General features: G+C 39.9%; 1 protein-coding gene across 1 annotated transcript; it reads left to right on the plus strand.

Moving 5' to 3' along the window:
- Positions 1 to 24005: 24005 nt before the first annotated feature.
- OLFM4 (olfactomedin 4) lies at positions 24006 to 60104 on the plus strand. The gene is made up of 5 exons (XM_036758295.1): positions 24006 to 24086; positions 31422 to 31574; positions 42393 to 42605; positions 46253 to 46406; positions 59295 to 60104. Exons 1-5 carry the CDS (start codon positions 24006 to 24008, stop codon positions 60086 to 60088), a joined length of 1395 nt encoding a protein of 464 aa, XP_036614190.1. The 3' UTR covers positions 60089 to 60104.
- The last annotated feature ends 844 nt before the right edge of the window (positions 60105 to 60948 follow it).

The raw sequence follows: 60948 nt of genomic DNA on the forward strand, positions 1-60948 counted from the left end.
AGGAGGAAAAATGTGTGAAACTCCTAAGTAAATGAGAGCCATTACTATTTGGGGCTCCATATTCTTGTGGTCGGAATTATTGGATCATAGATTTAGAGCTGAAATAGACCTTTGAGGTTATCAGATCCAAACCCAATGTTTTACAGATGAAGACACTGAAGTTACAGTGAGCTTAAGTGTCTTGCCCAAAACTATACAAGTAACCAGGATTTGAACCCAGTACTGCTTACTACCAAATACAGTGTTCTCATTCCTATCTACCACATTCTCAGGTATTAACACATTGACTATGACTCATTTCTTGACAAAGAAATAGGATACAAAGCCAACAAGGTCAGCCTCACTCAGGAAACATGATATCATGCTTATTTATTATAACAACCACACACCAACAAACCAGTTTTTGAAGTTTTCCAATTATATTTCCATCTATAAATTCTGAATTTTACTACATACTTTTCCCTTGCATAACAGTTACAGATTTTGGCATCCCATGTATACTTTAAATAAGAGTTCCTCTTCATTTCTGCCTACTTATGCCTACAGAATGATTTGATGGTTTTGATTTATTTGTCTGGTCAAATCAGCAGTGAAGTCTGGTTGGTTGCCTCCAAGTGAGTGGTCAGGCCCAGAGTTTGGCCCTTAGCAGTTTCTTTTTTGGAAATTGGCAGGCCCCAGTTGGCAGTCACTCCCTTATGGTTCGGGAGTCTTTCCCATAGTCATCTCTTGGTCACTCATCATCTCCTATAGCGGAGACACTGGGCTGAGTATGGACGAGCCCTCTATTGCTTGTAGTTAACCTTCTATAAAGAAGTTGTTCAAACCTAATTATAAAACATTATTTGTACTTGCAAGTCAGAAAAAAAGAGTTATTCTAGCAGGCTGACTGAGAGAGTGATTTTCCCTGATTTCTGGGTGGGTTGTCTAGTTAATAGGAGTGTCACACCTGAAAGATAACACCTGAAACACTTTACATTTTCCCCTATTAAATTTCATCCTGTTTGACTTGGCCCATGATTCAGCTTGTCGAGTCCTTTTGGATCTTGGTTTTGTTATCCTACATATAAATGCCAAGATAAAATTACCAGCCACAAAGTCCTGGAATGCAGCCAATCCACTAGGGTTGAAGCACAGCTGACCGCAACATAAATCCATTGGATTGGGACAATAGCTTTTGTGTAGGGAGTTGAAACGAGAAGGCGAGGACCAACCTTTCACAAGGGTACAGCAGACAGCATCTAATATGGTATAATTTACAGTGGCTCACAGCCCCTCTGCTTCCAACTCTCCTCTTCACATGCCTAGGTTACTACCTTCAATTCTCACCATCAGTCACCTTCCCCTTCCTTAAGAGACTTAAGGCTCCTGGTGAAATGCAAATTTTACCCCTTGGTGTTAGCTATTTAGCACAGGACATAAGCATTGCACATGCATTAATTTGTAACGTTAGCCCAGAGAGTGGACCCTGTGAGGATGGGTCAAAGGATGGGTAAGTGTTGATGGGACATTGTGATGTAGTCATGTATGGAGTGCTGGATTTAGAATCATGAAAACCTGAGCTCAAATCCCAATGCAGTCATTTGCTCCCTGTGCGTGTTCCTGGGCAAACCTTTTCACTCCTTCATATTCTAGTTTCCTCCTCCATAAAAGAGGGATGATAATAGCACCTGCCTCGTAGGGTTATTGTGAAGATTAAATGAGATAATGTATGCAAAGAGCTTTGCAAACCTCAAACTGCTACACATATGTGAGCTATTATTATGATGAGGAAGGGGGAGTCTTGAAAGGGCATGAGATGCTTCTTGCAAGGGCAGGGGTGGAGTGGGTAGCTTCGGGCAGATGGGAGGAAAGAGAGGAGGGCATATGTCTTAGGGGTGGTGGGGGAGGGATTTTATAGGATAATGAGATCATAGAATGAAGAACTTCAAAGGACCTTAGAGTCCTGCTCCTTAGAGTGTTCTAGCCTAACACTCTCATTTTACAGACAGGGAAACTAAGGCCCAGGGTGTTAATGAGCTGCTTAGGGTGATAGGATGCTCAAAGGATCACAGATCTACACCTGGAAATGATCTGTGACCTTATTAAAGGTGGGGAAGCTGCAGCTGGAGGGGTCAAATGACTTGCTTGAGATTACCCGAGTATTAAGGAGAGAAACAATTTAAAGCCAGGTATTTTTAGTCTGAATCCAGTGCTTTCCACACCACATCAAAATGTCAAAAGAGAGAAAGGTAGCACCAAAAGGGTGATGGATAGGCACTAAAGACCAACGTTTCTTACTTCCCAGCTTTACCAGCTGCACAGATGTTAACTATTAGAATGCTAAAGAGAAGGAAGATTTTAAGGGCTTAGTTAAGTAGAATTTCAAGCCATGGACCTCAGACCATAGCCATGACTTGATGAAAAAAAAATAGAAGTAACCCACATCTTAGGTTGCCATGAAAGACTCTTTCTTGAGGTCAGTCAAGTAGCAATGTAGTATAGTGGATAAGTCAATGATCTGGATTCGAATTCTGCCTTTGACACACTGGCTGGGGGAAGGTCACTTAACCTCTCACTGGCACAGATAGTTCTCTAAGATTGTTATAATGTGGTCACCATTTCCACAATACTAACGAAATTATAGGGTCAGAGAAAACACACAAAATAAAATGGACAGGTTATGATAAGAAGTCAAAGCCATTACTAAACTCTAGAAAAATGAATTTAATCCTGCCTTAAGGATATATATTTATACCCCTAGAGCCTGCCACAACACCTAGCACCTAGTAAGAATTTAATAAATGTTGAAATCTCTTGGCATTGACTAAGGCTCACCTTTGCTTGGACTAGGTTGACTGGGCCATTTATTCTTTCCTTGACCTGTAAGGGAACCAGTTAGGTATTGCTTTCCTTGCCAAGTATATACAATTCATTGCACAATTCTATGTTAAATCATAACCTCTAATAAAGTTGTCCTTTGCTGCTCTTATCAATGAGCATTTCATGGACATTGATTAGAAGTGATAACTAAGGCATAAAGCATTTTTGTTCTAAAGTTGGCAGGTTGCTTGAGACTAAGGCATAATAAAGTCTGCCAAGGCCAGAAGACTTAGATTTGCGGGAAGGCCCATAACACATGTTCACAAGGAGAACAATATGTACTGGATCTCCCCCCTCTCCTCAGCTGCATCTATGTATAGTAACGTCTAAGAGTGTTCCTGGGCAAAACTATGATATAGGTGCCTTTCTACCTCCTTTTCAATAGCTCACTCCTTCCCCTTGGAGCCCTCTCTTTTACAACTACAAGAAAGAACATGTAGATATAATTGCTGAACTTGGAAAATGAGAAAGAATACACAGGAGTAGGGAGGAATAAATGTGTTATGTGCTTAGAGTTGCAAGGGACCTTAGGGTCCATCTGGTCCATTATCTTAATTTTCTAAATGAGGAAACCAAAGCCCAGTCAAATGACTTGCCCAGGGTCATACAGGTAGTACTAATCAAAGGAAAGATTTGAACCCAGGTTCTCTGGCTACAGAGGCAAGTGTCCCCCGCCCCTGCCACTGTACTACACTGCCAAGTTTTTTTTTAAAAAAGGATGGATAGTGATGTTAAATGCTAGTCAGGGGAACCTGATGGCCATCCCTGGCAAAATCTATTGGATCCCTGCTGCTAGAGAGGTTGAAGTTGGTGGATCACAAACTCGAGCATTCTGAGATGCAGTATGGCTAAAGCTGGCCAGGTGTCCAAGCTGAGTCTCGCACCAGCCTCAGCCTCTCTAGTCACAGGGATTATAGGCGTGTGCTTTTTAGGAAGTACATTATTCAGGGTCAAGTGGCATTGGCAACAGAGCCAAGATTAGAATTCAGGTTGCCAAACTTGGAGTTCGAAGTTCTTTCCAGAACACCCCACTTCCTGACAACAGAAAGATAATACAATTGGGAGCCAAAAGACGCAAAGCCTTTTAGGGCTAAATGACGAACCAAAACTTGTAAAGTGGATAATAACAGCAATAAATCTAAAATCTTACACTTAGGTGAAAAAAGGTCACAGGGTTGGAGACAAGGATTTGGGAAGGATTTTTTTTATTGTTCTGTCATTTTCAGTTGTTTCTAACTCTTAGAGATCCCATTTGGGGTTTTCTTGTCAAAGATAGTGAAATAGTTTGCCATTTCCTTCTCCAGCTCATTTTACAGATGAAGAACTGAGGCAAATAGGGTTAGTAACTTGTCCAGGGTCACACAGCTAATAAGTGTCTGAGGCCAGATTTGAACTCAAAGATGAATCTTCCTGATTCCATTCACTGCACCACTTAGGCCAGGGGTGGGGAACCTGTGGCCTCGAGGCCACACGTGGCCCTCTACCTAGAGGTGCGACTCTTTGACTGAATCCAAACTTTACAGAACAAATCCCCTTAATAAAAGGATTTGCTCTATAGAACTTGAACTCAGTCAAAAGGCTGCATCCAAGGACCTAGAAGGCCACAGGTTCTCTACCTCTGCATTTATATGAAAGTCCTGAGGATTGAATTTTACCAAAAGCTTAACAAAAGTGGATAGAGTTACAGGGAGAAATGCTGATGCGAACAGGCTATAGTAACATGAATATAGAATCCAGAAAAAAAGAAGGTAATGTTTCCTTCCTCTATATTCCATGTTGGTGAGGTCACACCTAGGGTATTTTGTTCAGTCCTAGGAGGAGAGTAGGTCCAGGGGAAAATGACTACAATGGTAAGAGACCTTGAAAACATATAATACAAAGAAGATTGGAAAGCCTAGAGATGTTTAAATTGGAAATGAAATGACTTGGTAGGGATACATGATGCTTTCTTACTTTGAAAGCTGCCTTAGACTATTTGAAGGGCTGTTATATGGAAGAGGGATTAGATTTTCCTATGGCAATCAAGAGGGGAGAACTAAGCCCGATAGATAGAATTTACACGAAACAGATTTCAATCAGTATCAGGAAAAGACTTCTTACCATTTAGAACTTTTGGAAAACATAATGGAGTGCTTTGTGCTATAATAAGTTCCCTATAGCTAGAAGCTGTCAAGCTGAAGTTGGATAGCTACTTGTTCAGGATTTATTAGAAGGGATTCAAGCTTTGTGAAGGGGGTTAAACCAGACAACCTCTCCTGTTTCTTTTAAGCTATGAGATTTAAAAAAAATTCTGAGTCTCTTGTGGCCCATCCAGGCTAAAAAAGACTTGATACTCATATACGTGGTCATTGAAGTTAAGGGAAGACTAGAATGGTAAGAGAAACTGATCATATGAAGAACACTGAAGGACCCAGAGATGCTTATAAGACTGGCATGGTAAGAGAAATTGATCATATGAAGAACACTGAAGGACCCAGAGATGCTTATCTAGCATAGTAAGAGAAATTGATCATATGAAGAACACTGAAGGACCTTGAGATGATTATAAGACTGGCATGGTAAGAGAAATTGATCATATGAAGAACACTGAAGGACCTAGAGATGCTTATAAGAATAGCATGGTAAGAAAAATTGATCATATGAAGAACACTGAAGCACCATGAGATGCTTATGTGGGAGAAGGAAGGACTGAGGAGGCAGGGGATGCATAATAGTTCTTATACCATCTCCTGGTTTCCCAAAGCATTCCCTCCCTCTGCTACCTGCAATTTAAACATATTTCCCCCTTTTCACCTTTCTATTTTCCTACTCCCTTCCAAAAAAGCCCCGTTCGTTCAGTTAGGCTGATCTCAGCTAAATTCTGGAAGGAAAACAATCCTATTTAACCAATTTGTACTAATGCGTGAATTATTGATATCCAGATTAAGAGAAATAGGCCCAAGGGGTGGCAATTATAGGAGACAGGTTTCAGCCGGAGGTGGGGGAAGGGCAGCATATAAATTTTTTAAAAAGGACTTCTGATTAATTGAGGAATCTCTGCTTGGTGGGATCTCAGGCAATGAGACAAAAATAAATGCTTGTATTTATATAGCGTCTTAAAGGTTTATAAAGCACTGTATATCTTATCCTTTTTGATCTTCACAATAACCCCATGAAGTAGAGCCTACTATTATCTGTATTTTACAGGTGAGGAAATTGACTCTGAGAGAGGTTAAGTAACTTATTCAGGGTCACCCAGCAAAGTGTCTGAGTGCAGGATTCAAACTCGGGTCTCACTGACTCCAATATTCTACTCCTTGTGTCATCTAGCTGTCTCTTTCCAAAGGGTCAGTGCAGAATTTCAGACACAGTTGGATTAGAGAGAGACTGGACTAGGGAGGGATGCTCCCCAATAACTTGGGGCTGATCTGATTGTTGTCCTATTGTTTGCCTGAGGTTGGGGGGGTCCTGTCTCTAAATCTACATATCTGTTGATTTTCCCCAAAGGAGAACACCTCTGTGGAGATTCTGTAGGCATAGCTGTATAGCCAGGACAGCATATTTAGCTGTTCCCAAACCTGATTTCTTCACAGGATTAAAACCTGGCCTACCATTGTTATTATTTAGAATTTGCATAGCCAATTTTACTTTCAAAATGCTTTTTATTCATCAATTAGTTATTCATTTATTTAATGCAGTTTTTAATTGTGTGCTTGTTCCTTCCTGCAAAGGTGGAATTATTCAGAGGAACATTTAAAAGAAATTAACAGTATGACAGGGCTTATAATTGTGCTTTAATCTTAAATTAATATCCCTCCTGTTTTCCCGTTACCAGGACAATTATCCAGAACGGTACCAGAAGCAGAAAATTATGTATTGCCCTATATATGGCATTCCCTCCCGGAGAGCAAACCATTTATCACAGCTTTTTAATCTCCGCTGTGTGGAATAGGAGATAAAACATCTCAACAACATTTCAGTGTTTGGAGGAGATTAAAAGACTGCAAACATTTGTGTTTGTTTCACAGGGTCCCTCTGCTACATCTAAACTGGGTCAGAGTTTGGGGAGGGGGGGATGGATACCAAGTCAGAAATGCCATTGCTTATCCAGATACTGTGAGAAGCCATTCTCTGAATGGCTTAAGTCTGTAAAATGTTAACTGGAACCCTCCACTCTCTGTCCCTCAAACCCAATTCAGGTATTTTTTTCTTTCTCAAGACTTCCTCCTTCTGTCATTTTACTTGTTTCTACAGTTTGGCTGAAACAATTTGCTATTCTTTGTTACTATTGACCCATGTTAGTTCAATTGTTCGGATCATGGTGAAAGAATCAGGACACAACCATAGGACTATTTCCTAATGCAGGTCAGTTAGCTTTTCCCAGGAAACAGTATATGTTATGGTCATAGACTATAGACCTAACTCAGGCAGGCTGCTTCATATAACTTGCTACCACCTGACACTTCTCTACAGGCAAACTCAGATTAAAATAAACAAAAAGGTCAGCTATTAAGACATGTACATTTTGGAGCTAGAAGGGACATAATTTAGTAATTTTCCAAGCAAACAGCTAGTGTGGTACAATCATTAGTTTTGGAGACAGAAGACCTGGGGTTCAAATCTCACTTCTGATACAGTCACCTGTGTGACCTTGGCAAGTCACTTAATTGCCCTGACTCTCAGTTTCCTCATGTGAAAATCAAGAAGGTTGGACTACATGGCATTCAAAGTGTCTACCAAATCTGCCTTTATGATCCAATCACCCAACCCCACCCTTATTTTACAGATGAGAAAAATGAACTGGAGGAGGAAGAAAAACCCGACTCAAGGTCATATAGCTAGTCTAGTAAAAAGCAGAACTGGAATTGCAACCTAGGTCCTCTGAATTTATGTCCAGTGCCCTTCCTGCCAAATCGTAATTCTTTCCTAAGGGGATTATATGTCAGAAAATGGTAACGTGCGGCCTTGGGTAGCATATGGAAAGGGGAAAGGGCTTAAGTCTACCCTGAGTATCGCTTTCTGATCTCTGACAGACAAAGCAATTTCAATCTTGGGCCTTCTCTCCATTAATAAACTCAATGGTTCATTTTTCTCAAACCTAGAAATCTCCCCTGGGAAGATCAGAATTTGAGCCATATCCCTCAAAGGACCCTCAGCCCTTTGCAAACAATGAGGCTAACAAAATCGTTAACCACAGAACACCCTTATTAAAGGTAGCAAAGATGAGGAAAGAGGTCAGTGTACTAGCCCTTTTTGCAAGGCAATAGATATGGCATCCCCTTCCAACAAACTCTTTTTTTCCTTCACTCCAGAGGTTCAGTCCCAGTCCCTACAACATCTAGAAGCAGTTATTGAGGTTCTTTTGATATGAACTATGAGGCCAATGCAAGGATAGATGCTCTCCTCCTTTTCTTAGTGTGGTCCCAAAGCTCTGTGGCACTCTGCATGGCACCATCATAAAGGAAGACTTGTACAGCCCCTGGGAATTGTCGGTACCCAGTTGGGAGCATGGCTGCTTACCCCAGTTGCCTGCTCCATGTTCTTTGTGGCTGCTCTGCCCATAAACCCTGTCTTCCTTTCTTCAAACATGTGGTCTAACAAAGAAGAAGCCTCAACTTCCTCATAGCTTCTTTCCTGGAATTCTCTGCTTTAATACATGGCAAATGTGGACAGCATACTAAAAAGCAGAGACATTGCCTTGCCAACAAAGGTCCATATAGTCAAAGCTATGGTTTTTCCAGTAGCAATGTATGGCTACAAGAGTTGGATTATAAGGAAAGCTGAGCAATACAGAATTGGTGCTTTTGAGTTGTGGAGCTGGAGAAGACTTTTGAGAGTCCTTTGGACGGTAAAGAGATCAAATAAGTTGACATTTAAAGAAATCAATTCAGACTATTCACTGGAAGGTCAAATACTGAAGTTGAGCCTTAAATACTTTGGCCACATAATGAGAAGACGGGACTCACTGGAAAAGAACCTGATGTTGGGAAAGATTAAAGGCGCCAGGAAAAGGGGATGGCAGAGGATGAGATGGGTAGTGTCATGGCAGCAATGCATATGGGCTTGGACAGACTTTGAGGGATAGAGGAGGATGGAGGGGTTTGGCATGCTCTGGGGTCACAAAGGGCTGGACACTACTGAAAGTGTGAACAACAACCACAAAATACACATGACCTCATCCAGCCTGCACAAGAGGAGGAGTTGTTGCCTGAATTCTTTTAAAACTTCTAGCATGAGTCCTTCTGGCACTTGTCCACGACACATATCAATAGTGAACAGGCATTTATTAAACACCTACTACTAGATGCCAGGCACAATGCGGAGCGTTAGAGATACAGAGAAAAGCAAAAACAGTTTTTCACCCCAAGGTATGTATATTCTGCTAGACATATTTAAATATACAGATATTTGAGCCTCACTTTTTAAAAATGCCAGCTGGCTCCTCTATTTCCTTCCCTATGGTTTGTCTCCTGGAGTTACTGCCTTCAGTTGATTCTGAGCCCCCATAGTGGACCCACATTAAATATATTGCTCAGGGCCTGGAGAAATCAAACAGATTTGCCAAGTGAAGAGTAGATCCCTACCTGGATGTGCATGTTCCCTCTCTCCCCTTGCCCCAGTTTTCATCAACAATGATACTTTTTATGGGCCTTTCCCAGGGCTCTAGTTTCCCTAAACTACAGTGAACTGATAATTTCATCAATGATAAGGTCTTTGGACTGATAACCGCTTAATGTGTTCTTTCTTCCAGATAAGCTAGTAGAATTTTAACAGAATCCTTCAATTACTTATTCAGCCCTCACATCAGAATCTCCTTCCTGATACGAAAGGTCTGGTATGCTCTGGGGGCTTCTCATTTTCTCTGGCTTGTTCTCCTGTACCCAGATGACCGGGAATGTAGGTCTCCAGAATTCCCCAAGAATAATCATCCCCCTAGGCTCACAATGTTCAAAAACATGAACAATTTCATAAGATAGCATGTAAAACACGTTGCAAACCTTAAAGTGCTATAGAAATGCTACCTATTATTTATAAGATAGTGAAATGGAAAGGATTTGCATCTGAGCCCTTAGAGATAGGGATTCTTCCCAGAATTTTCCCTGGTAGAACTCCAATGTCAGTGAAGTGGTCGGGGTTTGCTCCCCTACATTGCTGCCACCTTCCATATCTCTTCTGTCTGGGTAGCTTTGCTTGCTTCCAACGTTCTTAGCTCTTGCTATTCTAAGCAAGTATCGGTGGCCCAGAGGTCTCACTGTCCTTTTGTTGTTGTTGTTCAGTTGTGTCTGACTCTTCATGATCCCATTTGGGTTTTTTTTTGGTAAAGATACTGGAGTGGTTTGCCTTTTCTTTCTGTGGCTCATTTTACAGATGAAGAGATGGAGGCAAACAGGGTTAAGTGACTTGCCCAGGTTCACACAGCTCGTAAGTGTCTGAGGCCAGATTTGAACTCAGGAAGATGAGTCTTCCTGACTCCAGGCCCCGTGCTCTGTCCACTGCACCATTTAACTGCCCCCAGTATCCTTGAGATGCTTCCATTTGCTGTTCTCCTCCTGACACTCAGCTCTCACTCCATCTGTTGAAAAATTGGTTAATGTATCCTCTTGAATTATTCTGATATTGAAGTGATGGAAGTGGCTCACAGGATCACCCAATCTTAGCATTAGAAGGAACTTCAGCAGCTTTCTAGTCCAATCCATATCTGAACAAGAATAAAGAATGCTAGAGTTGTAGTCAGAAGGCCTGTATTCAGATCTTGGGCTCTGCCACTTAGGACCTATATCACCTTGGGCAAGTCACTTAACTCTCCTGAACCTTAGCCTCCTCATCTGTAAAATGTGAGAATTTGCCTAGATCATTTCTGAGGTTCCTTTTGGTTGCCCTGAGTACAAAGGGCCACAAAGGATTCCAGCTGGTTCCTAAAACTTTGGACTGGAAGACCAGTAGAATGACCAACATAGCCCAAATCAGAAAACTGTACTTAATAGAATCAATGGTACCACTGATGAATATCCCTTCTCTGCTCTGACTAGTTAAGTAAGCTTCCTTTTTGCTAATTGTAAGATGGAAACTGTTAGATGTTAGATATCAAGTGTCTCATTTCATTCGAACCTCAAACCTGAACTATCAGAGTGCCTTGGTCAACACTGCCCTGCTATAGTCTCCCTAGATCTGAACACTATGCCTTTCTCAATTCTGTCTAAGCTTGAATTAGCCTTCACACTGATGACTTCTTGAGCTTGAAGTACACTAAAATTCTGAGGTATTTTTCTGGAAAAAAACAAAAAACCGAATGAAGAAAACCAATCCAAAACTGCCACCGTGCCTCCCCTTGTAGAGCTGATTTTTTCAATTTCAGCTATGACTTTACTTTTATTCTCATTCATATTCATCTCATTTCATCTATTTATTGGCTTGCATTTCCAAATTTGTTCTTTGGTAGAGGGAAGCGAAGTTAAATATCTAATTCTTTAGATGATTATTTGGCAATGTGAGTGGAACACTCTAAACCCACCCTACCATCAGTTAGCTCCCTGAATATTTGTTTGTTTGAGACTGAAAAAATGTATCAGTGGGCTTGATCCAATAAGCCAAGATGAGTGAAGACACCATTCTTATCTGGGACCATGAGGGGAGTGGATACAATGGTGGGAAGCTTCTGGAGTAGAGAGGATTGGGGTTCAGGGAAGACCTATGGCAACTTTAATACAGAATCATTTAAAGAATTAAAGATCATGGGATGAGGCACATTTCTTTTGTATGAAATTCTAATTATTTTATACTTTGTGTTAATTTTGAATTTGTATATCCTCTTTTCCTTTGAAAACAAATTGTAGAAAATATACTTTTGTGGTTTGGATTGCATTGAGACAAGAGGAAGAAGGGAAGAAGGAATGGGTGCTAGGAAAGTGTCTTGGGAGGAGGAAGAAACAACAAAAGGAAGGGGACATGTATTTAGGGGTTGATTGGGACAGATCTCTGAACTCTGAGAGTCATGTGGGCTCAGGGACCAGGAAACTCATAAGATTATATATATATATATATATATATATATATATATATATATATATATATATATATATATGTTAGTTCTGCGATACTTTAGACATTCAAGCAAGACTGAGTAATCATAGTTTTCTTTAGATTTAAGCAGGGACATATATCCTTAATATTTCTCCAAACATGCTATCTCATATCAGCTCACTAATACTTTGTGGTCTGATAAAGTACATCAGAAAATGAATGGTTACATTTCTAATCACTTTAAAAGTGCAGGCTTGAAATTTGAGGACGTCACCAAATTTACACTAGATTTAGGATGATAGGTAGTGCAGTGGATAGAGTGCTTGACCTAGAGTCAAAGAGGACCTGAGTTCTAGTCCCAGCTCAAGTATTGAAATATGACCCCAAGCAAGTCACTGAAGCTTTATTTGACTCAGTTTCCTTATCTGTAAACCTATTTTCCAGGGCGGTTGTGAAGATCCAATGAGAAAATATTGGTAAAGTGCTTTGTAAACCTTGAAGTGCTATATAAATGCCAGTTATTATTAATTAGAGCTGTAAGGGACTGAGGTCCAACAAGTCATACAAAAGAAAAGAACCTTGGGACCAAAGGCAAGGAGAAAAGGACTAAGTATCTTGGCAAACTGAGGGAGGGCCAATTAGGCCTAGGTCCTAGGGCTGGATCTTTGCATCCCATCCCTTTCACAGGCTTACAGAACAGTGTCCTTCATTTGGTTTGCTGCCTACCTCTCTAACACCAGCTGCCTGACACAATCCAGCTATCATAGAGGGCAGAATGTGACATTTCTGGTGATTGACTATTGTATTGCCTTTTCTCACAAGATGGTTGGATTTGGCCCCCAGTATACTCTCCCCGTCCCCCTACACATTTCACAACTACATGTATAATGCCTTTTTGATGTTCATCATTTGGTTCCTGATACTTTTGCTTCTCTTTTAACTATGGTGAAAGCAATTCCCTACTGTGTGTTCTTTTCAGAAATTCATCACGTCCTCTTTGTATAGCAATAGCTAACTTTTCTTTTGGATTCTATAAAGCTCTGGAAAATTGCCCAGGCAACTAATTCTTGCAGGTAGCCTCCCTTAACTCAGATGCGGCAAGAATAGTAATTGTTACCACTTTGATTTGTCTTCAAGGTTTATAAAGTATTTTCTTTGCAGTAATCTTGTCAGATAGCTAGTGTAGGTGTTAGTATACCTATTCCTTAGATGAAATAATGGAAGCCTAGAGAGGTTTTGTGTGTGTGTGTGTGTGTGTGTGTGTGCGTGTGTGCGTGCGTGTGTGTGTGTGTCCTTCATTCTAGAAGAGGACCATGACATCAGGGAAATGATGACATGACTTGCAGTTGACTTTGATTTGAGTGAGGGAGGGCTGTGCAAGGTCACCAGCCTCACTTTCTCTTCCAGAGTCATCTGGGTCCAGTGGCCTGATATTCACCAGGATGACTGGAGATGGCCAGAGAGGTTGACTGACTTGTCTAAAGTCACAGAGCTAGTATTTTAACCGGGTCTCGTGATTCCCAGTCCAATGTTATGACATGGCTAGATACTGTCTTCTAATAAGGAACAGAAGCTTGCTTCATAAACGACTTTCAACTTATAAGGCCACTGTGGGAATCAACAGAGTCATTAACAAACAGTTATTATTGCCTGCTTTGTGGATAGCACTGTGTCAGGTGCTGGGAAAACAAAGTTTAGGCAAGGTGCCTGTCCTCAAAGAGCTTATAGTCGAGTAGTAGGAAAAGTCATCAACAGATCTGGTACACGTCATCACAAGACAAACACACTGTAGAGTTTCAGAATAGAGTGCTGTGAAATCTCAGTAATGAGAGGGAGCAAGCAGAGAGGTGAAAGATCACAGAAAGCTTCTGGGAAGTGGTGGCATTTGAGATGGGCTCTAAAGGATGAGTAGGAGTTCAGTAAGAGGAAAAAAGGAGGAAAGGAATTCCAAGGGTAGCACAGCCAGAAAGAAAGTATAGAGGTGTGAGGGTACAGTACAGTGTTCAGGAGACATTTTGGAGGGAGGAGAGTATATGGAGAGGAATAACATGAGATAAAGCTGGAAAGTTGGATGACACCAGGTTATGGAGGGACTTGAATGAAAGACGAAGTTTGAACTTTACTTGGAAGGCAATAAAGAGCCATTGAAGACTTTTCTGTACTTCTGTTGAGGGAATCACCATGCTGCCAGTTGCCAAGCTTTGCATCCTTTGGGTCATTCTCACTCTCACTCACCCACATATTTAACCAGTTACCATATCTTAAGAGTTCATACCTCCCGAAAATCTCTTGATTTTCTCCCCTTCTTTTCACTCAGACCACTCTCCCTCAGGCTCTTGTCACCTCCCAGGTGGACTATTGCAATAGACTCTTAATTAGTCCCCACACTCTCAAGTTGTCTCTCACTCTGACCCATTTTCCACATGTCCTCCAAAGTGATTTTCCTAAAAAGCTGATATGACCATGTCTAACACCACCCCCACCCAATTAATAAACTCCCAGGGCTCTAAGATCAAGTATAATCTTCTTTGTCATGCCTTTACATGTCTTTACAGCCTTGTCCCATCCACTTTTCTAGCATTATTACATTATACTTTATTTCTCCATGCTCTCTTTGGTCCAGCCAAACTGGCTTGCTTGCTCTTCCTCACACTTGACACTCCATCTTTCACCTGTGGATTTTTACCCAGGCTGTGTCACATGCCTGTAGTGCAATTATTCCTCTGGGAACCTCTGGCTTTCTTTAGGACTCAGTTTAAGAACCACCTTCTACATGAAGCCTTCTCTAGTCCTTTTAACTGCTAATGTCTTCCTCTTCATCCACAAAGTTACCTCATATCTGTTGGGAATGGATTTTGTATATGCCTATAAATGTACATATTTTCTTCCTTTAAAATTCCTTGTTTTGTTTTAATCATTGGGTCTTGATAAATTCTTGTTGATTAATCGACTGATTTTGAGTGGAATGATATGACCAGATCTAGATTTAATAAAGATTGTTTTAGTGGTGGGATGAGGCTTGTGGTGAGAGTGGAGGAGAGGAGACTTTAAAAGAAGCTATTGCAAGAGTAGATTGGTAGTGATGAAGGCCTGGACCTTGACCCTGACCCTGCTAGTGGGAAGGTTGAGTGTCTTGTCCATAGCCAGTCTTTCAAGGGCTCTGCTGGGTGAGGCCCAGATACAGGGGTGACCTGTGCTAGCTCCAAACTGTGTTCCCATTCTCATCTTCCCTCTGAAGTTCTTGGTAAGGATACTACACCTTCTGTATGGAGAGCCAGTTGGGGGGCAAGCTTATGGAGTAAGCAGTTATCTAAAGGTGGGAAGAGAGGAGTGAGTGGGTATTAGGGGAGAAAATAATGTTATTCATGAGAACAAACCCCAAAATGTGAAACAGTTTTTAGAAAGAAATTTATTAGGTCAATTGGTAGAGTGGAGAGCCAGAAATAAGGAGTGACTCCCCTCCCCAGGTTCTGGGAAGTTTATATTATATAGGATTTTAAGAAAGGTTTCCTTATAGAAGTCACATCTGACAAAGATATCACGCAAGTCACACATGAATCACATGAAGAGAATCCAAAACACAAGCTTGGGTGAACCCAAACCAGGACCTACGGGAACCCAAAATTCCTTGTTTTTATCTCTGGCATTCCTAGAGAGTTACTGAAGTCAGGTGACATTCTGGGTGCAAACAATCTCTAATCCCATAAAGTTGGATTTAAAAAGTATAATGGGAAGTTTTCTGGACAATATAATAAAACATTTTCTTACAGTAACAACAATAATGATGGTAATGATAACTAAGAAGCCTCATTAAGATTTATAAAGTTCTTTCTTCATGACAGATTGTGAAGTGGGCAGTCCAAGTGTTATCCCTATCTTACAGGTGAAGATACTAAACTTCTGAGAAGTTAAGATCTGTCTTAAATAAATCTGTCTTTTTTTCCTTTAACCCACAGACCTTTGTGGCTCATGTACAATTTCCCTCTTAACAATTACTGAGTGCTAGAGACAGGTCTCCTAATTTAGGATGAGCTGGAATATCTGGCTGCTGTATTCCCCACCCAACCCCTTTGTACTCACTAAGTACTGGCTGAATTGAACTGAATTCCAGGCAGTCCTAGAGGTGGCTGGGTACTGGACGGAATCAGAATCTTCTGGATTGTGCTAGAGAAGGCCAGACACCAAACTCACTTCTCTGAGCTTTATGAGTCACGATGTGATTTAGAGTTGAATGAACCTTACAGATTGTCTAAATCCAACTGCCTTATTTTTCATCAGTGGTAAAACTGAGTCCCAGAAAGGTTAAACAATTTGTCCAAAATCATATAACTAATAAGGGAAAGAATTAGGATTTCAAAGCCCAGATCCTGTAGCTTCTGTACCACTGCTCTTGATACCACATCGCAATGACTACTTATTATGGAGCAGCTGTGAAAATTCACTTGCTAGATGTCCCACAGTACAGTTTTACTGTACAGCTTTCTCTTTTCCCTGCCTCCTTGACCTGTCTTGGGGGCCTTAGGAGATCTTCCCTTTTTGTTCCGTGCAGATATTTGGAGCCCTGTGGAGCCAGTGGAGAATCAGGACTAGAAAGAGGCCCTTGCATACTCATGGAGCCTGAGGGTCCAGCAGTGGAGTTGGAAATAGAATCAGGTCTCCTGGGGCCAAATGAGCCATTGGCCTTCTTGGCCCCCATTCACAATGTGTGCTTTGCTCAGTACATCAAGCTAGAGAGAATAAAGAACTGGGATGGTTTTTTACAACAGGAGCAGACTTGGAGGCAAATCTAATAAAAGGGAAAATATGATGGGCTGGGAAATTCTTGACCAGAAGTTGAGTTAGTGGAGACACGGCAAAATACAAAGTAGACTTTTAGAAATGCTATTAAAATAACAAGAACTCATGTTTTCATAGCGCTTTAAGGTTTTTGTTAATAGACATTTTGTTGATGGCTTTTGTTTTTATGTTCTGGTAATTTCTGAAGACATCTCTCCTCCTTTACCCAGTGAAACTCCCCTTATCACAACAAAAAAGAAAAGAAATTAAGCAAAATAAGCTGTCGTGTTAATTATATTTGATGTGTGCTTTTAGGTTTAACATCAACCCTATGAGGTAGATAGTACAAGTGTTATTATCTCCGTATCTCCATTTTACAGATGAGAAAACAAGCTTTGGAGAAGTGAAGTGATTAGCCCATGATTTCCTTGCTAGAAACTGGGCCAGGAGTATTACATAGCTTGTTTTTTCACAGCTGATTGCATGTTATCTCCCTTATTACACTGTGAGTTCCTTTAGGACAGGGACTGTCTTTTGCTTCTTTTTGTATCTCTAGCACCTGGCACAGTACCCGACAAATAGTAGGTGCTTAATAAATGTTTATGGCTTGCTTGATTGATTTGAACCTGGCTTATCTCCTTCCAAAGTTCTCTTGTTATCTGTTTTGTACTCATAAGATATCCTGGCATCCTGCCTGGAGCTAGAGGACCTTGGTTTGAATACTATGTTGTTATGTGATTTTGGGTGAATGATTTTATTTCTCTGGGGCTCTATTTTCTTATCTGTAAAATGAAGGATTTAATGGTCTCTAAATTTCTTCCAATTCCAACTCTTCTGATTCTATATGTCTTGTCTCCTCAACAAGACCATAAGCTTCTTGAGGGCATTGACTGTGGTTTTTTTGGTGTGTGTTTTTAAAAAAATCTCCCTAAACCACTTAGCATCATTCTTGGTGCACCCCAAACATTTATATTTCATAAACTGACTAGGCTTTAGTCCTCAGTGAAGTATAGAATCTCACCTCATCCTGAATAGCTTCCAGGGTTGACAGCTTCAATTATGTCCCTCTCTCTCTCTCTCTCTCTCTCTCTCTCTCTCTCTCTCTCTCTCTCTCTCTCTCTCTCTCTTTCTCTCTCTCTGTCTTAATACTTTAAGGTGACCTTCCAGCTCCCCATTGCCCATCGTGCCTGAAGGGCAAGTGGCATGGAACTGTGTCTACATCTTACAAAAAACACATGTGGCAACCATGTCCTGACTTATAACAACAGTAGTAATAATAATAATCTTTCTTTTTGGCCCAGATAAGTGATGGCATTGGGGTAGGAAACTTCCAGGGAGTTATTTCCTTTAACAAGGCACACACACATCAGTACCTTTCTGCAACTTAGACAGTCTTTGGATGTTCTTGTGGCTTGGAAAGGATAAGGCACTGGCCAAGTCCCTCAGCCAATGTGAGCTTGAAGTAGGATTTAACCCAGGTTTCTGTGACTTTGAAGTTGGCACCCTGATGGCACAATGGATGATTGTGGAAGAGTGGTGATGGTGGTGGCATCAATAATGGTGGTTGTGGGTTTCATGGTTTGTTGGAGCCAAAGAATTATTTAAGGGCCACCTCTATGCTTAGATAGTTGGACAGTGCATAAACTCTGTCCCTGATACAAACTCTTCTAGCTCAGAAGACTCACAGTGAGACACCAGAGTGGAATTTTGTGAAGGCCACAGAGGCCCAAGTACTGTACTAGTTCCCACAGAATATAAAAATCCTTAGAGGAAGGTCTCTGGCACATTGGATAGATTCTCTGGGAAGGGTCTATGGGAGGATAACAATCACAACAATAATAGATAGCATTTATGTAGTGCTTTAAGGTTTGCAAAGCACTTTACAAATATTATCTCTACCCTCACAACAGTCTTGTGAGACAGGTGCTATGATTATCCTTATTTTCAGATGAGGAAACTGAGGCAGACAGTGTAAGTGACTTGCCTACGGTCATACAGCCAATAAGTATCTCAAGTTGGATGTGAACTCAGGGCTTTCCGACTCCAGGTCCAGCACTCTAACCATAATCACACAGGATGAGAAGGCACAGATGGGCTACAATTTGTATTAGTGCAGGGAGTCTCCAAATTTAGGAGATCATGGATTCATGAAAGTAAACAATAATGGTGATGCTACTGCTGATATAGCCTTAGAGTTGACAGTATGCTTTCTCACAGCAGTCCTACAAAGCACAGGACACAGGCAATATTATTTCTATTTTACAGTTAGGGAAATGGAGGCTGACAGGTGTGAAGTCACCTTAAGTCACATAGACTGTAAGCAGCAGAGCAAGAATTTACATTCAAGTCTCCTGCCTCCAAAGCCCATCACCACATAGCCTGGGAATATGACACCTTAGGCCCAGTTCTTTTCATCTCAAATCTGGTGCCCTAATGCCCCTCCCCCCCAAGAAAATAAAAGGACACTGTGAGCTGGAAACAGATTGAGCTTTTGATGGACAAAATAGCCTTTTGTTGTAAGACTAGTGATAAGACTGTAAAATCTTAAGATAGCGTCAGTATTTGTTCAGTTCAAAAGTCAACGAATGAGGAAATATTTTTTCTTATTGGAAATTCCTTGTTTAGCAATATGCTGTTAATATAATGAAAGCCGCCCACCTGGGATTAGTTTAAGACATTGCCATTCTGCAATAAGGAAGAACAAGTAATCCCTTAACGCTCAATGATAACATTCCTTTATCCAAAGGACATTGGAAATAACTCTTCCTTTCTCTTTTTTTGACTTATTGAGAAATTATTGTGGGTGGGGAATTCGACAGTCACAGTGTTTATTATTTGAAGAACTTTTCAAATTGCTGATTATCCGGGGATCTGGAAACTGTTGCATTTGAGGTCAGGCAGAACATGTGTAACCTAGATTTCATAGAGAGAGATACTTTCAATTTCTCATCCAATGAGACCTAGTACCAGTGCCAATGTACCCCATGTCAGCACTGAATCACCGAATTTGATGGTTGGAAGCTTCTTTGGTGGCCATCTAGTCCAACTGATATAGAGAGGGATCCCCTGCATTCACTTACATGACAAGTGGTTGTTGGTCAATAAACATTCATTAAGTACTTTTTATATACCAGGCACTGTGCTAAGTGCTAGGGATACAATGAAGGCAAAAGCCAATCCTTAACCTCAAGGAGCCCTGGAATCAGAAAGACATTCTCTTCAGACATTTACTGAGTGACCCTGGGCAAGTCACTTAACTTCTGCCTGGCTCAGTTACATTAACTGTGAACCGTGGATAAGAATAGTACCTATCTCTGTATGGTTGTTGTGATGATCAAATGTGATAATATTTGTAAAGCACTTAGCACAGTGCCCAGCATGCAGGAGGCACCTAATATACGCTTGTTCCCTTCCTTCTCCCTTCTCCCTTCTGGATGCAGGTTCTTTTAATCATGTGTTCCTGTAACAGTGATACAAAAGCTAAGTTGCTTCTGAAGAGGGCACAGAGCAACAGATTTCAGGAGTCCCTTTTTAAAATTAGATGCCCACAGGACAAGCCCTATCCCTTCATGCTCTATCCTGTATCACATTTATTCAAATACATGTTAGATTCTCCCTGCCCCTCATTAAGCTATAAGCTTCTTGGGTATGGGGACTATATACTTTTCTATCGTTATATCCCCAGCAGCCAGTGTGTGCCTTATATATGGTGAGCACTTGATAAACGTTTGTTTAATTGAATCATATCACACACACACACACACACACACACACACACACACACATATATATATAGCTTAATGACATATAGAGTGGAAGTTTTGGGGGACAGACCTAAGCTGAGGAGTAGATGACACCAAACCCAGATCTTACATACACACATATGCCTATCTTCCAAAAGTACAAAGAAGTATTTCCTTTTGGTTTTGTCAACACTCCAGGATCATGCTTGATATGAGGAAAAAACTATTTCCCCTTATGTCACAATGGTTTGTGAAATGCAATTTTGGGACGTTCCCATAAAAAAATAGTATGAAAACAAGTCTGTAAGATGCGAGTGTGGAATGTCCCATTACTCACTGTAAGCCTCAACACTGGAGGGAACACACAGTTTCTGAATATATTTTATAAATCATACACTGTGTGATTTCTGTCCCTGAGAACTTTCTCCCATTTCTGAGTCAGGTAATAACTAGCAGATCTGTTGTTTCTCCAGAACAAAGGTATCTGCAGAGGGACTCATCAAACCATTATTATTAATAATCTCATTATCCAGGCATCACCAGTGCTCTCATGCTTCTACGGCTACTGAATAAATTAGAGTATTATTCTGAAGATTGTAAAGAAAAACAGAAAAGAGGAGACTACCATAAGCCTAATGGGAGCATCATTCCTCCCAGACCAGGGTATTGTGTGTGTGTGTGTGTGTGTATGTGTAGTATGTGGATGGAGGAGAGACAGGGAGAATTGCTCCACTATTTATAAAAGCAATACCCTGAATTTTAATGCTTTAATGTATAACAAAGTGCTCTCCTTACAAAAAACCTTTTAGGTGGTCAATGTAGGTGTCACTACTCCCACCCATTTCCTCCCTCAGAGATAGCCAACATTTACATTCTGCACCTTGATCTTAACCCTTTACAGAGCGCTTTACATTTACTAACCATTTAAGAATTACAATCACCCTGTGGGGGCCAGTCCCTAAAGGTATAAAGAATCATCCCTGCTTTACTAAGGAGGAAACTGAGGCCTGGAGAAGGCGGAAAGATGTACAACGTGAGGTTAAATCTAATAAGATGAAATTTAATAGGGATAAAGATAATGTCTTATACTTAAAAAAATCAATGTCACATGAACAAAATGGAAGAAATACGGACATTCTGAAGTTCACCTCATAAAATATAGGGGTTTTAGCGTAAGTTCAACAGGAGTTAAAAGCATCCCCAAAATGTGATATGGAGTCCCCACCAAAGCAAAAAAAAGAAACCAAACGACAACCCCGAATACAACTTTCTATTACATTAGGTGAATCATAGCATCTGAGAATAAGGAACTGGCCATTCCTCTTCATTTTAATCTGTTCCAACTATATCCACAATACTACATTCAGTTTGGGTACCACCTTTTAAGAAGGGCATTGAGAAGATGGAGAGAGTCCAGAGGAGGGTACCAAGGAGAATGAAGGTCCTGGAGTCCAGATCATATGAGGAATGACTGAAGGAACTAGAGACAAAGAGGAGGATTTCATTGGGAGGTAGACCAGGAGCTCCCACTTAGGGAGAATAAGAGGAACAAATTCAGGGTGTAATACTTTGTCTCTGAGCAGGGGGACTCTGTGTGTTCAGCTCTCTCCTCCAGACAGCAGGCAATATATGGGGAAACCCAGGGTTGTTTCCTCCTTTATTTAAAAACGAATAGTATATTCCTGAATCTTAGAGATGAAAGAAAGTTCGAGATGTCATCTCCCTATTTTCAGGCAGGTAAAGGGCCATCACTATTTTTATAATTAAGCAACTGAGGCCCAGGCAGATGAATGGACTTGCCCAGAATCATTAATCTAGTAAATGACATAACTATGACTCAAATCTAGGTCTCCTACCTCCTAATCCAGTGCTTTTTCCATTACTTAGCCCCCCATGCCTCAGTTTCCTTATCTGTTAATCGGGATAACAATATTTGTACTACCAGCCACATAGGGTAGTTATTAGTTAAGCATTCTGTAAACTTAAACTACATCTATAAATAAATGGGGCAAGTAGATGGTGCAGTGGGTAGAGTACCAGGCTTGGAGTCAGGAAGACTCATCTTCCTGAGTTCAAATCCAACCTCAGACACTTACTAGCTATATGACCCTGGGTAAGTCACTTAACTCTGTTTGCCCCAGTTCCTCATCTATAAAAAATGAGCTGGAGAAGGAAATGGCAAACCACTCCACTATCTTTGCCAAGAAAACCCCAAATGGGGTAACAAAGAATCAGACACAACTGAAATGGCTGAACAACAATAAAGAAGTGTGATATTGGCATTGAAAAGAAGGGCATGAAGAAGAGATACTTAAATGTAAAGGCTACTGAAATGGGGGATGGGTACCAAGTAGAATGGGGATGGGGATGAGAGGGATTGGAATTCAGGAAAGGTAGGACAAATTTCTTCTTTTTGCTAGAGTTCTTCAAAAAATGTGTCCTACTGGTAAGAAGAGACAATTCTATCCTTAGTACTGCCTGGACAACTCAAACACGTTCCTTGGTCACTTAGTTTTATATGAGGCTATATCTGTTCCTTGGTCACTTAGTTTTATATGGCTATATCTGAATATACATATATATATATATACACACACATACACACACACACACACACACATATAATATGAGGCTATGAGGCTCCATCTATAATATGAGGCTAATGATAGTATTTGCCTCAGCAGTGTGGTTGTGAAGCTCAAATAGGATGATCTGTATAAAGTGCTTTACTACGAATTGCCAAAATGACCTAAAGGTCAGGTCTGATCATGCCATCCTCTTACTACTCAATAAAGTCCGGTGGCTCCCTATTACCTCTAAGTAATCAAGTATGAGCACCTCTACTTGGCATTTAAAGCTCTTCACAACCTATTTTCATCTTGTCTTCCAGCCTTCTTATACATTCTTATACATATAGATCTATGATCTAGCCAAATGGGCCTCATTGCCCATCTCTCTTTGCCCATCTCTGGGCTTTTGCACTTGCTATTTCCCATTCTGGGAGTGCTCTCTCTCCTCAACTCTGCCAGCAGGAAAGGATTATGCAGCTATTTATGGGACCCTGAGTTGTTTGGAAATGGTAGTTATAGAGCACCCAGGGCACCTCTGAGTACTGATTGCTGAGCCCCATTTTGTGTCTGTGCTCCATTTTGCAACAAATGTCCATCAATGAGAAGAAAATACTAGAAAAGAAAAAAGGAATAGAAAGAGGAAAGAAAATTCTTTCCTCCATGTGGCTTCAGGTGGGGTCTTATACATAGGAACTGTTTTTGATGCAGTATTTACTTTTTCAAATAAAGTACAGATCTGGGAACCAGATATTGCATTTTCCAAAGGATTATAAAAGTTAATATTGGCAAGAGATAACTGGCTGTGGTGTGGTATGCACAATGCTGCTAATTTATAAAGTGGGACCTTGAGTCATTCACATCTGTGTGTGTGTGTATATATGTGTGTGTGTGTGTGTGTGTGTGTGTGTGTGTGTGTGTGTGTGTAATACTCTGTGAGAAGTGACCATAGGTCATGTGCTCAGAGGAATTTCTCTCTTAGGGAAATTCCCATTGAATACTATAAAAAGCCTCCACAGAACTTCCCCTAAACATTGCTTACTCCAGCAAAAAGGGCAAGATGAAGACTGTAGGCCTAGCTCTCTTGCTAGCCTTTCTGCACTTGCAGACCACCCCGATCACTGGGCAGCTGCGCTCTGAGGTAAGAAGAAGCCTTGAATCCTAATTTCCAGTCTTCTCATTCACTCTAATGCCTTCCTTCTGCTCTCTGAGAGTCTAAAAAATTGTTCACATTTGCCTTGCCTTATGGGCTTGCCAAAGGATTTGGACCCCTTTTGCTTATAGGGCAGCCCCCATAAAAGAATCATAATTTTTCCTCACTAACAATTATTGAAAAAGGTGTCATGTCTCAGCTCCTCAGCTGGAGCACAAGCAGCTTGAGGGCAGAATTTATTCCATGTCTTAGGGTCTGATCCCAATAGGAAGCAGATGCAGAGACCCCTTTAAAGTCCCCTTAGAGTAGAATAAAGTAGAATAACATCACCCTTGCTATGTGTGATGACATCCTGTCTACGGTATCATTTGTTTTCCTTTGGATGAGACTATCATTAATTGATTATAATAGTAAAAATTATTGGTAGTTATACAATGCTTTAAAATTTTCAAAAGTTTAAAGTTCTCAGAGTGCTTTATGATCATTACCTCTTTTGAACCTTGAAACAACCTTGTGAAAGTAAGGACTATAGGTATCCTTATCTCCATTTGTATGAAGAAGAAAACTGATGCGTAGAGCTTACCTGACCTGCTAATTCTGTGGTCATGTAATAAATTAAAGCAGGGCTGTCCAACCTTAGGTTTTTATTGAAACAATAGACAATGTATTTTGATTCGCCATTTTAGTGAGAGCTCTGTGTAGCTCAGTTTCATTTACTAAAGCATTTATGTAAATTTCTATGCTTGTAGGCTGGCCACATAAATCACACTTCAGGCAGCATGCGGCCCACAGGCTGCATTTTGGACAGCCCTGAACTAAAGGATGTATTTCTGTATTTTGATTGAAATCCAGCCCTTTATCAGTCTCCATAGGGTTAGTTGCATTTAAAACTTTGTAAACTTTCTTAGAGGATTGGGGTAGTACAACCTGGCTCTCCTTTTAGGGATATAGTAAGGTGGAGGAAAAGAAAAGATGAAGGACAAGAAGAACCTCTTTATCAACTTGGACTCTCCATGAGTACTGGGTCTTTCTGTAGGAGCTCTGTGCTGGTACATTTCCTGAGGTATCCATTGATTGAAAGTCATTGAACTGGGAGAGGAACCACACAATCACAGATTTCAGAGCTTGCTATGTAGTCCAACTCACACACAGAGCAAATAGGTGCTCATCTAACCTCTCCTTAAAGACCTCCCCAGAGGGGAAACCCCTCTCTAAGCAGCCCATTTCTCTTTTGGACAGCTCCACTTATTAGTTTTTTTTTTCCTGACATCCAGCCCAAGTTTTCCTCTTTGCAACTTCCAGCTCCTGGTGCTAACTTGTGAGGCCAAACAGAGGAAATATAATATCTTTTCCATATATTCTTTAAGACAGTTTTCATGTTTCGGAGTTTTTTTCTTCTTATTGGGGAGAATTTAGTGGATGAATATAAAGGGTGATCTTACTGTCCCTATATCTGGTTCTTTGGTACATTTCTGAACTTAGAAAAATTTATTCTATGAATATAACAGTAGCATTTTTTCTCTTCAAGTACTCTTCATAGTGTATGAACAATTACCCATATCTACCTAGTATGGGTCTCACTGGAGGGATGGGTGGAGAATAGCCAGTGGGGCAATAACAGGCTTTCCATCCCCAAGATCTTGGGACTTAGAATTGGAAAGGACCTTAGAAATTTTCTAGTCCAGTCCTCTTATTTTATAGACAAGATAACTGAAGTTTAGAGGAATGAAATGGCTTATTTAAAATCAGACAGGAAGCAGAAAGCAGAGCTGAATTTAGAACTCATTTCTTCTGACATGCAAATTCAATGATGTTAAAACAATACATGCTGTTTCCTGAGTAGATAAGTGCTTCTTAACTTGGGGTCCCTGAGCTTGTTTTAAAAAATGTTCTGATAAATATATTTCAATATAGTTGGTTTTACTTTATAAATATAAAATATTATTCTGAGAAGAGGTCCAGAAGTTTTGCCATGCTGGATCCAAGACACATAAAAGGTTAAAAATCCAGGTCAGATTATATCCTTGTAGAAATGAAGGAATGAATGGAATTCTTTGTATATTAAGTATTTCTAAAACATCTGTGTTAATAAACCATGGTTTGGAAGGACTCAAGATCTCTTTGTATTTTTCTAGGAAATATATAGGAATGGTAGTGGTTATTTTTTAAAAGGACCATTTTCTTTAGCAAGCATACAAGCTAAAAGTGCAAGCATAATAAACGAGGAGATAACTCTTAGTAGCCCAAGCTCAGATTCAAGCTCTTCTTTAATACATGTCCTTAAAATATTTTTGGATATGATTAGCATTCATTGCTGTTTTTTCTCCTGTAGGGGAAAGTGAACATGAATCATTCATCAGCCCTCTTCACCAGCCAATCAGACATCAGCATTTGGTCAGACACGAGTCAGCTCCCTTAGCTAGATAGAAGTGGGTCAGGATGCAGAGGAATCCAAAATGCTGATTGGTTGCTGAGGAGATGTCAAGGAGATAATGATTTGAATGTAGATAAGAAATTGCAGTTCCATCGTGCTTAGAGTTTTTAATTTTCTTTCTAGTTTACTTATCTCTCTCTGATAAATCAGCATCAGAGACTCCTGATACATGATCCTGTCATCTAGCTGCAAATGATTCTGCTGAATAAAATAGCTTTCGAATCTATGTTATCTTTGGGCATCCCCCAAGTATTCTTTGTTAAGGAATAGATGTCATTCCTACTATAAACCCAGTTTTCCTAAGCCAGCGCTGGGTTCTTATAATTAGCCTTGGACTTTCAATTCTAATGAGCCCTTCGAAAACAGTAGTAAACCTTTTGCTTTTAAATTATCACTGGGCATGTGTCAAACATAGCCACTCCCTAAATTTTAAAGATGCCTAATGTTTCCATCCATCCATTTATCTATCCATTCATTTATTCATTCCCTCAATTATTCAACACCTTGATCTTGCAGGTGTCTAGGCCCTGCTTTTAATCAGAATAGTTTGCAATTTGAAATAAGAAAAAAATGTGCCTTAGGACTGTTTCCTAGGGAGCTCAAGGTAATTTGCATACCCTGGAGCTCATCCTACAGAATTAGGGCAACTATTACTATCTTTATTTTGTACATTGGGAAACAGATACAGAAGCTAAATGTTTGATTTAACACAACCATTGATATAGGTGGAACTAGATAACAGGTATTCAATACATAGGATCATATATCAACATCTGGAAGAGACCCCAGAGGCCACCTACTCCAATGTCCTGATTTTAGAGATGAGGAAAACAAGAAGGAGGGAGGTGGAGGGACTTGTCCAAAGTCACACAGGTTGGATAGTAATCATAAGAAGTAGGATGTGAACTCATATGTTCCATCTGCAGAACTTGGGCTCTTTCCACTGCACTACACTGCTTACTCTATCTTGTGTGATTTGGCATTAGGTTATTCCACCTTTTTCAAGAATTTTGGAATATTTGTGTTACAGTGACCCTAATTCTCCCCTTTACCCTTGGGAAGAAGGAAAATCACCTGCCTTTCCAAATGCACAGAGGAAGGAGAGCATTCCTTCCACTTCTAGCTCAGCTTTTCCATTCAAGTGAGTTTTATGCACTAGCCACAGAGAGCAAGCGACTACCATTAGCATCTTCAGATTTGAACTTGAAGGGCAGCGATATATCTCCTGGGAGACACTGATCAAATTTATGGGCCACTTTGTAGTCAGCACAGCATGATGGACTGATGACAGACGAGTCCAAAGACAGAGCTGGCAAGCTGACTGTAGTAGGCAGGAGATGCTAGGTAAACGTCCCATTTGCATGACTTTCAGGTCTACTTCAAGAACATAGTCATTAGCCAGTAGTTCCTAGATGTTTGTCTCGAGTCTTCTTGATGTCTACAGTTTTTTTGAGTTGAAAGGACTTCTCCGAGAAGGGAAAGTACAGTCTAACACCTCATTGCTCAGTTAATTAACCTCCCCTGGTCAAAATATGTCTGAAGTTTTCTTTTTTCCCTCTTCTTTTTTGGGGAATTATTATAATGATGTCATTTCTTCAAAATCCCTTGCCATGTTACTTCCAACTGCTAAAGTATTAGCGTCTTTTAACTTGAATCTTTCTTTCAAGCTTAGACAGATAATACAATGCTGGCTCCAAGGGAGTATGGCTTGTCTGCCAAGTTTCAACTCTTTCAGGATCATAGGATCCTGCCTGGAGGAGGGTCCTATGAGTTGACTCACATGGAGCAGACCCACTCTTCCCATGGATTGGATGGGGGACGTGATTCTCACCGGCAGCTCATCCTGCCTGGCCCTTCCCCCAGCAGAAACTAGCTTTTCTTTCAATGCCCACAATCCTATTATAGTGGTCATAGAATGGAGACTGGGTCCAATGTCACACTTTTAGCTAAAGTAAAGGGCACTAGATAGAAATATCGTTTTCTGTTATGCTAGCCTCAGAAACCCGGAGGGGTAGAATTTTTAAAAAAATGTCTTTTCAATTTCTGGGAAGCTGAATTGGTCCAGAGGCCCCTGATGGACTAAGTCTAGTTTATAGGGTCATCTAGTTCTGGCTAGTTCGGGAGTCTCAGCGGTTGGTAGAAATAGAACACACAAGAGCGTGTAATCACAGCTGCAACCAGCTGACCTCCTGAGACTTGAGCTATAGGGAGCAAGTCCTTTCAAACTTTGTAGTCCGCTGCTGTGCAGACTCTCAAAGAAGCCATTCAGGCTGACATCCCATCGCCTGATTCCTGAGCTCTGAGTAGAAGTGCCTGTTGACTCAGGCAGATGAAATCATTTCAAAGGTCTAATAAATGCTCAGGTCAGAAGCAGGGTTTCTAGGACTGACTTTGTGTGGTTGGTAATCATGTTGGTGATAGCAGGCAAAATGTTAATTGGGGCCCAAAAAGGGGCAAAAGGAAGAGCTGTCACTGAAAAATACGCAGTGGCAATTAAGCATTAACCTAGATGTCTTAGGGAAATCGTATGTATTTTAAAATTGGTTTTCTGCAAACAGGTTTCCCTCAAACTCACACACAGTCTACCATTTCTTACAGAGAAATGACTGGCTCAGTTCTTCTCCATCCCTTTAGGAGGGGAGCTAGCTGAGCATTTCTCCAGGTGTATAGGAGATGAAAGCCTAATCTGTGTTCTTCCCCTCTGTTTTTCATTGCAAGGTGTGGAGGCCAGGTAGGTAGGGGTAGAGTTGGTGGAGTGTGAGGAAGGAGATATAAGACCCATATTTCCAAAGGATACTAGGAAATAGAGCCATTGGGATTTTGTCTTCAGAATGTCAGGACCAATAGGAACATTAACAATCACTTAGTGTGAGCTCCTTATTTGACAAGTAAGGAAATTGGGAGCCAAGGAAATGAAGCGATTGTTAGAGATTGCATAACAAGTAATTTGTGGACCTAACCTTAGAACCCATGACTCCTGACTTGCAGACCTGTGCAAGTTATATTGAGTTCTCCAATAGAGGAAAATACTTTTTTTTCCCCTTCTTTTCAAACATCAAGGAGTTTAAATTGACCTTGGAAAAGCAACCTCTGCTATAACTCTACAACTTGTTTGCCTGACTTATCAAAGATGCCCACACTTCACTGTCCTTGGGATTTGGGGGTCAGACAACCAAGAGGTAGCCTTGTAGCCACCTATGTGTATGCATGTTCTTTTTGAGAAACAAATATAATTAGAAGTATGGGAGCAGGTCTAAATTGGTGCTATTTCCTTCTTGCCAAGGTAGCAATCGACTGGCTGAGGATTTTACTAAGAGAAGAAGAGAGTGCCCTACTCAATTGGATGGGAGAAGTTGGGGGTAGGATTTGGTCATAGCATCAAAGAATTTAAGCTCTAAGGGACTTTAGAGGTTATTTAGAGTCCAGTGCTTCTTAAGCTGTGGGTTGTGACCGCATATGGGGTCTTGTAGCTGAATGCGGGGGTCGAGAAAGGCTGGCAACAGTAAAAGGTTTCTGAACACACAACAGCCAAAAATTAATTCAAAATCCAATGTGTAATGAAAGCGACGTGTTTCTGACAGCATTTGCCCACGTCGTGTCACATAACTTCACTGAAGCCTTGGTTATGAACACATAACATGTGCACTTTGCATTGCGCGTGCCTTCATGTGCAATGCCAACGAATGCTGCCAGAAACCCCTCGGCTCAGATTCGAGACTATTATATGTTATGAATTGCAGTGTTTTTACTGTACATGCACAATCATTAAAAGAATTTTGGCTTGGGATTAGGACAGAATTTCCAACAATTTCTGAAATGGCCCTCAACATACTTCTGCCATTTTGTTCTATATATTTATGTGAAGTGGCATTCTCAGAATTGACAATTATAAAATCAAAATATTGATCAACTCTGAAAAACATTAAAGATGCTCTGTATCCAGCAGCATCAAATATTCCACCAAGATTTAATTCTTTATGTAAAAATAAATATGCAAATTTGCTTTAGTCTTTAATAAATGATAAAATTATATGTATGCCAAAGAATTGTTTTAAAATAAATTTCTTTATGATTTACTATCAGTAAATGTTTCATCAGTATACCTATTTTATATACTTACGTACCCAGGGTTGTGTAAAAATTTCTCAGACCAAAAGGGGTTGAGAGTGGAAAATGCTTAAGAAGCCCTGATTTAGACCAGTCTCCCCATTTTACATATGAGGAGATGGAGTCTCAGAGAAGTTATTTGATTTGCCCAGTCACAATCTGGTAAATAGCAGAATCAGGATTCAAACCTAAATCCATCTGCCTTTCGTCTGCACCATGATAGTAACCCATTTGGGTCATTTGTGACTACTGGATGGGGAGGAAGCATCTTAATTTTCCTTCTCTGGAGTGTAGGAGGAGGATTTTCCCTGGTGTTTCTCAGAGTCCATGAGGGCCATGGAATATAGAACTGCAAGGGATTTAAGTGATGCCCATAAATGAGGAAACTGGCCCTGAGGAATGATGTGACTTGTCCAAGGGTATGTTGGGGGTCAATAACAGAGACAGGTATCAGTCCTCCTAAAACTCTGGCTTGAGGGCTCTCAGGTCCTCCGACTGCAAATTCCCTCCTTCACACAAATACTATGTCACTCTTTTAGTACAGGCTATTGATTTAAAAAAAATTCTCCAGCCCCTAAATTTGGCTCATAGCTTATGTCGATATAAAGCTCTCACCTTTGAAAATGAAGCAGCTATTGCATTCTTTTCCAATTCTATTCATTTATGTGTTTAACTTCACTTGTCTGCCTCTCTCTGAGTACTCTATTCATAAGTGAGGATCTGTCATTTAGTTTGACAGTGACAGCTTTTTTGAACTGTATGTGTTGAATTTGTTTTTCTAGGTGTTCTCGAATTTCAATGGCTCCTTGGATGACCACGGAATCTGCACATGCTCTGTGGTCGTGCCAGACACATCCTTTCCTGTTCTGAAGGTGGAAAGCTTGGAAATCCAAATCAGTGTTCTCACGGAGAAATTTGAGAAAGAATTGACTAAAGTAAGCATCCCCCTTTCCTACCTTCCAAGATAGTATTCCTCCCTTATGCTAAAATAAATGAACCTAGACTGGGTGATGTCCTGCATATTTTGTAACTAAACAATTTTTTCTTATATCCAGGTGAGAACATGGGGCTGTGTTTGTGACACGTGACAGTGTTGGTGTAGAGTACCTACTGGGTTCTTAGTTTTGCTTTTATAGAATGAAAAATGCCAGCCAATAGCTTTTAATACTTGAAGGATTTGTAATTTCATTGTGGGTATCAACTCTACTGGTACAAACTGAAAGTTCCTCCCTGTTTTAGTAGATAGTTTTTGTGAATTGTGTGGTTGAAAATTTCTTTATCTGGTGGGCCAGTGTGGTGATGAACCTCGCCTTTGCTCACCTGGTTAGAATCACATAATTTGAGAGCTGGAAGGAACCCCCAGTGGTCATTTACTCCAATCCACAAATAAAAGGAACCCTCATTACAATGTAATTGACAAGTGGACATCTAACCTCTTCTTGAAGACCTTCAAGAAAGGGGAAACTATCACTTTTGGAAGTGCCCCATTTCACTTTCAAATATCTTGAATTGTTAGGAAGTTTTTTTTCTGTCTGTAAGCTAAGTTTGCCTTTTGTAATATCTACCCACTGCTCCTGCCCTGTCCTCTGGGGATAAACAGAACTAGTCTAATCCCTTCTCTGAATGACAGCATAGTACAAATACTCAAGGATGGCTACCATGTCCCCCTTACTGCAATCTCCCCTCAACATTTTTGTTCTCTAAAGAGGCTAGACATCTCCCATTATTCCAATCATTTTTTTTCACCTACCAATGGGTTCAGGGACTCAAGGTCTCAGATTACAGATAGTTGGTACTGTTCTAGAACACACATGCATGTGTATATATATACGTGTGTGTATGGACACAGACACAAACGTATATATATATATATATATACTTATACACACATACATACATATACATATACATATACATATACATATATATATATATATATATATATATATATATATATATATATATATATATATAAACTTTTTTTTGCTTGGTAGAACTTCGCAGAGCTTATGCTCCATTGGAAGCCTTCAAGGACACAGGATCACCTCTATGCTATGATGAAGGACTGGAGGGTGACTTTAGTGGATAGAAACTAGGTGTGTCCTGTATAAGTGTTCACTTCGTAAGATCACTTGGTTAATATATTTCAAGAGAAATTATGCTTCTTTCTCAGGATTTTCTTTTCCTTCTCTATCTTTTGTTATTGTTTTTATATTTTTCCTTACCATATTGATTTTGTTCTATCTCTCTCCTTTCCTTTTATTCCTTTGTCTTTTTTCAATTCTCCTTCCCTTTCTTCTGTGTCTCTCTTTCCTTATGTTTTTCTCCATATCTTCTTCCCTTTGTCTTTTCTCCAGCCTCCTTTTTCTTCCTTTCCTCCCTCCTTAATTTCTCCTCTCTTTTTTCTTCTCTTTCTTCCTTCTCTTTCCCTTTCTTCTCCATCTTGTCTTTGTGTCCCTTCCTTATTTTCTTTTATTCTTGCTTCCATCCTTTTATTCCAAACTTAGTCTTCCTCTTTCTATCCCTTCTTTTTTCCTCTCTATGCCATGTCTTTTCCTTCCTTTCTTTTCTTCTCTCTATCTTTCTTAAACTTTCCCCTTTTCTCTGGGTACTGGTTTCTTGACATAAATTGCCTCAGTGGAAGCATTGGTGCATTAGACCAGATAAGCTAATATCTTGCAGGAACCAAGAGAATACTGCCCTGGGAATTTGGACCATAGCTTTGCCCCATTGACCAATGGAACCTTCTTATCCTCTGCGTTGTGCTTCAGGGATGACATACTCTTCTTTGACCAGCTAAGCGTAGGAGGGATAGAAGGAAGAAATCCGAAAGGGAATAAGGCAAAAGATAATTTGAAGTTGACTGATGTAAAGTGACAGAGAGTGCCGATTTTGGCATCTCCCACTGTCTTGGCCAAGTTTAAAAGCCAATTAGAAAAGACTTCCATATACATCATCAATGAAGACTCAGCAATAAGGTGCTTACATTTTGTATTACCATTTTATCCAACTATTAATTTATGACCATCTTGTGGTTTTACTGCAAGATTCAAAATAAGTTTTCCTGGCAATTTTAAGCTCAACTGCCTCAATTTCAAACACAGTTATCCTTTAAAATAAAATTATTGTGAGGATGAGACCCTGCTTTCAACTTGAATTGGTAGATAAATATTCCAAGTTTAAATGAGGTGTCCAAGAAATGTGTTTGACTGCTCCAGGAGCCAAGCTTCTTAAGAAATAAAATGTCCTTGAATTAATCAGCAGGAAAGGCACAGCACTAAATTATAAATTCTAGCCATTAATATTCATAACCCTATTCTAGCATAATCAAGAGTAGATAAGAAGTTATGCATAAAAACATAACAAGTGGAGGAGAATCCTAGGTAGAGATCTTTTCAGTTAAAATCATTTGCTTTGAAATAAGGGAAGCTAATGATTTACATGTCTTCACTTGCCGGCAGGAATGTGAAGGACAGTTTGAAATCTGCATGCTGCTTAAGGGGGAATGTGTAGCTTGGCAGATCCATGAATATGGGACATTTAATTCCCAGCCTGTAAGTCAGGGCAGGCAGCAGCTGCCTTGTTAATAATTGGCAAGGAAGGAAAGTAAAGTAGGTGGGAAAACTCTTAGGTCTGAACGACAGTCATAGATCGGGGGAAAAATTCTTTAGTGTGTCCTCACAGAACCATACTTCTGGGTGTACAGGTAAATAGGTGGCTAGAGGTATAAAAGAGAGACTCTGATGGGTTGTGATAATAATCATAACTTGCATTTGTGCACTCGAAGGAAAGAAGTAAGCATTTATTAAGCACCTATTATGAGCCTGCTACATTATAAATATTATCTCATTTGATAATCACAGCAACCCTGGGAGGTTGTTGTTGTTTAGTCATGTCTGACTTTTCTTGGCCCCGTGGACCGTACTGTCCATGAGGTTTTCTTGGCAAGGATATTGGAGTGGTTTGTCATCTCCTTCTCCAGTGCATTAAGGCAAGCAGAGGTTAAGTGACTTGGCCAAAGTCAAACAGCTAGTAGTGATGATGATGATGATGATGATGATGATGATAGCTAACATTGATGTAGCAACTACCATGTGCCAGGCACTGTGCTAAGTGCTTTACAATTATCATCTTATTTGATCCTCACAACAATAGATGCTATTACTATTCCCATGATATAGATGAAGAAACTGAGATAGACAGAGGTTGAGTGACTTGCCCAGGGTCACACAGCTAGTAAATATCTGAGGCTGGTTTTGAACTCAGGTCTTCCTGACTACAGGTTTACTGCTCTATTCACTGTGGCATCTAGCAGCCTCTATTACATTTTCTGTTTCAAAGGTCATTCTTATCTACTATCTCAGTTAATCCTTACCAAAATTCAATGAAATAGGGCAAGGCAGGTATTATGATACCCATTTTACAGATTTGTAAACGAGGTCTCAGAAGTTAAATGACTTGCTCAAAGTTACACGGAGGCTTACTGGCTTAGTTAAAACTGGATTCCAGGTTTCTCAGCTCCTAGTCCAGTGCTATTTCTGCTGCACCAGATTGTTTTATCAAAAGCCATTGACAAATTACTCTTTTATAATCTCAAGCAGGCGCATGGCCCAACAGCAGTGTCATCAAACCTACGGAATGCAAACTCCTCAGACTAGTATGTAGAGCCTTGCATAATCTTACTCAAACCCACCTTTCCAGATGTTGATTCCATGCTCTTCTTCATAAACAATGTTCCAGTCAATACAGATAGCCAGTTTTTCCCCAAACTTCTTGCTCCATCCCCTGGTGAGCATTCCCAATGCTTAAGCTGTTCCACATGCCTAGAATCTGGTGAGTATATATTGTGGACTGGGTGTGCCCAGGCGTAGTGACACACCCTGGAAAGGGACTCATTATCATTGGCCCTCCCCCTCCCCCTCAGGGGTGGGGTCAACGGTCATCCTGGCCCCATGGCGTGCTGGAGATGGGATGGGCTCTATGCCTGGACTCTCTTCATCTCCTTACTTTTATTTAAGGCTTAACACTCTTATTAGCTTCTTTTCAGTGTCTTTCTCTCAACTCCTCCATGATCTGTTTATATGATGTCCTACCCTGTTCTTTACTCTCCCTTTTTATTTTTTTTGGTATTTTATATGTAGATATATAATATATGTACACACACCCACACACACACACACACACACACACACACACATATATATATGTATATATATATATATACACATATGTAATATGTATATATTTGTGGGCATGTTGTATTCCTCTGAGTAGAATATAAATTCTTTGATGGTAGGGATTCCTTCCTTCCTTCCTTCTTTCCTCCCTCTTTTCTTTCTTTCTTCCTTCCTTCCTTCCTTTCTTCCTTTCTTCCTTTCCTTCTTCTCTCTCTCTCTCTCTCTCCCTCTCTCTCCCCCTCAATCCCCCTCCCTCTCTCTCCCCCTCCGTCCCTTTCTCACAAAGTTGGTGTGAGGTTTGCTTATACATGCAAATTTTGCGAGGTTCATTTAATATTTGTAAAATACTTTGTAAACCTCAAAATGTATATAAATGTTAGTTATTATAAAGAGAAGATTACATGCTGGTCTTCTTTATCTGATCAGCTAAATACACATTTTTCTCTTTTTATTCAATTTTTACTTTTTATAAATCTTTTGTTTTGAAATCACTTCCATTTTGAAGTTAACCTAACCAGCAAGCTATCTCTTATAACAAAAAGAGAAAAAGAAAGAAAAAGAAAAAAAAGCGGTTTGGCAAGAACTAACCGATGTATCAGCCAAGACTAATAGTATATACAATGTTCAGCAGCGCTAATAGTCCTCTGACTTTGCAAAAGAAGCAAAGGGATCTTTTGTCCCATCTCCTATTCAGGAGAAGCTTTGACAGACATTAATTAAGTGATACTATATTCAAGGTGCTGTGCTATTCCCTGAAGGTGCAAAGACCAAATGAATAACAAATTTTGCCCTCAAGAAACTTACATTCTATGGAGAACAGGCCAGTTTGGCTGGAATCTAGAGTACAGTACTACAAAATGAGTCTGGGAAAGTCGACGCAAGCAAAACTGGAAAGGTCTATAAATAAGCTGAGGAATTTGTTTTCTAAGAGGCAATAGGGAGCCAACAAATTTATTGAGCAGAGAAACATCAGACCTTTTTAGAATAATTTTGGCTACTGTGTAGAAGATGGATTGGAAGGAGGAAAGACTGAAAACAGAGAGACCAATAGAGAGGCTATTACAATAGTCCATAAAAGATGATGAGCGACTGAAGAAGTGTGGCATCTAAGTGTGTGGAGGGAAAGGGGATAGATGCAAGTGATATGATCACGGTAGCACTCATAAGACTTGGCAACTTAGTAGATTTGTTGAGTGTGGGGAAGGGAAAAGTATATAACAACTCCAAGGTTATGAACGTTGGTGACTGGAAAGAAGATAGCAGACTCAACAGAAAGAGGGGAATATGGAGGAGCAGAAGTTTTTGGGGAAAAAAAGTTTTGTTTTTGGATATATTGAATTTGAGATGCTTGTAGGACATTCAGCTAGAGCTGGTGAGTAGACATTTGGTGATACAGGGCTGGATAGGTTAAAAAACAGTGGATCTGATATGTATATGGTTCTTTATAACCAAATTGGCTTGTAGCCTGCTTGACCTAACTGACTTTACTGTTTAAGATTACAAAAAATGAATCTATTTAAAAATCCATAGGCATTGCCATAGTTTTTGGTTTGGAGAAGCCTACAGAAACACAAACGAGACTACCTTTTTAGCTCAATAGACAACAGCATGCTAATTATAGAAATAGAGCAAGGCCACAGTCCTAGTAAGGAGTGGAAGAAATTAGTTTCCATTCTTAGAGTCCATTAACGGAGCAGGAAGGATATAACATAAATAAAGAGAGGCCCTGAGGGGTGTGCCATTGACCTGAATCCCAAACAGAATCACAGAGATACAGAACTGGAAGAGATTATAGTCAGTGTAATACAGTGATTGAGTGCTAGATTTTGTATTAGAAAGGCCTGTGTTTGAATCCTGCTTAAGACAGCATCTGTGTAACCTAGAGAAAGTACCTTAATTTCTCTGAGCCTTCTTTAATTTCCTTTTTAGGGGTTTGGATTTGAGGACCTCTAAGACTCCTTCCCTTCTAGGTCTAAATCTATTGATCCATAGATTTAGATTTGGAAGGAACTTAGAGATCCTCAAGTCCATCTTCCCCTCATTTTATAGAAGAGGAAAATGAGTTACTAAGTCACTAAGAGATTTATCCAAATTCACAGAGGTATCAAGAGTCAGAACTAGGAGTTGAAACTAGATCCTTTAAATCTGAAGCCAAGACTCTTTCCACTAATCTATGGGGCCTGTCTAGTTCAACTGCTTCATTATGCAGGTGAAGAGACAGACCCAAATAAGTAATGACACATATGTACTTTGTGACAGAGTCAGGATTCAAACTGAAGTCACCTGACTCTCAGGCCAATGCTCCTTGTGCCTCCCACAAAATAGTGGTGTCATGTGAACCCATAATGACAGGATTTTAGTGAGCAGGAGGGAATGTAGGATGTCAGACAAAAGGTATTTTTAGTGACCGATTTGGATTTGGCACCCTACCTGGGCTAGTTGACCAATGCTTTGAGATTGCTTTATCCAAATGGCCCTCACCAATCATCTTGACCTATATCTTGCCACTGGATTCTGATGACTCTGGAGGAGACAGGGAGGCTTATGACTATGCACAACCCTGCCTCACTTGAATTCAATTCACTTGCAAGTCAAGATATCATTCTCCTGATGTCATTGGTCTTCGAGAAGGAAGGATGGACAACATCACCTAGCCTTTATTTATTGAATGGGCATTGCCTCAGACAAACTGAGACCTGGGAAAGACCTTTGCTTTAAAAGGCACAGGTCTCCCACTGTATCTGGGGCCATTTCCATTCATCTTGACTATGTCTCATCACTGGACTCTGATGACTCTGGAGGAGAGAGTGAGGCTGATGACCTTGCACAGCTCTGCCTCACTTAAATTCAATTAACTTGCAAGTCAAGACATCACCCTCCTGGCATCATTGGTCCTCTTTGAGAATGAAGGACAAACAACAACATCCAAATGGCCCTGGCTGCTTATGTCCCTCCTCTGTATCTCTCTCACAAATCACTAGCATGATGTAGATGGCTTATGCTGATAATCATTTAAATCACAGAGAAAGATCACATGTCAAATAATTTTGCCCGGCCTGGGAACCTCACCTCCTCTTCCCAGAACTCCCATTGTCTTAAGCCTTTTAGTCCAGTCAAAAGATCATTGAATTAAATGTCACCTATAGGGGCTAGACCAAAGATCTATTTTTCTTTTAAGTTCTTTCCACTAAGGGTTTCATCCATTTTAAAAATGAAACTATAGAGCCTCTTCATTTTGTGTCAGGCAAAGGCAAGACTATCCTACTTTCTTGTGGGAAGCATGGTATGAGGACATGTTTGAACTCTCCAGTAGACTGCAAAAGCTACATTTCATTGAGCAGATACGGTGGCTAGCTTCCTCTTTTGCAGAACAACAGCTGCACTGAGTCACCAAAATGTTCAAGGAAAGCTGAGAAATATTTTGTTTGTTCCAAGAGCTAACAAGACCAAAAGCCAATAAGCAGATTGATTTCCAAAGCTTGCATTCTTGCAAAGTTTTGGCTCACTATTCCTGACAATATGTGAGTCCGTGCCCGGTTTTCATGGAAACAGAAATTCAGTCATCTTGTACATGTGTATGTGCTTCTGATAGAATCTTAAGAGGTTTCAGGCAATTTAAAAAAAATCCATGTACCCACCTAAATGTCACCATTGTTGCTTAGGTTTGTCAAATTCAGTGATGAGATATCTAATGACAGTGAGCATCGGTAGCCTGGAGAAATATAGTAGCAGTGTTAGAGGCTGCATTTTCCACTTTTATTCCCTGCCTAATTTGCCTGTAGCCTAGGTTCTTTCCAGTTTGTGGTCTATGAGTCTAGTCAAATTTACATGGCTGATTTCAGTGGGAGGGCTGAAATGACAGAGACACAAGACTTCCTTTGGGCTAAAAATGGAAGAATCTTAGATTTAGAAGAGACTACAGTGATTATTTAATCCAACTCCTACCTGAAACATAACCTTTTTCATCTCATGGACCCTTTTGGAAGCCTGCAGATCGTTTTGAAGAATGCTATTTCTAAATGCATAGAATAAAATACATAGGATTACAAAGGAAATTATACTGAATATGGTTATCTATTAGAAAAATTCGTAGATGTCATGCTAAGAAACCTTGCTCAATATCATTCCTAACAAATGAATGTTTAGCCTTTGCTTGCAGAATTTCAGTGCTAGTAAACTCACTACCCCTCAAGGCATCCCATTCCATTTTTAGTCAGCTTTAATTGTTAGGGAATTTTTCTTATATTGGCCTTAATATTGTTTAGTCTCTATAATTTCCACCAATTCCTATTTGGTCCTTCCCTTTGAAGCCAAGCAGGACAGATCTAACTTTTTTATGTAAGCCCTTCAAGTCTTTGAATAATATTCTTGCTGTCCACCTTTCCCCTAGCCCCAAGTCTTCTCTTTTTGAAGCCAAGTATAGCTAACTCTTTCAACCAATTATTGTATGACCTAGTCTCCAGTCACCTCAACATCCTATTCATGCTTCCTTTATTTTGATGCTCTCTAGTCTGTCAGCCTCCTTCCTAAAATGTAGTGCCAAGAATTGAACACTATTTCAGATATTGTTTGACCAGGTCCAAGCATGGTGGAACTATTTCTCCTACCTCATTTACTCTGCTATGAATTTCCCTTCCCCTTGCCCTTTCCTCTAAGGTTTTAGTAACTAAGAAAGTCTCAGGCAGATCTCAAAGTTCTACCCACAAAAGGTCCAGTGACAGTGGCATTGTAAGAGGCAGTATGGGGTAGTAGATAAAGAGGTAGTTTCAGTGGCAGAGAAACCTGGGTTTAAGTATCCTGCTTATCACATACATTGGCTATGTGACCATGGGTAAATCACTCAACCTCAGAGCCATAGAGAGTTCTATAAGATTGTAAATTGCAGGGAAGGTGATAATCTGTACTGCTAGAGGGAGTTTACATACTGACTGAGAGTTCTCTATGCCAATGAAATCACATGTCTGCTTCTCTGCTCCTAAAAGGTTATATGACTGCTCTTTTTTGGATTTCGTACCATATTATCAGGTTATAGGTGATTCAGTGGATAGAGTGCTGAGCCTTGAGTCAGAAAGAGTCATCTTCCTGAGTTCAAATCCAGCCTCAGACACTTACTAGCTACGTGACCTTGGGCAAGTCACTTAACCCTATGTCTCAGTTCCTAATCTGTAAAATAAGCTGGAGAAGGAAATGGGAAACCACTTTAGCATCTTTGCCAAGAAAACTCCAAATGGGGTCACTAAGAGTCAGGCATGACTGAAATGACTAAACAACAACAAATTAATAAAATCCATATTGTTCATATTAATCTTGGGTCCATTAAAATTTGTGGATATTTTGCATTAACTATTCTCTAGTCAGCTATACTTGTGTGGTTGTTTTGGTGGTGGTGGGGAGCATCTGGCATTGAATTAATCTAGACACTGCGGTCTTGCTTCATGACATTAATGCAGTCTGCCCTCAGTGTATCACTAAAGCAATAGAGGAAAAAAGTAAAGCCAGCAACTTTTAATAAGCAAGTTCTTTAAAAAGCCCTGACATTTCCTTGAGAGATTATGCACAGAAAGAACCACCAACTGTGTTTATTGAAATATCCATTTGGAGATTCCAATTACATACTAAATACACTGAGGGAATTTTGGGAAATATTTTAACTTAATGATCAGACATTCAAATATATGCAACAAATGTGTAATTTGAAGGTCTGATTGCAATAATCAGTTCTTGGAATAAATGTAGGTACATTTAATGAAATGTGCAGTTTTGCTGTTGTACACATACTTACATAGTGCATGTTAAGTTGGTGCTTCCTCTAGACCTCAGAAGCATAGAGATATCTATGTTCTCAATGAGGTGGGCTGGGGTGGGATGGCATAAGTACTTTCTGCATTTGTGCATTTGCAATCCATTTGTGCCTCATCATACTACACAATTCTTGTCCATGCTTTTTCAAAAATCCTCACAAGTCCAACTGCAATGGCTTATCATGGTATGGAGGTGACTTTGGATTTTCCACATCTATGACAGAAGAATGGGAGCTCTGGTAGATCCTACCAAGTTAGAAATGCTTCTAATAGACTAAGTCTGCAATCTGAGTACCACTTTAACTAAGTATAGAGAAGCCCATGGCTAACTCTTTGGCAAAGGGTATCCAAGATCCAGATGGCTGCTTTAAAGCACTGCTGAAAAGTCTAGGTGTTCAAGATTGACCTCTGTAGAGCAACCAAAAATGAAAATTGAGTCATTACATTTTCCCTCCCATCAGAATTGAGAGTATGGGGATAGTATTTGCCAACCATTGAGTTCCCTGGTGTTCTTATTTGTTGTTTGAGAACTATATGTCTTCATGCATCACTGGAGATGATGATATGTTTACATGAAATGAAAGGTTACACCATTTTCAACCAGTTCAGTTGGTAGACTGGCTGAAATCCTCAAATACATGCTTTTATTCAACTTCTTTACAGGAAAATCACCTTTAGATTTGTTGGCTGATTGATGGGGATCTATTCTTGTTCAGGAAGACCGGGGTATTTGGAATCATATTATCATTGATCTCCGTTCTTTTTTACCCTTCAGGTGAAGGAGTATACCAAAATGATGCTGCTGTTTGAACAGAGGCTTGTAAACCTAAGCATCAAAATTCAGGTCATGGAAGAGACCGGCTTTTCTTACACTAAACTAGACTTTGAGTTGCTTAAATTAGAAGTGAGTGAGATGCACAAACTGGTCACAGAATTGAAACTCAGTTTTGTTGGAAGCAATGTCATCATTGACCAACTGGAGCTGGAGGTAAGTGGTTCAGTATCCTCTTTTGAATTATTTACTAGAAAAAATGGAATGTGATTTTTTTTTCTTGTGCCACAGCTACACATTCACACAATTGGTATTTATTTCCATTGCTATCTTGCAAAGGAAACTGATCAAAGATATTATCTAGAATTATGTGTTGAGTCCTCTTTGAAAACCATGACTAGGTAAAGAGATATGATTATTATACCCAGTGGTTAGGGTCCTGCTATAATGAGTGCTATATGACTCAGGACTCTTTATTTCCCTCAGTGGGGACCAGGTAACTGTGCTGTGCTAATGAGACCAAGTCTGGCATACTTAATCCCTGTGTAGTACCTGGCCTACCCTCTGCCATGGCCTCCCTGAAAACTATACCAAACTTGAGACACTCCCCATGAAGTTATTTTACTTTTACTTGTCAATAAAAGCAAAGTTTTCACATTCATGAAAAACACATTTGCTCAGAAGATAGCCAATAAAGTAATAAGAACAGAATCCTCAATGCACGTATATGTTACATACACTCCAACACAAATTATCATACCGCCAGTAGATAAAGGCACATATGCAGAGAATATTCATGAAGGGTCACTACCAGGAACTCACAGGGTACATCTGTGAAGGACACACATGCCAAAAAGAATATGAACACAAAGAATGGTCAAGGTATATTCATAACGGTCAAGGTACGTTCATGAAGAGTACACAAGTTAGAATGTGTAGAGTCGGGGTGACTGGGGCAATATACCTCCAACCCTGCAAAGGTATTGATGTTCTCAGGTGATGTCATTGTACTGCTCTCTTCTGTATATTATTATATCCCTGTTCTCTGTCAGGTGTGATGTCATCTTTTGGGGGGGAATCACATCTCTTTTCATCATTATATTTCTCTATTCCATCTCATTGTATCTGCTGGACATCTTTGCTAGTCTTGTGGTCAACAAGATGTTCTCTGCCATGCTAAGCTTTAGCTCTTCAAGGCTGTCTACTCCCATCTATTGAAGCACAATGGATGGAAAGCCTCTCCTTCGTAGTGGTAGCCTGGAGGCCTTTTATGACTTGGCCAAGACAATGCACCACTATACCTAGCTGGGTGTTTTTAAAAATCCAGCAGAATTCCCTAGGCTAAGAGCAAATCTATTCTTCATACTGTTTTGTCTGAAGCTCATACCAAACAACTGACTTGGGGTTGGAAAAGTACAGATAACTCCTGTCAAACTCATAATTGTGAGCCTGAATCACCCCCAAACCTCACAGGACTGTGCAGAGACAAAGGCACCGAGGCTCATCTTTCTCTCCAAATCCTCTTTGCCTGGCATATAAACAAAGTGATGGGCTAGAACAGAAGCTGGTCAAGCAGAGAAGACCATCCCCTTCTACCACTTTAATCCATCTTCTGGCCTTTATTTGGTAATTTGCAATAAGAAGCCTCCCCCTCCTCCTAATTTTTGCATTGCATTCTGCACAGCCCATAACCTCTCTATTTTCCCTTGCACCATAGGATTTAGAACAGAAAAAGATCCTAAAGGCCATCTGTTTCAACCCTTTTATTTTACAGATGAGGAAACAGATTTAAAGAAGAAGGGAAGCCATTTGCTCTCGATCACACAGGGATTAAGTAGCAGGGCTGGAATTTAAAACCAAGTCATCTGGTTCTAAATAGACTGTTTTTTCTACTACCTCATGTCCTTTTGATCTATTCTATGCTTAGAGACTATAGCATCAACAGAAAATGAGAGTTTACCATTTTGCATATATATGTGATTATCTATAAGGTGGATCTGATCCCTCAGTTCCACAGGAAAAATAATTTAAAATTCATATTCTGTGGATAGTGGGTTCATAGTATCATTTTCATATGTTGTGGGAGAGCACATTCTTTCATGCATATACTTGCATGGTGTGTCAGAGACATTATTGCATGTGTAAGCAGCTCTTCATTTAACCTGTCTATACCATTTGGGCCTACAAAATACTGTCCCGGCTTTTTTCCACCCCTGTCCCTGCAGGGAGAAATCCTATCTATCCTTCAAGTCCCAGATTAAATACCATCTCCTCTATGAATGCTTATGGATATTCAACATGGAAATGAACTCTTACTCTTCTATGCTTCTGTAGGACTTCAGAATAAATTTTTAAAGACTGATGTGCTGTCTTAATTCATGTCTTAATTGATTTTTGTCTCCCCCATTGTGCCTAGTAGCATCGCTACCAAAATTTGTCCAATAAATGAATGAATTGGTCAATGAACTCCGACCTGGTACAGAATAGTTCTTTTAGCGTGTTCTTGAACAGCATGTCCACTTCCTCACCTCATTTGCATCTTATTCTTGCTTTGTTGCCAAATTCTGTTTCCTGTTCTTTCTCTACTCTCATGCTTTGGCCAAGGTTGTTACCCTGAGGTATGGCCCAGTTTAGGTCCCAGGTGCTTCCTGGCTATACTATTTCCTATTCATCGTTCATTGGTTAGTCCACATAATTCCCCAAATTCTCACACAATTGAAAAAAAAGAGACTCCTACTCCTATTGAATAGAAACATGACTGTGACGACATGGATCCTGACTCTGGAAGTCTTTTGCTATTTGAATTGAATGTGAGGTTGATCACATGAATCAAACATTGACTGGTGAGGAAATGGGAAGATGATTGGACTTGAGAAGGACCTTCGAGCTTTTGGAGTCCTGGTTTTCTCATCTGCAAAATGGTGCTAATAAGACCTACCTTAAAAATACATAGTCTGTTGTGAGGACTGAATGAGAGAACGTTTATACAAAACACTAGGTATCAGCAATTTATTTTTATTATTAATAATATCATTGTTCTTGTTATTATAATATTTACAACACGGTTTCAGAATAAAATTGGTTTTTCATCTTCTTTAGGATGGGCTTGGCCAAACATATTTAGACCATTCAATGTCATGCCAAATCAAACACCTGAAACCTTCTCTAGTTTGGACTCAAATATCTAACCCGGCTTACAAACACTTTTGTTTGTTGGATGGTGTTTGCTAGAGAGGTAAAATGCAGAATAGCTAAATCTGGGTCTATTTTTTAAAATGTGGCTTTGTCCCTTTGATCCTTTCATAACTTTCTACTCTACCATTTGCAACCTCCCTCAAAATAATACCTGGAGAGTTTATTGGTGAAGTAATTTCCGGTCTTTGAATACAAACTATCTTCTTGTATTATAGTCTAATAATGGATATTAACCAACACATTAATAAAAGTATCACCAATGGAAAAATTCACAATTCTTAACATACATTTTTGAACTTGAAATGTTCAGAGGGCCTTAACATTCGTTAGAAACATAATTATAAGATAGAATGAATAAGCATGAGTTTATAGGGGCATGTTATTAGAAATGAACTTTAATGGACATGTGTAGATGTTCTGAAAGAGGCGGCAGTCTATTATTAAAGCTGTTAAAATCTTTGCCATTTTCTTCTTGTCACACACATCTGCCTGAAATCTGACAGGCATTCACGCTAACCCATAAAATGTATTCTTCCAAATGAAACCATTCACAAGCCCTCTGGTGTATTCTCTGGCAATGTTTCACTAAATGACAAATTCATCCCCCGAATGTTTATGAAAGAAATTGCACAATAATATAAAGTCACTCTGAATTTTTATTTCCTCAGATCAGGAATATGACTCTCCTGGTACAGGAGCTGGAGTCACTAGACAAAAACAACATCCTTGCAATCCGTCGGGAAATTGAGTCCCTGAAGAATAGACTGAAGGAGTGTGAAGAGTTTAGAGGTCAAAATAATACAAGTCCTGTTGTCTTACCTGGTAAGCATTCTTTGATTTACCACTTGGTCAGGGTCAAAGAGGTGAGGAAATGGGGGAGAATGTGGAGGTTTTTTGACACTTAAGAACCAGGAAGACAAAAAAATATATAATTATAGCTCTGCCAAAGTACTCAAACACCTTGGTGCATTGCATTCTTGATATAGGAAAGTGGAATAAGTGGATTGCTGAAGACAAAGAGGGATAGGATTTCACCTTCCTCCTGTGTTCCCTATAGGGGTTTGTTCTCATTATTTTAAATCTCCTTTCCACATAGTTCTACATAGTACACACCTGGGGGCTCTTCTGTGAAAGGTGCCAACATATTGGATTGGTTTTATTTTCTGCAGTTCGGATGCAACACACATTTGTTAAGCTCCTTTTGCAGTGTGAAAGGCACTGTGCTGTTTGCTGGGGGCTAGAAAGACAACACAATAGTTTCTGTCCTCAGGGAGCTTACTTTCTGTTGGGTGGGGGAGATGCAATACATCTAGAGACAAATAAATAGAAGATAATTGGGAGATAGTACTAACAAGTAGGAAAGCTGCGAGAAGGAGGTGGCAACTGGACTGAGCCTTGGAGGAAGATAAGGAGTCTTAGAAACTGGGGTGAGGAGGGAGTACATTCTGGGCACTGAAGATGGCTTGGATGGATTTTTAAAAAAATTAATTAATTACTAGTTATCAACATTCAATTTTATAAGATTTTAAGTTCAAAATTTATCCCCCACCCCAAGCCAGTGTGCAATGTGATACAGGCTATATATGTACAATCATATTAAACATATTTCCACATTAGTCATGCTGTGAAAAAAGAATCAGAACAAAAGGGAAAAACCACAAGAAATAAAAAAACAAAAAAGAGAAAACAATATGTTTTGATCTACATTCAGACTCCATAGTTTTTTCTTTGGATGTGGACAGTATTTTCCGTTGGATGAATTCTTGGAGGTAGGAGATGGATTACTGAGTTTGGGAAACACATAGCAATCCAGCGTAGCTGGAACTTAGAGTGTGCGAATTTGGAATAATGTGGAATTAAGCTGGAAAGGTAGAATGAAGTCAGCTTTTGGAGGGCCTTAAATACTAGGCTGAGGAGTTTTGCATTGCTCCCATACAGAAGTGACCTCATAGGCTACCCATTCCAAATCATCCAAAAAAAGTCCCTCCCCCATAAGTGGTCATCCATCTATTGCTTAAAAACCTCAAGGCAGGAAGATCTCTACCTCCCAAGGTTGCCTATTCTACTTTTGGTCACCTCTAATTTAAAAAGAATTTTTTCCCCTTACACTAAACAGTTACCTGTCACTTTGCAGCTTCCACCTATTGCCTTCTGAGGCCAAGCAAAATAAGGCAATATGGAAGCACTGAAGGATTTGGAGCAGGGGAATGCCATGTTCAAATTTGTGCTTTAGGGAGATTTTTTTTGGCAGCTGCATTGAGATTGGATTGGAAAGGGGAGAATTTGGAAGCAGAGAGATCAATTAGGAAGCATATATCCCAGCTTATGTTTGGCTCTTGTATTTGATAAAAATGAATCCATATTGACATTGATGCTGGAAGATTGGAGAATACCTAGAGAGAAAGACTAATAGACAAGGACTGTTAGAAAAAGGATCACTGTAGAAGTGGCAAATTTAGGCATAAAATGTTGCCTAATTCTAATCATCCTACATTAAAGGAGATGTCCTAGGCTGTAGGCCTCGAGGATGAAATTAGCTTCTTAGGGCATCAGCTTCTTCTCAGAGCTGAGCCAAGGCACCTTTAGTCTTAGTCCAAGACTTCTTCCTTTATCATATTATAAACCCTGATGACCTCTAAGTTCTACTTCATGGCTCTGAGACTAATGACCTTCTTGGTCTCTAAGCCAGACTGACTCCTTGGATTCAGAGATATGCTCTACCTGATCACTGATACCCTTCTACCCTTTTCTGTCACTGCCATCAAAACTTGGTGTTCAAATTTTTCCACCCCCTTTTTGCACCTCCTCTCTGATTTCACTATCCTCCCACCACATACCAGACTATAAGAATGCACTTACTAGAGTTTCTTCAAAGAGTAAAAGAATTGTGTATATAACCATCAGGAGTAGGATTGAATGACAGATGACTGATGGTGCCTATAAAAGAAGCCAAGGAAGATTGGCCCTAGGCAGAAGACATTTGGGGTATTGCTTTTAGTTCCAGGAATCACTGTTTACAGAATGCCATTGATATTTGGAATATGTCCAAAAAAGGCTAACTATAACGGTGAGGGGATTGGAGATAATGCCCTGTGAGGATCAATTGAAGGAACTGGATGTATATAGCCTAGAGAAGAGAAAATCTGGGGGTAGGTGGAAGGACATGATTGCTGCCTTCAAACTTTTGAAGTGTTGTCACATGGAAGAGAGATTAAACTCAGTCTGCTTGTCCCCAGAAGGCAGGAATAGGAGTAATGGGCAGAAGTAGCAAAGAGACAAATTTTGGTTCTAATGTTATAAGAAAAAAAAATCTTAACAAGTAAAGCTGTAAAAAAATGGAATGGCTTGCCTCCATAGACAGTAAGATCCTCATCACTAGAGGTCTTCAATCAAAGGCTGGATGATCACTTGTCAGAATGTCATTGAGGCAATTTCCGTTTAGGTCCAGGTTGGGCCAGATGGCTTCTAATTTCCCTTTTAACTTGAATTGGGATTCTGTGATTCATGCCTGAGACTATTGCAATAGCCTCCTTACTGGGCTAATTATGTCCTGATGGACATGCTATCAGCAGAGCTCAGCTTCCTGGGCCACAGCAATCCCTCAAATCTACCACCAGGGCCTTTGGAAAGCACTATTTTTTGTCCATCTGAATTTCATTTTTTATTAGATTTTAAAAGATGGCTGTTTTAAATTCAACTAGTATAAACTAAACCAAATTGCTCACTTGGAATACCCTCCCCCTGTATTTCTGCTCATTGAAATCCTATTCATCCTTTAAAGTGAGCATAAATCCAATCTCCCTCATGATCACCCTAGCTGAAATGATCTCTGACCCTTCTGAATTCCTAGTGGGGTTTTTTTTTTTGGTTTGTACCACTCATAAGACACTTATTATTAAGTGACTTGGATTGGTGTCATTTTGGATTATAGCTATGAATTTTACCATTTAAAAAATAAAGAATGCATTCTTGGAGGGCAGAAGCTAATACTTTGGTCTTTGTAAACCTCAAAGCACCTTGGACAGAGAAGTCTATGCAAAGAGTAGGTGTTTGAGGGTTAATTTTATCAGTAATGCATTTATTAAGCACCTCTCATATGCACAGTGCTATGATAAAAGAAATGCAGATTTAGATATGAAGAGATCTCTGACTTGATGGAGCTTGCATGGTAAGGAAACATAGTATGAATGCACATATAAGAGAGTGTGCTGTAAATGCAGGAGGAAGAGGTTGTTAGCCACCATGAGGATCAAGAAAGGCTCCATGGAAGATGGAGTATTTAAATTGGAAATTCAGCTAGCAAATAGGATATCCTCAGCACAAGAATGAGAAGGTATACCTTAGCAAAGGTATGAAAGCTAGCTAGTGTAGGAAAGTCTCAGAAATAGTTGTCTGCAGTCTGGAAGCAAGAAATAGCAAAAACGGACATAGAAATTGTCTTGACAATGTATTTTGAACACATCATCTCATTTGAACCTCCCAATGGAATGATAGGGATAGGAACTGGATATTTGATTGATATAAGGAACTCCTGGATGAGCAAAATCCCTGTCCCAACACAGGTTTGTACCTTCTCACAACTGGAGTCTTAGAGAGCTGCCCAAAGAGCTGAGAGTTTAGGTGAACTTGCCCAAAGTCACAGAATCAGGAGGTGTTGGAGGTGGGACTTAAACACAGGTCTTGACTCTGAGGCTAGATTCTAGCCTCTAAACCACATTGCTCTCGTGAGGATGTGCTGTGGAGATCATCACCCTCATTTTACAGATAAAACTAAAGCTCAGACCATTTAAATGGCAGGCTCATGGTTCCATAGCTACACAGTAACAAAGGGATCTGATATGAAGCTAGGTTTCTCTGAATTCCAAACACAGAGATCTTTCCACTATACCATACTTCCTGGAAGAGTAAGAGATAAAGCTGACCAGTTTGTAGATAGTCACCGGTCAAAGGGATTTGAACTTTTCTTGGTAGGCAGTAGAGAAGCACTGGAAATTTCTGTGCAGAGAAGAAATGGGGGCTGGTCTATGCCTAAAGAAATATGCCTACAGTTGTTGAGCTAGTGAATGAAAAAAAAGAACCTTCTGTGAATCAGATGGTGCTAGATTTCAGTGCACTCCATGCAGCCTCTAGACAAGCTAAATAAATGGTATGAGCTAGCAGCCTTGTCACCAATCCTTTCTAGCTGTATCAATGACAGAGGGAGGCGGTGTCTGACAGCAGAGACGATGATTGCATTGACATTCTCAGGGCTTTCCATTTTTATTGATTTCTATTGCCTACAGTCGGTTTTCTTTCAAGCCCTTGCTTTGTGCAACATGTCCAGGTGTCTGCCTTCTATAGAATCTCACCTAAAGAGTGTGTCATGGTTACAATCCTTTCAGTTTTGTGCCAAGTAGAAGAATCACTTAGCATCCCTCCCAATCCCTCTTACATCTAGTTAGAGGCCATGAAGTGATGCAGAGTTGGGAGAATTGGGAAAATGTCTTTTCCCTCACTTATGCAACAAACCAAGGACACATTTTTCTTGGTTATTGAGGTGAAATGCCCTTGCCTTTTAATTAAAGTTACAGGATGATAGCCTATAATACTGGAAAGGACCTTGATGTCACCTAGGCTCACTCTATCATTGTAGAGAAGAGGAAATTGAGATACATAAAGAAGTGTCTTGCCCATATTTGGCACCCAGAACATATGAGATGTGTAATAGATGCTTGCTGCTTGATTGATTGATTAAAAAGAGCAGAGCTTGAATTCAGGCCCAGATTCTTTGACTCCAAATAAATGTATTTGTCTACAAGTAGTTATTGCATAGACCTATGCATGACATCTCCTTATGGTTTCCATGGGGATAAATTCAAGTCTGTGAATAGAGGAATTGATCTTTGCTCCTGGAAATACTAAGATTTTTTTCTTCCTCTTAACTTCAGGAAAGCTCCCTAGTGGAATAGATTATTCTAACATTTGAAGTTACTAAGAGAACCTTAGCCTTGCAACATTTTTGGAGCTGGAATGAACTTCAGAGGCAATTTAGTCTAACTTTCTCTTTTTGTAGGTAAAGAAGCCAAGATTGAGAGAGGTTGAGTGACTTGCTCAAGGTCACACAGCTAATTACGATCTAGGCTGGGATCAGAAACCAGGTCTCCTGACTCTCTTTAGAATATCATACCAATCCCTCACTTACCTAGGTTATCAAGAGTCAGTGACTCAAGAAACGAGGGAGGCCAGAAGTATTCCTTAATAGTCAGGCAGGAAACAAAGCATGGTCAATTTCTCCATTAGGTTTCTTCAGGACTCTCTCCTGGGTCCCTACACATAGGTTTTGTATAACACCCCAAGCTGAGCTGGGTTGTTTGAGCAAATTGATCCCAGATTTTCTTTCACTTTCCCAACAACCTTGGACGTACCTGAATTCCTGCCAAGTCACTTGGCCACTCTCCAGGTTTTGTTCATATTATATTTATGATGTTTATATTAAACTGACTTTTTGTCATGTTTTTAAATCAATTTCTTTCTCTCACTCCCTTTCTGTTTGGTTTGCTTGATAATGCAGAATTGAGAGAGCTTGGAAAATCCCCAGACACCACAAAGTTGTGAGCCTGTGGAGACTTTAATTAAAGTTACTCCCGATTATAGGACTCTAAAATCTGGCCTGTCTGACTTTTCACTGCAGAGCTGCACAGAGTAAGGAAACCTATTCGCAAGTGTCAGCTATAAAAGAATTCTGGGCTCCATTTTTCCTTCCCTGCAGCTACAAATTTCCAGCTCTTGTCCCATCCAGAACTCAGATTCAGTCAATATATTTACAGCATCATACCAAGCATACTATCATTTATTTTTGCTGCAAACAGCATCCTTCTTTTCTGCTCCATTTCACAGAACCCTCTGAACCAAGATAATTGGCCTTATCCCCATTAATTCTCTGGCTGCCCAAAAAACCAACTGACTATATCTTCCTGTTGCTGAACCTAAGTGACTACATTCAGGCGAGTCTAGATTGGAAGCTCTAGTGATAGATTTTGGTCATGAGGAGGCGACGTGATCCAGTGAAAAGCGTGCTGGATTTGGTGCAGAAGACTTGAGTTTGAATACCTCTATGCCTTCAGGCACACCATGTCATTTCCCTGCAAATCAGTTTGCTTATTTGTGAGGGGTGTGTGTGAATGAAATGACCTTTAAGGTCTCTTTACATTCTAAATCTTTCTGTGATTCTATGCTTAGCACAGGGCTGGTCACATAGTAGGTGGTTAAGGAATGCTCCTTGATTGATACTCAGGTAAAGTTAATATGTGAAAGGGAAAGAATGCGCTTCCTCGAACATAAGAAACTAGAGAAGGATTCAGCCTGAAGCTGTGTACTCAGCTGTCCTGATTTTCTTTAGCCTTTATCTAGAATTTGATAGCTATGGCCATTTAAATTTTGTTAGTATCATAAGTCAATAGTACTCTCCTCTTGCTCAGATAAGGTTAAGTGACCTGCCCACGGGAGATTATTCTGAGCTCTGGATGGTATTAGTATTAACAGTGTATGGCATTAATAGCTTATAGCATTAATAGTAGATCTAAGATTAGAGCATGCTTCTCTGCAGATATCTGAAAATGGCATTTTAGAAAATGCCATTAACCACAGCACTTTTAAAATAGTCACAGTGGAGTTTTTCACAAATCATTTCTGAATTATGGCTTCCCAAGTTCATTTACAGAGTGCTGAGAGGCTGCCCAGCAAATTCAGAGATGTAAAAAAAAAACACCCAACTAAACCATTACTACCCAAGACTACACTATAGTTTTATGTAGTAAATGGCTGGTCCTACTGAAAATTCATAGGATCATAGGATTAAGAGTCAGAAGGTACCTTATGATATATCAAAAGGTATCTAGATGAGGATACTGAGGCTTTTGAGGTTAAGTGACTTGCCCAAGGTCACATAAGTAATAAAAACAAATGAAGAAAATGAGACATATACAAACCCAGGTCTTCTAATTCTATATCCAATACTATGTCATGCTGGTAACTGGGTGGAACTAATCTCATCAATTGTTCCCAGTGCATAGGGAAGAAACTTCTCATTTTCCTTTGCTTGTATAGAAGGCAAGCATTTCTCCCAAAGTTTCCACAGAGTTCATAAGGACCATTAGGATTTAGAGCTGGAGAGGATCCCGAAGAATATCTAGTTCAATCTCCTTATTTAACTGGTGACAAGACAAAGGTTGGTAATTTGCTCAAGGTCAGACAAGTCAGAAGCAGCACAGTCAGGCTTCAAACCCACATCCTCAGACTTTATAGCCAGGATTCTTTTCACTGTACGATGCAAGGCTAGGGAATCAGTTTGAAAGTACTTATAGCCCCTTTCGTAGATTGATATTCGTCATGTACTTTTGGGCTTGTCTGGGGGAAAAGCAATAATAATAATAACAGAAATAATAGTATTTATATAGCATTTTAAGATTTGCAAAATACTTTGCAAATATTATCTCATTTGATCCTTATAACAATCCTTGGAAAAAGGTGATATAAATGCTTAATTCCCATTTTACACTTGAGGAAATTGAGGCAGGTGGAGGTTAAGATCCTTGCTCAGAGTCACACATAACTAGGAAATGTCTGAAGCCAGATTCAAATTCAGGGTTTTCTAACCCCAGGCCCAGCATTCCCATCCACTACGCCACAAACAATCCAGATCTAACAACTAGCTTGTTCTTAGATGCCCTATCTTGGTAGTATAGGCTCTTACAAAGAGTAACATTGCTGTTGTTGGTGCCAAACCTTTTGCTGTATTGGAGCAATGCAAAACTTCATTTTCCCTTGTCAGATATTGAATAACAGGTGAGGGAGGAACAGAATGCTTTTTGAGCAGGCAGGGAAAAGTGGAAGAAGTCAAGAAAGCTGGAATGAGAAATAGGAAGGAAGGAGGAATGGTGGTGTGTTTAAGACTTTGGAATTAAAGAATTAATTAATTAAATTAATTAATTAGAGAAGGAGTTGGCAGAGGCATATGAGAATATCCAGAACAATGAGTAAGAAATGCTTCTGCAGCTCTGAGTAGAGGGTGAGGATGGAAGTGAAAATAAAGCTATTGGAAGAGCAGTGGTGTGCCTAACCGGTTGGTGTTTCCTATTATTTCTGTGAGGTGGCCAGATATTAGGGACAGTCTGGCACAGCCTTCCCTCCTGTGAATCATCACCATTGGTCTTTCTGCAGTGTGGGACCGTTCCTCTATTGTTCACCATAGACTACAGGTATTATTGTTTGTCCTTTGTTGTCAAACAGGACCATGACATCAGTAAGGTTATGCCATGGCTTTCAAATGAATTGGATTTAAGTGAGGGAAGGCTGTGCAAAGCCACCAGCCTCACTTCCTCCTCTGGAGCCATCTGGGTCCAGTGGCAAGAAATGGATCAGGATGACTGGAGATGGCCCTGCATGCAGTGGAAGACCTTGGTTTTTCTAAGCTCAAGTCTTTCCCATGTCTCAGTTTGATTAGGCAATGCCTATTCAGTGATTAAGGGTAGGTAAGAAATGAGGCAGAGAATGGCCATTTTTATCTAGTAAAAAAATCAATCTGGGAGGGGCAGACCCACAGGGTTTCAGGACAAAACTATTTACACTCACTCTGAGTCATCAGGGCCTAAACAATGACCAAGTAAGGTTTGGGCTGAGACCTATTGTTGGCCAATCAATGAAAGCCATAGTGATTTGGGTTTAAGGCATGGTCCTTAACAAAGAAATCTAGCTCCTAAACCCCAACATGTCTTGTGAGGTCTTAGCAATCAAAATTTATATTCCTTTGGTCAGAATCCCCTTAGGTAAGGGTATGATTTCCTATGTGGACAGAGGGAAAAGAAGGAGGGAGAAGAGGGAGTGAGAGAAGGAAGGAAGGAAGGAAGGAAAGAAGGAAGGAAACTGTGTTGCCCAGCTGGAACTGGCCAGTTGGGTCCCCAGTAGGGCAGCTACTACTACTCTCCCTCTGTCCACTATGGGTATGATCAAGGGCACAAAGATCCATTCTTTTTCATGTTGCTTGCCACTGAAGGAGGGATGAAAGAAGGGAATAGAAGGATCAGTAAATTAAAGGGAAAGACAATAATAACACCAGGGCAGTTGAGAAATAGCATAGTATGGTGGAAAAGCCGTCAGACCAGATAGTTCTAGTATTGCCTTTGTGACTGTGTAACCTTAATTTTAATTTCTTCATAAATCAAATGGAGGTAATAGCTCCTACCCTGCTCATCTTATATGAATAAAGCTGATTTGCCACAGTTACTGGTGCCCTATCACCTTGACATTACTTTGTATCTACTTGGTATATATTTTTTATTTATGTTTCTAGAAACTTAAATTTGTATAATGTTTATTTGTATCATGTTCATGTGGAAACTTAGATGTTGTTCTCTTTGCACCCCCATATAGAATGTAGGCTCCTTGAGGGGTCTCTTATTTTTGCTTTTGTTCCCCCAGTGCCTAGCATAATATTTGACACATAGTAGCTACCTAATTAGTGCTTCTTGAATAAGTGAATGAATATCGCATGTATGTGCACAATACATGTATGAGACTTGCTTGTGAAATGTCTTCATTTTACAATGACAAGGCATTCTGAAACCATTTGTTGGTTTTCCAACAAAATACACACTAAACCTGCTACAGTTTAGAATTTGGGTATGTGAAAGCTGAATTACCTAAAAGCCCTTTCATAAAAAGGACAGGACATTACTTATTTGGGATATTTCCTTTCCAAAGTTCCATCAGGAAAGCTGGGTGGGGAGTAAATAATTGTGAATTCCTTTATTAGACAGAGATAAAAAGTAACCCTTGCTCACTCCTCCTCAGTATAGTGTAATTTAATAAATAAATGCTCTGGAAGAGATTTCAAACAGGAAACTCAGTTTATAGCACATAGAACCTCAACACAGTTTCTGTTATCATTAAACTGAACACACTGCTAACTTTATTTTAATAATTCATGCATTGTTTCATAAACAAAAGCAAACAAGCATTCATCTGAGAGATCACTTTTAGGGGAAGAAATAATAATTTATAATTTTATTTATTATTTCTTTGGTGGAAAGCAGTCTCTTGGCTGAACACACTTTTTTATTTATGAAATGGGACATGCATTATTAAAATAAACCCATGACTGTGTTCAGCTTAATGATATGCAAAATTATTTGAGGTTGGGTACAGAGTGGTTTCATTTCTCTACCTGCTGTAACGGTTGGTAGATTTTCTCACCCAGTTGCAGATTTATGGGAACATTTAAGGGACACGTACTTAATTCTGGAACAAAAATGCAGCCACATTTGAAAAATAAAGGAAAGATTTCTTGTAATAGTTTCACCTTTGAGCAGTCCTTGAAAACCAAGAATGTGGGACTGTCCTCTGTTGCAGTCAGTGGCAGAAATTCAGAGACAAAAGCTGGGATTTTTTTCCCCGTACAATACTAATCTTAGGCAAGTCATTGGATCTCTGCTCTTGGCTCCCACTCTCCTTATGGGCTTGGTAAGCTTCACTGATCTCCCCCATGCACTTAAGCCAATGTACAATGAGTAACTCTGGCTCTTCTCCCTTCCATCCCCCGCCTGCTTTTCTCTGAGCAGCTTGGAAAGAGAGAGGGAGAGAGAGAGGGGGCGAATGACCTCGAATGTTTTTGAAATTGGATTTGCTATATTATGCGATAAGCCACCTTGCTAGGTGTTTTTTTCCCCTTTCTTTCTTTCTGAGAGAAAGTCTGAAATGGTTTTCAGAAACTGGGTAGTAAACTACTTGGATTGTTATTGCAAAAATACTGGCAGAATTCTGTTCTCTTTATAGCTCATGAACTATTTGGATTGGCAGTCATTACAGAAGGAAAGTGATGAGGAGGGCCAGATGCCTGTCCTGAATCATTCATCCACGTGTTACAGATAGGGTGTTTTCCTAAGGAATGTCTAGATGGTTGATTCTGGGGTCTTCTGTAATGTATATATTGTGTCAGGGTCAGAATGGGAAAACTCCAGTATGTTTCCACTATATCTAAGAAGAACAGCATGGTTCTCTCATGGCAAGGATGGCCTTCCAAAATATATATAGTCAGTGGTTATGTCAGTGGAGTTTTTTGAAGGATACTGGTCAGGCTCCCTTGTCATAAATATGAGAGGAAGTGTGTCATAGCAGCTAAGGTTGTGGACCTGAGTTCAAATCCTGCCTCCATTTACGTGTTATGTGTCTGTCACATCATTTTCATGTTTCTGTTCTAAGAAGCCTCAGTTTCCTCATCTGAAAAATGGGACCAATAATAGCTACACTACCTACTTCCCAGGGCTATTGGGGATCTCAAATATGAGATAAGGCAGATATCATGTTTTGCAGACTTTAAAGAATTATGTAAAAGTTTGCTCTTGCAATTATATCTCTTCCCCATTGCCTCTTTCAGTGTACCAGAAAAGCCAGAATTAGAGGCTAATTTTCATCAGTTTTTAAGATACCTGATCAGGAGGGAAATATTTCCTGAAAGGAGAGGAATCTTAAATTGTCATCAGATAATACCTTATTAAGGATTGGTTGGCAGCTTATTTGGGATGGAATGGGAGTTTGGAATGTACTGGGGTAAAGATATCTCATTGCCTAATTTTCCTTGGGGATGGGTCACATTTACATAGGGCTTTTAGGTTTCCAAAGTACTTTTCTCACGACATCCTCATGGTATGAATATTATTCCCCTTTTACAGATTGGAAATCGAGACTGAGTAGTTAGTTAGGTTGAGGTAGCTAAGTGAAGCAATGAGTAGAATACTGAGCCCAGAGTAACGAAAATGTGAGTTCAAATCCAGCCTCAGACACTACCTAGAGGTGTGACCCTGGGCAAATCATTTAACCTCTGTTTGCCTCAGTTTCCTTAATTGTAAAATAGGGATAATAATAGCACCTACCTCCTAAGGTTGTTGTGAGAATCAAATAAGAAAATATCTGTAAAGCGCTTAGCACAGTGCCTGGCACATAGTCGGTGGTCAATAAATGCTTGTTGTCCTCTTCTTTCCTTATTTTAAGTGACTTGACCACAGTCACAGAGCTACTAAGTGCCAGAGTTGGGATTTGGACTCAGGTTTTCCCTGACTTTAGGTACAGCATTCTTTTCCATCATCTCATGTTAGCATGTTTTCCTACCTTAATTCCTACATTTGCAAATAGATAAACAAATATAAACAGCCCAGAAGAAGGATCGCAAAATACCTTCTAAAGAAATGAAGAACATTGGGTAGCAAGCTGAATGATCTCCATTTACATGAAGATGCAGAGGCAGCTCAGCATGGATAAAGCTAGGAAGACCTGGGTTCAAGACCTATTTATGACATATATTGGTTGTATGACCTTTGGCAAGTCATTTACCTTCCCAGTGCTCTAAGATTATGTGTTACAAAGAAGGAGTTGGTCTATGTTTGGTAGAACGAATTTCCTATTACAATGAATTATAGGTTTCATCTCTACCCCTCTTTCTAACATAGCAGAAGACTAACTCATAGGAAGATTAAGCAATTTGCTTAAGAGTTGTAGCAAGTCAGCCTGAGGAGCTGAAGTAGAACTGAGGTTTTTGCCTCCTCTAGAGTCCAGACCACTATCATTAAACCTCTCCAGGAGATCATTCAGGACTTCTTTTGGTTGTTTGAATGTTATAACATCTGAATATTCTGATTATTTTTTCTAAAAATATTCATCTTATTTTCTCATTGGTTATAGGAAGTTGTGGTCATGGCGGTGTGGCGAATATCAGCAAACCTTTCATTGTTCAGCAAAATTGGAGAGGGTCTGCCTATGTGTACGGAGCTTGGGGAAGAGATTATACCCCTAACAATCCAAACAAAACACTATACTGGGTGGCCCCCTTGAACACAAACGGAAGGTACCTAGAGTATTATCGACTTTACAACAACATGGATGACTTGCTGCTCTACAGGAACACCCGAGACTTACGAGTCGTATATGGTGATGGCAGTGGTGTGGTCGTTTACAACAACTCCATGTATTTCAACTATTATTCCACACGAAACATTGCCAAGCTTGACTTAGCAGCCAACACTACCTTGAGAAAGGCCCTTCCCAATGCTGCCTATAACAACCGCTTTTCCTATGCTGGTGTCAACTGGCAAGATATGGACTTTGCTGTGGATGAAAGTGGACTGTGGGTTATCTATTCAACTGAAGACAGTACTGGTAACATTGTGATTAGCAAAATCAATGACACTTCACTTGAGGTGATAAACACTTGGCAAACCATGCAGTATAAGCCATCTGTCACCAATGCTTTCATTGTATGTGGGGTTCTATATGTCATTCGACCTATGAACACCAAAAAGGAAGAGATTTTTTACTACTATGACACAAACACTGGGAAAGAAGGCAGAATGAGCATTGTCATGGAGAAAGTGCTAGAGACAATACAGAGTGTTAACTACCACCCCCTTGATCACAAACTCTATGTCTATAATGATGCTTACCTCCTGACTTATGATCTCAGCTTTCAGCTGGAGTGACAGTGACCTTGATAGGTAGGAGAGAAAGAGTGAAGTGGAGTTTTCCTTAAAAAAGTGAAATGTTCCAATGCCTCTGTGACCTATTCACTTATAATCCAACTTGAGTTTGCTTAATGACCTTTGGATCACTCTGCATCTCCAGAGATATTTTAGGGGTTTAGAATAGAATTTCCAATGAATCTTATTTTACTTAATTCAGTAAACATTTATTATGTGCCTACTGTGTGCCAAACAGTGTGCTAGGTGCTGGTGATTAAACAAAAGATAAAAATAATAGTCCTTGTCCCCAGGAACTTATATTCTATTGAGAGGATTTCAACACATGCACAGATAAGTAAAAGAAAAATATACACGAGGTAATCAACAATATTCTAAAGAAACAGAGAACATGAACATTTGGGGAATTTGCAAAAGCCTCATATTGGAGGGGTGCTCCATCTGACTTGGGCTTTGTATGTTTCTTGTATTTCCTTGGCACAGCTAAGAAAAGATGAATCTATAAATCCTTGGTCCAACCTAGTAATGGCTTTAACTAATTCAAGAGATTGAATTTCTGAAAGATGAAGCACTTATAACACTTACCTCATGCATAGCAACAGTGTATGATATCAATGCTTATGTTTTCCATAGCAGCAGCTTATTCCAGTCAAACCCTAGTGACCTTTTTTCTTTTTGACACTGAGAGGGAATGAAAGGACTCAAAGTCACTTATACCTTCATTCAATGTACATACCTTACTTCTTCCCCATCGGGGTGCTCCAGTTATAAGGCTAGGAATTTTTGCAGAGATCCTAGCATGTTCTGAAGCCCAAATTTATCTGTGTATGTGTCTGATAATAAGAGCAACAATGATAAAAACT

This window comes from Trichosurus vulpecula, chromosome 4 (genome assembly GCF_011100635.1).
Source record: "Trichosurus vulpecula isolate mTriVul1 chromosome 4, mTriVul1.pri, whole genome shotgun sequence".
Taxonomy (NCBI): domain Eukaryota; kingdom Metazoa; phylum Chordata; class Mammalia; order Diprotodontia; family Phalangeridae; genus Trichosurus; species Trichosurus vulpecula.

Excerpts from the sequence above, each read along its gene's own strand:
- OLFM4 (XM_036758295.1), top strand. The coding sequence starts at position 24,006 with ATGAAGACTGTAGGCCTAGCTCTCTTGCTAGCCTTTCTGCACTTGCAG. Across the intron at positions 24,087-31,421 it reads CTGGGCAGCTGCGCTCTGAG|GTGTTCTCGAATTTCAATGG; the intron begins GTAAGAAGAAGC and ends TTGTTTTTCTAG. Across the intron at positions 31,575-42,392 it reads TTGAGAAAGAATTGACTAAA|GTGAAGGAGTATACCAAAAT; the intron begins GTAAGCATCCCC and ends TTTACCCTTCAG.